We start from the raw sequence: 72089 nt of genomic DNA on the forward strand, positions 1-72089 counted from the left end.
CCTTTTTTATTACAGTTGCGCAGAGAAAGAATAGCAGAAAGAATCAGGGCGTTGCAAGAACTTGTTCCTAGTGTCAATAAGGTATGTGATTTCCTCGTATTGCTAATTGTGGTCTTGCATTTATCATTAGCAAGTGGAATAGACTTTGGTAAAGTAAAGGATTAATCATGAATTGTTAGAAATGATAAAGAGTATCAAGTTAATCTTTACATATATACGTATTTATTACTATTCCCTTTAATTTCTAGCTTGTTGACTTTATAATAACACACAGTTTATGATCAATTTCAATTTGTGTTTAAGCAGATTCATTTCTCGTGAATAAAAATGCATTAGTAAAAACATTATTGCAAGAATAAAAAAAGCAGTGCTAAAAGTGACCCCTTTCAAGGCTTGCTTGTGACGTATCTGTCTTCTTTCTTGGGGGATATTGTTCATTACATACTTGTTTTGTACTTCACCCATCTCCACTCATACTATTGATTTTCATACATTCTGTCTTCCTTTTACAATACACCTTAGAAAAAGCATATGTCATTACTTTTATAACTTTATTGTGAACATTTAACTTTTACAAATTAGGTTGCTTTTTCATGTAAAAATTGCTTCAATTCAAGAATATTAGGACACTTCTGGCTTTTCAAGAGCTTTTCTTTACACAAGGCCTGGTTAAAGCATTGAGTTTATTAAAGCTGAACATTATTGTATAATGCGCGGAGCTTGCCTGAATGCAATGTTTAATCCAGGATAAATAGTTTCTGGTAGTGGAATAACATCTGCATATATCCTGATCTGGCGTGCATGCAAATGGAATTTTTAAGAATACTTAGTGTCAAATAATTGTACTGGATTTCTGCTATGGTTTTGTATGATATGTGTGATAGCTCTGTTTGTGCTGCCTGGCTGCTGAGTGTTTGTAGAAAAAAGATAAGAGTACTGAATTATTTTATTTGTTCTAATATTGTGGTGCATTTCCACTTTTTCAGACGGATAGAGCTGCCATGTTAGATGAAATTGTTGATTATGTCAAGTTCCTAAGGCTTCAAGTGAAGGTAAAAATGCCATTGTTCTCCTCAGCGATCCTGCTTTTATTTTCTAGGTTTGGTCTCTATTTGTAACGGTGACAATTTATAACGACTTATCTTAATTTATTGGACATTGCCTGTTAAATTTGGTAACCTTCACATTTTTATCCCCATGGCTCTGAGAGGTCAATTAGTTAGCGTTCAACTCGTTATCATGAATCCCACAATACGGTGGTGGCCACTTGCCACTTTGGATGAGAACTTGTTGGCTGATTAAGACTGATGAATATCTAAACACAGTCAAATGGTAGCATTTTCATGGTGCTTAGTGCGCTATATGTTTTTTAAACCGTCCAATAACTTTGAAGGGTTTTATGTTGGAATACAGATTACTGTTTGAACCATGGTATCAATATAAAAGCAGAAGGTTTTTCTCTCTAGCCAAAGTTAGCTTTGTAGCAGTGTGAGATTGAGACCGCAAAGGACTTCCAATGACTTGATTCATGTACCTTTCAGGTTTTGAGCATGAGTAGATTGGGTGGAGCGGGTGCAGTGGCACCACTGGTAACTGACATACCGTTATCATCAGTTGAGGTGATTATTGTGAGGAAATAGTTGAAAGAATTTTATTTTTAATATCCTCAAGAGATTTAACGAATTTGGTGATGATCAGGAAGAAGGTGGTGAAGGTGCTAGAAACCGACCAGCATGGGACAAGTTGTCAAATGATGGCACAGAAAGACAGGTAGCCAAGCTTATGGAAGAAAACGTTGGGGCTGCCATGCAGTTTCTTCAATCAAAGGCTCTCTGCATCATGCCCATCTCACTAGCATCGGCAATTTACCAGTCACAACCACCGGACTCTTCTAGTGTAGTGAAGCCTGAAACTAATCCTCCTTCATAGACCTTAGGCACACATGTTGAGCAATCTACTATTGGTCCCGTGACGGGCTCACCTAATACTGCTGGGACCCACGCCTAACGCATCAAGTTGCAATCAAAGTCAGATGCCATAATTCTTCCTTTTTTCCCTTTGTTTCAGCTTTTGTCAATACAGGGTTCGATGTCAATGCCTTGGAAAATACGAGCAAACCCCTATCTTGTCTTACCGAATTTCAAGTAGAGAGGAAGAAATTGTCAAAAGTTGAATTGATATGCGTCTCTTTTTTTTGTGTCAAATGGTGGGGGTAGTGGACCATGATGTTAAGCGCTTTTGTAGTGGGATGTGGGACCTTCTAAAAGGTTAGAGTGGTGTGTATACTTTTAATAGTGAAGCTGAAATGAACAATAGTTGCTTTAACAATGCTAGGCTATGGCCAGTCTTGCAAAAACTATGATGGTGCTTTGTTTTTTGTTTGGGGCGTGTGTGAGTTGTTTACTAAAAAGTAATTGGACGACTTTTCTCTGTTCTTCTGAATCATCATTAAATTTTTATTCATCAGATGGAAATGGAAGCACAAATGTGGGTGCCCCTTTCACCCAATCCTTGTCAATCTGTATAAACTGTAACCTTATTCAATTCAAGTGACAGGAAGTCTTCGCTGAACTCATCAATGTTCGGGTAAAGAAAGGCAAACACATTTAAGAGGATATTCAGTTCAGTTTTCCAAGCCTTTTTCTATGTGAAAATAATTCTTGTATATTTTCCAAGATGTTTTTATCATTTTGGAAGAATGTAGTGGTTTTTTAAAGAATTTTTAAAATTTATTTTATGACTTTTATGTAATTTTGTTTTTGCAAGATTTATAAAATATGAAATCATAATTTTTGAAAGGAGTTTATGTACTTACAGAAAACTTTAAGGATTTCATGTGTTACATACTTAAAAAGGAGAATTACAAGTATTATGTGTGTTTGCTTTTTTATATGGTGAAATAAAATGTTATTTTATTTAAGTTATGTGAATTAAATTATATCTCAATGACATTATATGTTAATATTATAAACAACATTTGATACGAGATTATATTATTATTAAAAGTGAATAAATTGTTATTTTTTTATGAATTTCCATTTCAATAAGCAACTCATTATTGTAAAATAATAATATTAACATATCAAATTGACATATATAAATATGAAAATAAAATTTTAATTAAAAGATCAGTGAAAGAGTGGCAAATAAATAAGAAAAAATGTAAAAAGTATTTAAAACGTTTTCTCTTTTGTTGAAAAAAAGCATAGTATATGTAAACTCTATTGATAATTAATGAAGAATGAATTACATTATGCTAACAATTTTATTTATTTATTTCTTTTTTCAACAAAAAATAAAAAAATTATTATATAATTTAAAGTGTTGCTTGCATTAATCATGTATTTATTATTTATTTCACAAAAATTGATTCCACTTTATAAAATTTATTTTATTTTCTCATAAATATTTAACAAGAATTTCCTACCACTCTAACATATTCTAACACTCATTAAAGAAAAAACGTCTTCACTACACAAAACAACATGAAGACATAACACTTTTGTAAGTTCTGGTGTTTATTGTTTATTTTCTCCATGTACCTAGTTTAGATAGAAGAGAAAGACTTGAGAATCAAATATAAATAATCTTATTGAAAAATATTAACTAATAATCAATAAAATAAATGTAATAAACTATTTATCATAAACAAAATTTACCTCTAATTAGTATTTTTTAAAACAATAGTAATAGTAGGATTTTATTTTAATAATTTTTTAAAAATTATACTAATATTTCTAACAATCTCCCAAATAATTTAAAAAATATATAAAATTATATCATTTTTTAAAACAAAATATTGTGTTTCAACACAAAGAACTTTTCGAGTTTGAATCTTACACCTAATGCCTATAAAGTTTCACCCAATGAAAAAGCATACACTTAATATTCTTGAGTTACATCCCATGTTACCGAATTTTAGTGAATAACACACACAATATCAACGTTCATTATAGATTTTAATCGGTGGTTGCTCATTATGGTCTTGTGCATGTATTTTGTTTTATGATTGTCACTTAGAGACTTGTCCATGTCTCGCAATGACGGTCCACCCATGACATTTACTAGGTAAACCTTGAATGGATAGTTTGTGACTCACAAAAATTATCATTAGGTATTTTACAAAATAAGCATAATAATACATATACATCAATCTTATTATTGCCATAATTAATAATACACCTTGTCTGTTGTAGAAATGAGACATATCATTTAATCAAATTAATTGGTGTATTTTAATCAGCACCAACTTCATTATTATCCATTGAACTCTATTCCACGGGGTCGTAATTCATGTGGGGATGGATGTCCCTTATTGCAACTAATTTATGGGTTTTAGTCTCATTTCCCTCAATGATTCAAGTACTTGCTAATTTATGGTTTTTCTCTAATTTAGTAGATGAGTTATAAGGCGTTAAAACTTGTTTTACATCAAAATAATTAAATTTCTTAAACAATTTCTCTTCATAATGGGATTATGTTAAAATAATGTCACTACCTTTCTTTAAAAGCTTAATACCCAAAATATGTCATATGTCATACACGTATAAGCATAAAATAGCATAAACATCGTCATATTGTTTCACATATATACAATTATCACTATTATTTATATGAAAATTATATGAAAGAATAACTTTGTCAAATTTTCATGTTATTGCTTGAATGTTTGTTTCAAATCATATAAAGACTTAACAAATTTACATACTTTATTTTCTTTCCCTGGCTCAATAAAGCTCTCAGGTTGTTTTATGTATATTTCGTCTTCTAAATCACCATTTAAAAAAATAATTTTAACATTTATTTGATGAATTTCTAAATTAAAAATGCAAGAGCAATCAAAACTCTAATGGTAGTTACTTTTGAAACATGTGAATATGTATAAAAAAAAATCTATAACTTCGTAACCAATAACAACAAATCTTGCCTTAAATTTATCTATAGACCCATAAGTTCTTAATTTTTTCCTAAAAATCCATTTACATCCAATACTTTTACGATAAGGAGAAAGACAATTATAAACCAAGTTTTATTTTCTTTAAGAGAATTCTTTTCATGATTAATAACTTCTTTCCAAAAAGAACATATCTCATTGTTTCACTATAAGTTTAAGGATCATCCTCAAGCATAAAAGAATAAAAGTCGGACCGAAATCTTTAGTTTCTCTATTTTTTTTTACTCTTCCTAGGTTCATTTTGAACAATTTTATTAGTATTTTCACTTGTAGGAAAAACAGAACTAAAAGAAAATATATAATATAATATAAATTAAAATTTAATTTTAAATAAATTTAATTTAATAAAATGTAAATTAAATTTTAATTTTAATTTTTTTGGATAATAGATATCTGCAGATATGGATAGTATGATATTCACACTCGACCCGTTTATAAGCGGATATTAAAATACCAACTATCCGCGAATACTAACTATCCGTTACGAATTTTATCTGTAAATACCTGCATGTACAAGTATTTTTGTCATCCCTAAATCAGACAAAAAAGAAACAATTTTGAGATAAAATAACCACAATCATAATATCTAGCTAAATAGCATTTTTAATTTCATGTCATAAATAATATTTCCAAACTCATGAATCTCATTAGAAATGAATTTATTATCAACAATTTGAAATTCAATAATTTTGAATTTATTATCAACAATTTTTTCACAAAAGAATATATAGATAAACCTTTTTCTATATATCCATATTTCAATTCAAGTGTTTCCCATAACTCAATAGCAGTTTTGGTATGGAAAAATATTTTATAAATATTATCTGACAATAAAATATGTCCATGACATAAAAATACTTTTATGAGAAGCAGTAGAAAAGGTTGAAGAAACATTCAATATGATAGAAAAATAAGTAGCTTTAGAAATCACATAAAATAATTCTATTTCAGTGAGTCAAAATTTCATTCGTTGTTGTCAACAAAAACAAATTTCGCCTATAAAATTTTCAAACGTACTTGAGAGTGCCTTAATCATATCCATGACAGACATAGTATTATCTCTGATTTTTTTTTTCAATAAAAGAAATAATAAAATTATATAAGAATTTTCTCTTTAAGAATGTTAGAAAAAATTATAAAAGTAAAATAAGATAGAGATATGGATAACCCCCAAGTATGAATACATAACCACGAGTGAATTTTGTATCATTAAATCAAAGATTTAGTTAACATCATTGCACCCTTCTACTACAACGTGAAATCTAGTATATTAAATGACATGATTCATTGAACCTCCTAGGTATCTCACAAGTCTTGCAAAAGAATTATGATTATGGCATTGAGTATACCTACTCAATCTACCTATTGCATAAGCAATATCAGGTCCAGAAAAACTTATTAAATGTAGTAAGCTTCTAATTATCTGGGCATCCTGAGGTTGAGAAATATATTAACCTTTATTTTTCTTTAATTTAGAGTTAGCATCATAAGAAATACTCACTAGTTTGAAATCATAATATCCAAACTTTCTAAGTTTCTCAATGTATTATTATTGGGATAATAATATATTATCTCCCTTCTTTATGACTTTAACACCTAAAATCACATTGTCATCACTCATGTCTTTCATTTTAAATTTGGATCCTATAAATAATTTAGTTTTAGAGATTATATAAATGCATGTGCCAAATATTAACATGTCACTCACATATAAACGTATAATAATGCATTCATCATTTTCAGATTTAGAATACACATATTTATCAGCATCATTAGGTGAAAAACCATCACAAAGTAACACATTATCAAGTTTTTCATATCATTGGTTTGGTGCTTGTTTCAACCCATACAAAGATTTTAAAAGTTTACACATTTTATTTTGTTAACCAAGTACAACACAACCTTTAGGTTCAGTTATATAAATCTCCTTCTCTAATTCACCATTCAGAAAAACGATCTTAAAATATATTTGGTGTATCACTAGTTTATGGATAGTTATTTGAGCTAACAATACTCAAATAGAGAAAATCTAAGTCATAGGGGCAAAATTATCAAAGTAATTTATGTTGGGTTTTTCAATAAAACATTTTGGTACTAATCTTGCCATATACTTCTCTATGGATCTTTCTGAGTAATACTTTTTTATTAAATATCAACTTACAACCAATGAATTTAAGTCCTAATGACCTTATCTAATGTGTTGCATCAGAAGCACTAGTAGCTTCTAAAACCTCGATGGATCATTCTCAACTATATATAAAAGTCATTTCTAAAAAAAAAAAAAAATTTTTATCTTTTACTTCTTTTGAAATTCTCACACATAACCTCACTATTAGTATCTATAGATTGTTGCATGTCTCATTATTAATCTTTAAAGGAAATATATATTCAAAAAACTTAACATTTTTTATCTTCAGTATTATGCTTAATTACATCACTTTTAAGAATAAGAAACATATAAGCTGCTTACAAACTTTTTATTCATTTATATATATTCTTTCTTTTAATCTAAATAATTTTATTTTTCACTTTCTTTCTCTTTTTTTTTTTTACTTTATCAAATGTATCCTTCAATTCAAACAAATCTTTATTAATTGAAGTTTACAAAATGAAGACAGATATTCATTTTTGACACCATAAAATTATGTAATTTGATAAATAATTAAAGGTATGTTCAATGAGTAAATTCTAATTATCAGTTATTAACAAGGCGGTGTAAATATACTATTTGCACGTATAAAATATTAAACTAGCTATCTGAGCTCAATTTAAATTTTCTCTCCACCAATCATATAATTCTAGCGTTATAATCTATTTATTTAAGGTTTAGGAGGATAATAATAACTAACCAAACGTAATTAACTATTAGATTGAAATTGAAAATCTTAGAATCAACTTTCATGTAATTTTTGGGGGCCTAATGATATGTTTTATACCTTATACTTTTTAATATCTACAGAAATTTTTTTTAGCTGAAATTAAAATATTATAATCTTAAGCCTTAAGATTTTTTAGGAGTGAGTAGTGAAAGAAAACATTATTTTTATAGTAAAAATCTCTATTATATAAAGTCAAAATTTGGGTAAGGATACAGGCCCAACAAAAACATGGACTTTGTTGTCCAGATTTGACCCGAAACCAAACAATACATGGGGGAGGACCTCAAATTGAATGAAACATTTTATAATTTAAAAAATTATTAAATTTGAATTGTTTTAACTCAAATTGTTTTTTTTAATGAGGATTATAATATGCATGCAACACACTGTAAATTAAGACATCCCAAAAAAAATTATATATTAAAGTCTACCAATCACCAAATCACTTGTATCATATTAAAAATTGTTTAAGAAAAGGATGCATTTAATCCATATATCCAGCTTACTTTTTTTTTTCTAGCATGATCATTTACTTTAATGAACTTCAGGATAGAAAAATCTAACAAAGAATTATTCATATAACCCTTGGACAAAGCATGAACAATTAGTGCTTTTATCATATTAATAGCATTAGTATAATTAAATTGTTTTTCCTCAAATTAATGCTCTTAAAGTTACCAATTACCCAACCAGAATTCTCAAAAATATACATTACCAGAAATATCTAAGTTTACCACTTACTTCCTTCCTTTATGACTCATATCCCATCTTATTTTCTGCTCAGTTTTCAGGTGTTGATACTCTATTCAGTTAACTCTAATAATATCTATTTAATGAGGAAATATTGATATTGTGGTTAAGGCGTTTTAATTACTATTAATAAACTTAACCGAATATTTATACTAATAAATATAATACATATAAAAATAAACAGAGAATATTTATATGTGAATAATATTTAGATATTAGGTTAAATAAGATTAACAATGACATCTAGTTTAAACAGGTAAAATTGGTTTCGCGTCACATTATTTTTATTTTTTTTATAAAGAGGTCATTCTGTTAAAGAATAAAAATAATTAAGAAGATAACGTCAAGATGAATAAAATCTGACGATTTAATAAGTTGTCGTTAAGATGGACAAGTTTTTAGTATGTGAAATTTAAAAAATAAAAGTTTATTAATTAAAATTACTTGATGGAAAAGTCATTTTCTTAAAGAATTTTTTTTCCTTTTATTCTATTAAAGTATTTCCTATAAGATTTAGACGAGACATTAATGATAAGGAAAATTGCATATTAAATTTGGAAAATAAGCGAGTACTTGTCTAGAATTTTGAAAAGTCGTTTGATTGTGATTATCAAAATATAAACTAAATATCATTAATAGAAAAACTTCATGTCAACATTAAGTATATTTTTCTTGACAAATATTGATTGAGAAATAATTGATTTAAATAGAAAAATAATTTCAATAATATTATAATAACATATACTGACTTTGATTAATAAAAACAACTCAGAATTATATCCAATTAAAATAGTGTTACAAACATCGTTAAAAAAATATATAAGTAATAAGATGAAAATAGTTTTACTAACAACTAATAGATATCCCAACTAAAACTAAATTGATTATGTTCTAATCGAAACCAAAGTGACAATAAAGTTAAGCTGAGGATAAAGTAAATAATGATAGATATGAAAGGAAGATATTTTTTTTTTAAAGTAGAACGTAAAATTCTTTAGTTTTAAATAACAAATTTTAAACTTTCATATTTTCAATTTCTTTTTTTTTTAAAAAGGCAATTTATATTTAGTTGTGGTAAACTATTTAATATTTATGCTCAATTCTTGAGATAAATAATTTGCTGCATGCCACTGAACTTATTACAAAAATGGATTTGTTGTGCAATCGTAAAGAGAAGGGAGAGACGTGCTTCATGATACTACAATTTAACTCAATGACTGCTTAAAACGATAAAATCATAGGAAAAAGAAAAATTAATTATATTTTTACCATATTCTATACTCTTACATCACTTAAAAATTAAGATGAAATTAAATACTTTTCTTATAATTGAAGACAATAATTTTCTTCACCAATCACTTATTATATATTTATTCTTTTTCCTAGTTGTAAAAATTATCAGTATAAAATCAATATTTATCTCTTGCCTATATATGGTTTGGTTGATGAGTTTATGGGCTTAGCATATTTATGGAAAGTGTGATCAACTTTGAGTTTGAAAGATCAATAATATGAGGTTACGCAACACGGACGATAACTTGAACTGAAGGGCATTGTAAGCTCAACCTTAAATGACATTTGAAATTATTCCAAATCTGAAACAATCAATCAGTTTCCATGATAGACGCTGATTGATAGCAAAACGCCTTCTTTCATATCCTTTTTCCTACTTTATCACTATAAAAGAGAGGTTCAAGATAGAGTCGGTGTTGAAAACAAAACCAAATTATTTTAAATTTTCTAAAATTTCTTATTTTATGATTTTAGTTAATGACGTTTGATAATTTCTAATTTTATATCTTTTTATCCATGAGAGTTGACAAAAAATATTAATATAGTTTATAACAATTTATAAGCACTATTCAAACAGAAACTAAGCGTTCTTTTTCAGTGATTTAAGAGTTTATTTGAAATGCTAAGCTACTGATTTTATATTAGTATGTTAACTATTAAAACTTGAACTCTGAACCAACGATACTTGAATCAATTAAAGTAGTATTATCAAAATAGATTCTAACTCGTAAGCCAATCCGACTCATCACGAGTTTAAGTCGAATTGAGTTTAAAAAAAATATAATTTTTTTTATGTAGGTTAGTTTTCAGCATGGCTTACTAGAATTCGGCTCACTTAGAACCCAGCTCACCGGGTTGAACCCGTTGTGAGCCGGGTTGGCTCACTAATCCACCTAATTTAATTTAATTATTTATTATTTTGTATTTCAATATTATTAGTTAGCATTTTTATTATTATACTGTAGTGGTGATAAAGAAAAAAATGTTTCAAGAGAGAAAAATAATTTAAATTTATCTATTCAAGACTCTAATATTATAAATGGACAAATGATACAAAAATTATCAATATTAAAGACTTATTTGTTTTGCCTTTTGTACATGTTTTTGGATTATGCTTGGATTTTATGATACTTTTTTTATTTATTTTGAATTGTGGAAGTTTAACATCATTTTAGTGTGAAGTTTATTTAGATTTGAACTAAAAAAGTTCTAATTTTTATTTTAAAAAAAATTATAATTAAATGAGTTAGTGAGTCAACCCTTTTAACCCACCAACCCGTTGTGGGTTGGATCGGATTCAAATTTTTTCAACTTGCTAATAAGTGAGTCGGGTTAAGTTGACTCACTAAATGACCAACTCGTGGTCAGCTAACCCGGATTGAGCCGTGTTACCGTTTTAACACCTCTAATTAAAGGAATTGGTTTCATGAAATTGGTGATGGTCTCTTAAGAAATGCTTACATTTAATGTTTAATCTTGTTTGAATAATAAGATTGTATCCAGAAGAATGTATTTGCGGAAAATAAATAGAATAACACAAATCTAATCAAATATTTAATATAAAAATGTTTTTGGTTTTGAGCTTTTGTATTTAGTTAGTTTCCCTTTTAAGAAAAGAAATCGAAGTAAATCTAATAAAATATTATTTAAAATAAAATTAGTATGCTTTTTTTTTGTAAAAGTAAATAAAAAGGTGAAAAAACCAATGTTTAAAGGAGTAGAAATAAAGAGATAAATAAGAAAGTTATCTAGTGAATAAAAAGAAATGAAAAATAGAGAATAAATCGCATAGGTTTATTATTATTATTTTATTATAAATTTTACCAAAAGATATCATACTATAATAACATTGAAAATAACTAAAATAAAGTATATAGTTATTGATTATTTAGAATGAATTAAAAACTTTAGTTATATATCGTATAATAACAATTATTTAACATTGAAAATAACTCCAAAAAAAAAACATACCCTTCCCACTGACCAGTTTGAAGAATATTTTTTTACCTCCTTCGTAATATTAGCATAACTAAGTATGCTTTTATTTTAAATATAAGTTAATATGATGTAATAAAGAAGACAAATATTATTATTTTATTATATGTCCAAATTGTGTAAAATAACCAAAGTGTTTAGCATAACATTTTCTTAGTTATTAAGTATGATTGTCAAATTAGTCCTCGTGTTTCCTCAATAATGAATAAATAAAAAGATGTTCCATTGTCCAGACAAGCCCCATTATTATTATTTTAGGACACTATATATGTAGATTAGGTGTATTTCTAAATCCTATAAAATTTTCTATTATTTCTTCCATTATTTTGGATAAGTATTAAATAATATTGTACTTTAAAAAAATATTTACTTCTCATTTTAATTTTTGTAAAATATTTAAAAACTTAGTGGAAAAGTTATAAAATTTTATAACATTATCATAATTAAATGAGCTTAGAACATTTGGTTTTAAATGTAATGTAATGTTCATTTTTTTCCCATTCTTATATCGGAGAACATATATACACTTCCCACTTTATTCAGGTATTGACAATGGCTAGCTTTTTAGCTTCCACCAAAGCTGGGTAGCACGCATCTCTCAAATCAAATTCATAACTAAACGTTTATCAAAGTCTGATTTTAAGTTTTACATGGAATAAAAATCAAAAAGTTAAATTTTACAAAAACAAAAATACTATGAATTTAATTTTCTTAAAATTTTGAATTAAAACATTATCAATCTCTGTCTTGTTTGATGTTGAATTTAATGGTCTCTCCAAAAAAAATCATAACTAATATCAGAATTGATAATTAATTTTAATGGTCGACTGAAATTCTAAAAATTAAAAATAATGTTTTTTCTTTTCTTTTCTTTTCTGGAGTCTTGTATATTAATGTGATGGTAACCTGTGTGAGATCAATAATTGTGACAGTAGTAATAGACAATAACGAATGTAAAAAATCTGAATCCGAAGATAATAGATCAATATTATGCAGTTAGTTATTGATTCTTTCTAGGTAAATTGTAAATTTTAGTTATATAAAGTGCAAAAATTAATTATGGCCATAAACACAGCAATTTTAAACTATATAAGAATTTCTTCATTTATAATATAAGAATTCTCCATACGTGATTGACATATTGGGACAGAGAATTATAATCCTTTGACTTGAAATCTATCTCATATTCGTGCTCATCCACTCACAATGGTGGTGGAGTTCTCAATATTCTTATGAAATATTCGACACGTCACATTTTTTTTTCTTTGTTTTTTCGTGTCATCCATGATTGTTCCAAAGTCGAGTAATTATCTTCAAACTTTCAAAACATGAACAAAATCAAAATTTCCGAAATTTACAACCTAAAATCAAACGGAAAGATATATAGCCTTATCAAAAGAATAACTTCTCCCCCATAAAGATATCTTACTGGGACAAAATGAGATCATTATTATATTCTCGATCTGTACAATACAGCTTTAGCTTTTCTTATATTTTCTTTCTCTTTCTATTTTTTTCCATTTCGGTTGAATTTCATTAGAAGACTACATATATAAGGAAGCAGACCTCAAAGCCGCCTCTCTTGAAATCAATAAAGGAAAACTAATGTATACATAAAACATGAGTCTATTTTTTATTTTTTTTTCTGATAAACTATGCATTAGTTCTCTTCTCATAATCACCTTGCACTTGCTTGCACAAAGGGTATTGTCTTTGAAGACCTCATCACTATCCTCTTTTTCCTTTGCAAATTTTCTCTGGTCATAAACAACCCAACCCCTTTGCTTCTGATCCTTTGATTATTCTCAGCCTCTTGCAGGAGAATACGAACATGCTGCAATTAATGAAACCAAAACAGCTTATGAGATGGCGAATTTACAACAAAAAACTCAGTGAGATATGATAAAAACTATTCAACCATATGAATATAAAATGAAAGAAAGAAATAGAACAAAAGACTTACTTCCATGGAACATCTCCAACCAGCATCCAGTCACCATCCTTGTCTTCATAAGTAGGAGCGTATTCAGATCCGTTGTATCCCTCCCTTTCTGAGTATTCACCTGGAACCATGGATCATTATTCATTAGCTCAAGATTCCATATATCTCAATTGGAAAACTAAAAAGAAAAGTTATCTGCCGCTGGTTCTTACCAAATGTGCACTTGAACAAATTTTGCAAGGCCTTGAGGAGTTCTGGGTAGCTTTGGTAAACCTTGAGATCTATCTTCCTCAAGTAAGGTGCACCAGCCATGCTGACTTTTACGTACATTCCAGTTCCATCGCCCTGCTCCACCTTTTTCTGTTGTAGACTGTTCTTCCTAAAAGATCTAATCGGTGGCCACCCCACTACTTGTACCCTGTCATCCATTCATGTATTCATCATTAATTTTCATTCCATATATTTACATACATACATACATAAAAAAAGTAAATATAAATATGTAAGTTGCTTACTTTGCAGGTTGGACACTGTCTTCGTTGTGATCACTTGTGGTTGTGGAGTCCGAAGAATCAGAGTTGATGTTGCTTTTGCACCTGGACTCTTCCAATTCTGGTGAAGATCTCTTGTTGCTGTTTCTGACAACAGAGCCACTGCATGGACGTTTCTCTTGAGGTTCATCACTCCCGGGCAACCCCAACCTCAACTCTGTGGCCCTAAGATTCAGCTCAATTTCATAGCTCCCCATTGAATTCGATCTCGCTTACTTCACTAGTTCACACGCTGTGTTTTATAAATGTAAATGACGAACTTCAATTCCGAATCGAAAAGATGCTAAATTCTGAGTTATGGGAAGGAGAGAGAGATATATATAAATAGAGGTAGGAAGAGATTGATTGAAGATTGAAAAAAGATGTGGTGCATGAGTTAGTAGGTGGTGGCTCGTCAATTTTATAGGAACGTGTTAGTGAGGGACGATAAATGTAGCTGACATATGCTCATGGTGCATGAATTGCGCATAGCGAGGAGGGATAACCTAACCGACCATGTCTCTTCTGTGACACGCTCTTTTCACCCACCAATCACAGATTGACAAGGCATCAATGGGAGAGTGGGCCCAGTCCACACGATGGAAGCGGATGACAGATGTGACTGTCTGTCACATGAAGGACAGGAAAAAGCAGGTTGTCGAAATGAGAGGGGACAGCGGGGCAACAAACACAGCCAATGACAGTGACAAACGTGGACCATCAACCGACGGCTCAGATGCTGTGAACTTTTGGGAGTGGTTTCAGGAGCGTTGGATCTCTGTGAGAACAAATCCATGTGACAGGGGTGTGGGACCCACTTGGGTGTCTTTGATGGGATGGGCATGACCATGTGGATGTTGGCCAGTGGGCGCATGCCACGTAAGATTTGCATGTGCTATGCTCAACTCCTCCTTCCTTCCTTCCTCCCAGTTCATCCTATCTCTACATTCTCCAACTGAAATTTCCTTTTTAACATTACTTATATAAATAATATACGCTTAATCTACAATATATAGCATTCAATGAAATTTCAGTGGATTAGGTCAATTCTCAACAATGCATCTTCATTTCATATATATGCCGCCTAGTAATCCAACCCTAATCCTCATCAAAATCAAATATGTCTATTTAATTATATAAATCGATCTATACGCATAACAAATATCCGATTTTGGTTTTAATTTATGCAATTCCAGATTTTATTCCAAATTGATTTAATATTAAATCGGGTGTTTAAAAAGATGGGATTTGACCATTAAGGTTTAAAAAAAAATACTTTGAATGTCGTGGTAAATTTTCAGAGGGAAGGAACAACAAAGTTTATTAAAACAATATGATGAAGTTTACACCAATTAAGTGTATCTGTGACACTGAAGACGTATCTGATATGAAATACCAAACACAGTAAGTGAATAAGCTACTTTATAGAGTTAAAAAAAATGATATAGTAAAAGGACGTCAAATTTTATTGCTTTGATTAATGGCCATTTAGATGGCCACTCACTCGATAACTATACATTTTTACATGTTACTTTATAAAATTATACAAGCGTGTAGTATTATTTTTTTGGTGATTATAATCAGTATATCGTTATACGCAAACTATTTACAAATCTTAATTTATAGCATTTGACAACATTGGTTGCTTATGTGTATTTATTATAGTTGGATACTACGTGAAAAATCTATGTAGATCAATGATAGATGTATCCAAGTCCCACCAACAGAGAGGATATTAGGGTTCATCAGCAGTTCCCTTTCTTCACATTTATTTGTGCGCCTTCAAGAAAAAGCTACACACAACAGAAGCCAGTTATTGCTTGGACCACGCAACAAGTTAAAGCGTAATGGAAGCTCTCCAAAACCTACTCACATTCACGCATGCAACATAGATATGTTAGGCTTGCTAGCAAAAAGGTTAAACAATTCGAACAGAGATATTCAAAAGCCTGACGTTACATGCAGAACCATTTTTTAAAACGAAATCACAGGGCATCCTTTTCTCGACCCAGCAGTTCATGCATTTCCCTTCGCATGCAAAGAGGCATAGCAATATATATATATATATATATATATATATATACATGGCATGGAAAATGGAATCGGTTCCTCACATAGAAATTACAATGGTGAGATCGAAAAGTGAAATATCAGTACAGGAAGAAAGAGGGTTGTGGAATTGGAAAAGGCGGTGATTAAAGAAGTAATGTAATGTTTAATTTGGAAGCATAGTAGTGGCAGGTAGCGTGGCTATGTGGCGTATTATGAAAACACACACGAGCGATGTATTTAATTTTGATGGCGATGTATAATGTGGGCCTTGAGCCACACGTGGGTGATAAGATTGAAGCCTTTTTGTTTTGATGTTGAAGAAGGAAGGCCCAATAGTTAAATTAAATCAAATTAGATTAATTAAATCAGATTAATTAAATTAGATTAATTAAATTAGATTGAATTAAATTTTTGTGGGTAGTCCCCACTCCCACAGCATTGTTGGTTGGTTGTTCCCCAGGATGCGAAAGCATTGAATGTGATTGATTGTTTGGGCCACACAGAGGGCATGAAATGCTATGAATGCACCTTCTTTTTAAGATATCTCTCTCGGCAACAACAGCTAGCACAGACAATTAAGCAAGGATGTAATATAAGTCTACCTCTCATTCGCGCTGCACTGTTAAAGTTAACTTCCTCTTTCTAAACTCCATTTTTTAATCATTCACAAATCATTTTTAATTATTAAAGCCTAAACCAAATACATGGATAACTTTTTCATTCGTTAGCTTTGTCTTCAACTTTTCATGTATTCATTTCTTAATTTAATTCTAATTTATATTGCAACCTTTTTTTCAATTTTTATCAGGAGTTCATTTTTTATATATTTAGCTCGCATCATTAGTGCTCGATATAGATATACAAATAGGATATAACATCGACTTCGATGGCCTATAATTCCTTTTCCCACATATTATACCAAGCTTCTTGGTTGCAAGACTTCTTTAGTTTACAATAGATTCAAATTTCATATTTGATATTAAGATTATTGTTGATATTTAAATAAATATATAAATTTTAGCCCTATTATTTTTATATATAATTTAATTCAACTTTATAAAGGTATCTTGTGAGGGAAGCTCACATTAATTTTACATCTATTTATATACTATAATTTGATTATATTATTGGTTGATGGAAAATTTTTAAAACAACTTTTGAAACTTGTTAAGTAAGGTTGATCCGCCAATTAGAAACGGGTTGAAACTTACAATCTAGCCAGCAGAAGGACAGACTAGCGGACTAGCTTGTAAAATTTGATTTTTTTTTCTGATTTGGTAGCTTAAGCCCAATTTGAGATATTTTACTTACATGCAAGCCTAGTTCCAATACTTTGTACTCACTACTTGTATCATACAAAAACTTTATACATTTTGTAACATTAAAAAAAATTAATTTGTCAACCATCATGATCTAATCTAATGCATTGTCAACAAAGGTATAAATTAATTAATACATAACAAAGTATTCAATACAAAAACTTCCATCATCATTCTTCGTTCAATCTTCATCACTTTCCTTTTCAAAGTTATTAGATACACCATCAGAACAACTCCCCTCTACTCTTCCATCTTCATCAACATAATCATCTTAATACCACATGGAATTGAATTGAAGAAATGAAAGTTAAAATATAAAAATTATTTATGAAAACTAAAATAAAATAAAATTTAAATTAAATAAGTTACCATAATCACGAAACTCATGTTTCTAGTTGGAAGTACAAATTATTGCTTCAACATTTTTTACCAATAGACGACATCTATAATTATTCAAAATCCTTAAACAATTACAGAAAGCATATTCAAATATAACTGTAGTAATTGGAACACTTAGCAAATCAATAGTTCTAACTAACAAATCTGAAAAATGTTGACTTTGACTCTTTTACCATTCAAGAACATCCATATGTTCAATAATATCAACATCCAGTGTTGACTCATCCAAGTATATATCAAGTTGGTTCCTTCTTATTTTAGCAGCAACTTGAAGCTTGTATTGTTTTGTTTTCTAACATAAAAAGCAAATCAAAGTTTAATTTATATGTATGATAATAAATAATTAAATCGCTAACAAAAAAATAGATTTTAATGTTTGTTATTTTAGACTTTTGACATCTATTAAATGTCCAACGTCATAGCGAAAGACGTTAAATTGTCGTATGTTGACTTTGAATAGACGTAAATTAACGTCTGTTGCATTTACAACAAACATTAATTGATGTCTATTGTTCTTACAATAATACAAGAATATACTATAAAAATTTTCAGAATTTTAGAAGTAGTAATAAGAAAGACCCTCTAGTGGCTTACTACAATTTCACTCAATACCCAGTTCCAATTACTTAACTAGTTTTTAAGTTAACTAGTTTTTAAGTGTTAGTAGATTCTCGCATATAAAGATTTACCCATTTAAAGAGGAAAATGATTCACAAATATTCAAATCAACATTCCTAATATGGAAGTTCTTAATTTTTCTCTTTGCAATTGATTTAATTTTAGTATTTGATTAACCTCAAAATTATCTTTTATATACTTTGTAAAGAAAATTTACTTTACAATTGTACTTTTTTTTTTGGAAATATAAATATAATGAAAATGAATAAAGAATCAAGATAAAATTTATAGTTGTGATGAGTGATTATGGTGAAGGGATATTAGGAAGGTATCGGGAAGGAAAGTGGAGTGATTGGTTTAATTAAATCTACTAAGGGAAATAGTATCTAGAAAAAGGATATATACGGTTAGCAAATATATCGTTCAGAGAGAAATATCCATAGTTGTATGTGAACTCAAATAGTGAGGTAGACACTAGGGCATGTTTGGACATTCTGTAGCAATTGGATTACTGTGGCATTTGCACAACATAATCTACTAATTAATCACCTTAAAAACAATTTAATCTACTAATGTCAGCTAGGTATGGTAATAGAGTTTAGGATATAATATGAAAGTTTTAAAGGCAAAGAAAAGATATTCTGACTTGTGCCTGTATCCTATAACTTGTTTGAAAATTGTGGTAGAGGGTCAAAGTAGGTTGGTGGGAAGGTAGTTGGTAGGTTAAAGAATATTGGTAGGTCACATGAAGAACAAATATGAAGTCTGTTACTCAAAATATTGAGAGACAACTTGAGGCCACTCTTTTTACTTATTTTTTATATTATGATCAAAACTAGTTTATGATATTGGTTTATATTTTGTTAGAATTTGTGTACACTAAATGTATGTTTATTGGATCTATCGAGGAGGAGATTGTCGGTCACCAAGACAAACAATCAGCTCTGATATCAGAGTTGGGTCTATATGAGACAACTATATAAGGGATCGACATCACTCTTTATCCAAAACCTTAAGACAATGGGTTAATGAGTCTTTCATCTTTATATACAACTTTACTTTTTCATTTCTATTCAATGTGAGACTTAGACTCACACTTGGATTCCATCAATATTTTGTAAACATAATGTGAATAATTGTAAAAATGTAAAAGAATTTAAATCATGTTGATAAAAGAAATGAATTCCTTACCGTTAAGTGTTTAGATAGTATGTGACTAATCTTATTTTTTTTAAAGCTAAGAATAACAACTTTCTTTATCTTTAATAAGCAAAAGTAACCATTAACTGGGATTGAAAATCTTTTTCCTTTAATAAAAAGTTGATTTTTTAGGATTAAATATATTTAATTAAATTTTGATATGAAATTAGAATATGTAAAATTTTGATATATTTGTATATCCAAACTTTAAAGATAAATTGATTACGTTAATTTTTTTTACCTGTCAATATATTTTATATTAATATTTGAGTTATTTAAACAAATTAACACGTCACTATTTCTATTGAAAAATACATTTAACACATTAAAATAATTTAATTAAAAATATTATATCTATTTATTTATAGAAATTGATAACCAAAATGTCACAATTTCGAACAAAACAAATTTTAATTTATTAAAGTTGAAGTACTCAAGATATATTTAACTTTTTCTTTAATAATTAATTGATTAATATTTTTATTTTCTTATTTCCTCTAGCATAAACTCGTTTAGAAAACAAAAATTTCTATCTTATTTGTCCGTTATTTATTATCTATTCTATCTCGTGCACTAAACAAAACATAAAAATTAAGTTACACACTAAATAGATATCTTTCTTATATAAGCCTATCGTCGGTTCATTTATTTATTTATTTGGTTGAGATATATGCTAACCCATTATTTATTCAATATGATTACAAGTATGTGAAAGCAATCACGAATAAATTACCATTATACAACTTTTTTTAATAGTTATGTATATAAAATATAAAGTTGAGACAATTAGATAAATTTACTAAAACAATCTGATACTACACACATTGAATTCAATATTAATAATATTTTCCTTTTAGTAATAGAGATCAAAGATTGAGAATCCCAAAATTAGTACACCAAATCTTAAAGCGTAACTACCAAGTTATTTTGCATTAACTTGTAACATGGCTTAACGTAGTGTTCTTGGTGAATGTTGCCTTTGACCACCACCCAAACTTACATGGTTTTTTTCTGGGTTGAAATCACATATTCTGTCAAACCGACAACCAAAATGTGGCAGTTTCTGATCCATGTTGAAGTAGGATATTGAAGTTGACGATACATTAATAAAGAAAAAAAATCACTTTCAGAGACAAACAAATTAAAAATGTTGGCACTCATTAGTTCATTTCCTTGACAGTTTTTGCACGAAAGAGGGTTAAGATGGCCCCCCAGTTTCGCAGCCATGGTCAATGGCATGGCCATTGCTACGTCACTCTGATTCAAACCAATGCTTCATCCTTTATTCTTCACAGTTTTACTTCTTTTACTCGTGTACTTTGATCATGCTCCTTCTGTTTATCGACGGTATAAAAATACAGTAATAATATCGAAAATATTTTTTTATAACTTTTTTACAACATTGGTTTGTTGAAACTGAATACCAAATTTTTAAGTAAAATCTACATTTCAACCCTAGATTAAACAAAGGTGGTTGAGAAATGAAACCTACTAAAAAGAGTTTTATTATGAATGAAACTGATAGGTAGTCTCCATCAATCAACATTATGATCACTTAAAAATTTTATTTTTATAGCATGGAAATAGGAAACAACCTTTGTTATCGGTTGAGTGAAAATAAAGTAAAAACAAAAGTTGAGTCCATCAACACTTTTTGTACTTTATTTCACATCATTTTATCTTTCTCTTAGTTTTTTAATAAATTACATTAACTTTTTTTTACATCAATCTCTTTAATAAATTTGGTCTCGTTTTTCAATAAATAATTGTAGTTTCACTTTATCTTTATATATGTATGTGTAATTGAATTTACTTGTGTTAGAAACAGCGGCCCATAATCTATTTCTAATTCGGGCTAAACATTACAAATGAAATAATTGAAATATCTGCGTTGTCATTCTACTAAGAACAATGAAGAATTTATTGATATTTGCGAGAGGCTTCAAACTTACAAGAAAGTCAATTCGTTAAAGCGATTTGTAATCGTTGTTCCTTACTCTATCCTTCACCTTGTCTCGCCATTTAAGACATTCTAGTTAAAGGATAACTTACACTTTTCTCCATCTTATTTTATTTTGCAATGTTAAAGTAATACAAGTTTTTTTTTTAAAATTAATAACATAAATACTATAACAAATAATTTTTTACAATTTGCTTATTGAAAAATTAGAGTTTAGTGTAAATTAATACAAGTTCTTTGATCAAATTTTGTTATATTATGTGTATATAAAAAAAAATTGAGTAAGTATCTTTACATGCGTTTTTGGAAAAATCATGCAAGACTCCATGATAATGGTTGACAACACTAGGGGAGAGAGGAAGACAAAAAAAATGGTGTACTATATGATAGAAATAAAAGTGATAAAAAAAAGTAACATGTGTTTATTTCAAAAATAATAAAATACGATGTGATATATACATATTTTAAAAAGTCTTTAAAATATTATAAATATATAATTGTTATTATGTGAATTAAAATTAAAATTATATGTATTAAATATTATTAAAATAAAAAAATTATAATTATTATAAAAGTATTATTATTTTATAAATTAGATATTTTATTAAAAAATATTAGTAAAGTATGTTAAATATGATTGAGCATGAATACATTATCCAAATTGAAAGATCAGGAGATGATGTTAACTATGAGAGTGTTTGTAATATTGAATATTTTGAAGGACAGGGAATGTGGTAAAAAGATTTAGCAGTGAAACCAGACAGTGACTTAGGTTATGAGATAGTGTTTGGATGACGAAGGGGAACAAGTGAGTGGTGCATCTGTAATTTGTGCATGGCCAAATTAATGTGATTTATGTCTGAAATACTGGGTGTACCTAAGCTAGTGAACAATGTAAGTCACATTAAAGCTAAATTCACGCAACACATTAAAGTCGACCGTAGCTAGCCAAGCCTGCGCATATGTCATGTGCAGAACTGACACAAGCTGAATGTGAAACATTGACAAAACAAAAATCTCAGATTCTTAGTACCAAGGGGCTTCCCATGTTGAAAATGGTTAAGGTGGTGTGTACACTTTAGGTAAACATGGAATCCAATTTGCACTTCCTCATGGAGCTCAAGAAAGCACAATATTGGATCTCAGATCACGCAAGATCCAAGAAAAGGAACAACTTTTTACGCATTCAAAACAAACTTAATTATATATCGCCAAAATCATGATCATGGTTTAGGATCTCTCTCTACCAAATGCCAATAAATTTTAATGCAATGCTTGATTGCAATCTCTTTTTGATTTTTTTTTTTCTGTTCCTAGATAGCCCCCAACCCCCTGAAACGAGACCCTATCTGGGTCTAATCTCTGTTTATTTATAAAAAACATTATTTTAAAAATTGGTTATCATATAAATTTATACATGTTATATATAAACGTTAACCACCGCCGGTGTATTAAATTATATACCATATCTCTCGTATATAGTCCTTGCAAACTTATAAAGAGAGCAAAAGGAAAATAAATCATTGTTCTATAATGACCACTGATGGCACGACGTAACTCCTCCTCTCCAAATTAAATGCTATATGAATTTATAATTTATTGAAATAGTTTTTAATACATAAATGGGATGGTGAAGGCCTATAATTTAGAGGATAAGAAGTTATACTGTGAGGGAAATGTTTCATAATAGTGCAACTTTTTCCCCATTTACACGAAGCATTACTCTTGTCCCTTTATTGTTGTGTCTCTTATTTGTATATGGTAAAATAAGAAAATCTACATAGGAATAAACAGAAGGGTTAAAAGGTAAAGGAGAGAGAAAGAGAGAGAGAGAGAGAAAGAAAGAGTGAGTGGGGTGCCCTACAGCGGCGCACATGGGATAGGGTTTGACACCTAGGACTACATAAGGCCAACAAACCCACATGGCCACTTCCGTGGGACCTAACAATTCTTTCCAATGAATCTTACCACATGACTATGTGACATATAATGGTCCCACCCTTATCCCTGTACCCAATTAGAGCGAAGTGGGAAAAGGGCAAACTCAACTCAAATCACCTCCCACACCATTTTTGGTATTCATCTTCTACAATTTCCTAATTCATATTCTTCCATTTTCATGAAACCTCACATGTTTGACCATCACCTCCCATTTTCCTATATACTAGACTCTACACTTCTGGATCTACCGTTTTAAGGACTTGTCAATTAACTTCTTTTAGTATTCATTCTCACCTTTAAAATAAATTAATTATTATATATATCCTTTATATAGCTTTTTTTTTATTCAAGTTCTTGCATATCTTGAAATAATTAATTTTTTTTTTGGTTTTTAGCAATTACAACTTTGTAGTTTTAAATTATACTTTTTTGAATATCATCCCACAGAGTTTGATCTATGTAAGTTTCTTTCGCTCAAACCGATACATGCGTTTTGATGTTTTAAATTCAAAAGTTGTTTCCCTATCATGATTTCGGATTAAACCATCTTTTAAGTTTGTAAAGATTCAATAATGATTTCCTAACTATACAAACATTCGAACTTTTAAAATATATATATATATATATACACACACACACACACACGAAAACTTGCAAGAGAGAAACCTAAAAAAAGCTCAAACTCTTTGATTAATCGAATATTAAACCATGCATGTTTAGTACACTAAACCTATATATAGGTGTGGTAGAGAGACGGATATTTAAATAAAATATCATAAATTATAAATCGTATCACATATATAATTCGTAACGTTTAAAAAAGAGTTCATGGTAACATGTTAGGTTGACCTAATAAAGAAAAGTTTCTGTAAGAAGAAACAAAATTTGAAATTATAGTTATAAGAACTTAAATATATGGGTTCTACTTGATAAGTTGGAAGACTCTTAATAACAAAATGGATTTGGTTTGAAATGATGTCCCTCAACTTGCGTGAATGAGGATCACAGTCATCCCACAAATTAAAAGCCATTGCCAAAACAAGATTTGGGTGTCTCAAACTTAACCTGACTCGAATATCAACCACGATCAGAAGGTCTCTAACATAATCTTGGACACAATCTTTTCAGTTTCTTTTCTCACTGTCCAGTTTGACAATTCCAGATGTTGAAAGGAGAAGACAATTGGGGCAACATGGACGTGGCCAGCATGTGTGCGTGCATTTCTCAAGTAAAACCTCTCCGATCAAACCTCAAATCTTTATGTATGCACACAGTAACAACAAACAGTTAACTGTTCCTGTCAAATAATTGCACATCTTCATTTATATATGTTTTTTTTTTCACCACAACTTCCGTCGTGAACCTCCTTTAGCACATACATAAGGGCACATCCCAGCAAAAAAATGAGTCTGTCGTCTATAAAGTGCGCTTGAGTACTTTTATTTGTAATAATTATGTACATCAAATATCGTATTAAGTGCTATAATAAATTGATGTAAGAGAATGCAACCACACACACATGTCTTTCATTTTTCTTATTGATATTTATTGTATGCTTTATTCGTTTCTCTACCACTGAACAATTGGTTATCTTAATAGGCAGCATGCCTGCCTCATATAGAACCAACTGATTAAGTTTGATAATTACCGAGCTATGGATGCTGAACAAAACGCTGGAAACAAAAAATCTTCTTGTCACCGGTGGTGAAGTATCGTCACTTTCAGTAATGTAGGTTGATTTAACTATGTATGGCTACTCAGATTGACAACTCTAGATAAATAGTGAATAAGTTTGTACAGTGAAATTGTTTTAAATTGTTAATTACACTGTGAATTAACTGCATAAAATCAACAGGGGGTTTGATTAATATGGAGTTAGTATGTGTCTATTCCTGATTATCGATGGTAAAATATAATACAAGTCCTTTTTTTCACGCATGCATCCACGTAAGAGTCCACTCGGGAAGCGAGTACTCCTTGAGTTTGGAATCTTTTTTATCGATCCTAGGTGGATTATCGATCTAAGACCAATAATAATGGTGGCTAAACCCAAAGATGAATAGTGGTGTTCACCTCTAACGATGATCTTTGCTTAATAAAGGGTATCACAATTCAATGAAAACAGTTGAATTTGTAAAAAACATAAAAGTGGGAAAAAGTAGAGTTTTAAAAACTATGGTTTGGACCATAAGATGAAGAGTTACTGTGTATGGAATAATCGATGTTGCGTGTGTGTGCATGCAAATGCAAAGAAGGGTATCAGAAAAGGTATAGTTATGTGATAATAGACATGATTTGAGAAGGGAAACAGGAATAAAAGCAGAAGAATAATTTAGAATGAAAAAGGCGTAAAGGGAGTGAGTGTGTGTGAAATGACGAAACCCTAGGATGAATAAAGAAATGAAGTGTGTAAGCAAGCAACATGGGGTGTCCACTTCCGCTTCTTCCACTGAACAATCATAGGAAGATAACATCAGGTTGTCGTCAGCAAGGGCAGCATGAACAGAAAAGTCCAGCTCACACATTCCTCCACGTGTCAGAAACCCATTCCCTCTAAAAAATTTCGATTAAAAAGACAGGACGCACCATGCGTCCTTGTATTAATGGGCACCACGCCCGAACGCTACCCTCCTTAAACGTCCCCTTGTCCTGCCCCTGCCCCTATACCATAGTACATTAGTACCCCCACCTCCTCCTATCTTTCACTATTATTGCCACATACCAAACAAATAACTGAATGCTTAGAGAGAGAAACACTGATATAAGAGACTGAAAACTCATGGAGGTTGGCCTCAACAAGGAGAACATGGGCTTTGAAGAAACTGAGCTAAGGCTTGGACTCCCTGGAGGAAACGCTGCCTCACCCACTGAAGAACTTCTTAGGAAGAGAGGTTTCTCTGAGACTCAAACTCACCATGACACTGCCACCGTAGATTTGATGCTTAATCTTTCATCCAAGGAACCAACCACTGGACCAGATCCATCTCATAAACACAACACCTTGCCTAAGGACAACACCCTTCTCCCTGCAGATCCTGCTAAGCCTCCAGCCAAGTAAGTTTTTCGTTACAAAATTCTCAAACACCTCGTTTAATTTCTTCTCTATTTTCCACCTAGTTAACTCTACCTTTCATGATACACAGAGAGAGAGAGAGAGAGAGTGTGTGTTAATAAGCTTGTAAACAAGGCTTTATATAGTATCATATACTAATTCATGGTATGGTCTAGGGCTAATAAGCAAGTAAATTTTATATGTATGACGCTTGATGTGGAAAAGATAGAAACGATGGGAAGAGATGAGATCGTGGAGGGTGGAATAAAGAAATGAAAGAGACTGAAACATAGACTTGTGATAGAGAGAGGGGGGTGAGAGAGTGATTAAAAAATATACTTTTCTGAGTTTTTTCCAAAAGAAATATTTTTATTTCCTTTATACTAATATGCAATGGAAAAATAAGACGCTCTCAACTCTCGTACAACATAAATATGGAATCACGTACGGGTTCATGCCAAAACCGTGTTCTACTTGCCTAGCCAGTTATGGAGAAAAGTGCAATAATTTACAATTATGTCTGAAAGTTTTGATGATAGGTAGTACACCAGAAAAAAGTTACACCTTTCTTGTCCTCATCGGCCATAGCATCATTTCTTCTTCTGACGATTCATTTACGCAGCGATGTAAAACACGGTATGGGTTAATAAAGGTAAAACTACACCAGTAAATATAAATAGCTAGCTCGTCTTCAAAAAGGATATAAAAGGAGGGTTGGATTATGGTATAATAAAACAGAAACATAAATTCTTACGTGCTTAATTAATCTATTTTTCACGCAAAGTTATATGGCTCTCAGCCTCTCAGTTTCATCACCAACTCTATCTGTAGAATTTGATTTATGTAATAGTTTGGTTATAGAATAATTAACCACATGTTTGGATGATGCGTTGTGTTGTATATTGTTTTGATGATAACAAAGTGATGAATTGAAATGAAATGCATAGGGCACAGGTGGTGGGTTGGCCACCTGTGCGGTCGTTCCGGAAGAACATGTTAGCTGTGCAAAAGAGTATTGGAGAAGAGAGTGAGAAGAATAGCAGCCCTAATGCAAGCTTTGTGAAAGTTAGCATGGATGGAGCACCTTATCTCCGCAAAGTGGACTTGAAGATGTATAAGAGTTACCGCGAGCTCTCTGATTCTTTAGGCAAAATGTTCAGCTCCTTCACCATTGGTAAATACTTAAGCCTGTGTTTTTAAATGATGATTCATTTTCCCAAAACAAACCACCAGTTTAAAAGTGAAATCAAGATTTTGCATGCATGTTTTTTTTATGAAAATAGTTTTGTTTGTATAGAACTTCAACCTTAACTTCTTTCATCCTTCTTTTCAAATCTTTCAACGTTATATCGGGAAAATTTTAACCTAATACTTTTCTCACCCTCCCTTTCAACTTTTTGCATGCATGTAATACTTAGAAGCTTGATGATTAGGGTTTGTAATGATTATGAATTAATGGTGCACGATGTATGCAATGGCAGGGAATTGTGAATCCCAAGGAATGAAGGATTTCATGAATGAGAGCAAACTGATGGATCTTTTGAACAGCTCTGATTATGTCCCAACCTATGAGGACAAGGATGGTGACTGGATGCTTGTCGGTGATGTCCCATGGGAGTAAGTCTTTCACCTCTGTTCGATGTCACTCCAAATCAGCTTGACCACCATAATTGAACTTTGTATAGTAACTCTAGAGAAGACTCTATACAGAAAACTAACTTACTTGCATCATAATAATTGCTTGTATATTATATCCTCATTAATTATGCACCTATTGAATGTGTACTTTGATGATAATTAATGAAGCCATTTTGGTATAAAATCTTAGAAATTTAATAAATAAAGAGAATGAATATGAACCATGGTTGAACATATAGACAGCACAGGCTAATGAATAACATGGATTTTTGTTCATGTCAACCAGGATGTTTGTTGAATCATGCAAGCGTTTACGCATCATGAAAGGAAAGGAGGCTATTGGTCTTGGTCTTGGTAAGAAAAAGTGGTATTTAAAAACCTTGTATTTAATTAATTGATTTAGATAGAGATTCTGAAAAACGTTGTTTGAATTTGATTATTTCAGCACCAAGAGCCATGGCAAAAAGCAAGAACAGGAGCTAGACTAGTGGGACATTGATGACCTGGTCCATCCTTTGTGATTGTGGTGCCCAGTTGGGTTAGTAACTAAAGTAAGGATAAGCAGCAGCAGCAGACAGGGATGGACATTGCAGGGTGTTGAATTATAGTTAATTTGTGTATCATTATGGTTTGTTATATGATATTTCAAACAAAACAATCAGATGGATGTATGTCTAATTAAGTACTAATCATGAACAGAAACATAATGACTCTCAATTATGTTGTTGTTAGACTTGGCTTTCTTATATATCTCTGCTTGTGTTGTGTGAGTGCTTGCTTAATAATAATTTTAAGATGTGTTTGTCTGTTGTAGTTGTAGCGACATATTATCATGCTTTACATTTAAAATTGTCTTGTAAAGTTTTCCCTTATCATTATGAGATTCCTTGCTATTAATCATTTTTCACATAATAACAAAACTGTATTTATTGCATTTACGTTAGTTTTTGTTTCGATCATCAATACCCCAATAGATAGTACTGGAAATGTTCCCTGAACATGGTGGATGGGAAACAACAACATGTGCGTGTGCATGGAGCATTTATGCATGCCATTTCAATTACTTTCTTTAATTTATTATTATATTCCTTCAAGATATTGCTGTCTAATTTTCCATATATATATAGAGAGAGAGAGAGAGTGTGTGCTTTCTTGGTCAAACTTATTAATTTTATAGATTGACGAGATGGGAAAAACATCAATACTCGTAAATCATCCCTCGTTTAACTTTTCCTCGCATTTACAAATGGAATTTAACTTGTTGGTGTTTCTTTTCTTAGATGATTTGGTGATGTCTTTTTTTTTAACTCGGTAATATCCTTAATTAAAAAAAATTACGGCTAGTTCAGTATATAAATATTTTCACTGAAAGTGATTGAAAATTACAAAACTATTGTTTTCTATCCTCGCACATAGATTTGAATGGTCTAAACCTTTGATTAATATTGACCATGAAGGTGAAATTTATTAAACAGACAGCATTTAATAGCAGTCCATGATTGACTTGAATACGCATCTTTTTTTCTGAGACATGGCTCAGTTATAAAGTGTCATCTCACATTATAAGTTGTATATTGAGTCGATGTCACCAAATAAGTAGGTGCCTCTTTAATATGTCAAATTGTTGGTTTCAGTTTCAGTGAAATTATCATAAGCATATGTTTGCAATTTGTTTTAAAAATATTCCATGTCTGCATGTGCTTGGATCTTCCTCATCTATATGGGATCTTAATTTAACTGTTGACTTACAAGTTGGTAATCTGGTTGGTGGTTTCGAATTTTCCATTTTTTTTTTGTGGTGATTGATGAAACTAACATGCAAATGCAAGAAAGCGATGATGACAAGTAATTACTGTCACATATGGTTTGGAAACTAACATTGTCGAGTGGTCTCCACCGTAACATTTGATAGGTTGTGCTGCGGATCAGAGCCAAGTTGCTTTCAGCAGTTCAATCACTGCAATTAGATTTGATGTTAAATTTTGTTAACGATATGTATACGGATTAAAATATATTTTTTAGGGTATAGAGATTGGAGTGTTCTTTTTCTATCAGTGTTAACGTTATCTTGAACATGATGAGATGTAGGTATTAATTGTTTTCGAAGGACTTGTATTGGGATAAATTTTAGTATAACGCTTATCCTCAAAACAAACGAATGCACATTGAATTTTATATAAACATTATGTATTTAATGTATGTAGATATTACAATTTGTCATTAAATTGGAGTAATAATCACAAAAACAGTGTATATAGAGATAAAGTTATAAACAACAAAATTACCATCCGAGAAAAATGCAAGAAGGAACACTGAAGTTGGTGGTTATTTATTATCAATTATTGTAAATACAATTTTGCATTTATGTTCTTTCATTTTCTTCATAGCTTCACACACGCATATAATAAAATATAATATAATATAATATGTTTTAACTATTTTATTTTTCAATTCATTAGATGATGATGAAGAATATGGATAAGAGGAGTCATGACTTTGAAAATAAAAATCTTGTGATTAAAAAATAATGGCATGAGGATAGTTTTGTAGTTTCACACCTCCTAAATAGCTTGTTCTTATTTGATTTGTCTGAAGTAAACATCTTTCTGAAATTAAATTTCTCTTAATCCAACTATTGTAATGATAAATAAATGGTATTTAACCTTATAACCATGTGTCTTACAAATTCTCTCTTATTTATGACTTGTCTCAACAACTCAAGGAACGGGAATAGTTATAATAAAGTTAACTAGACTAACGTTTCTTTGAATTGTCTCTTTTTTTATTAAAAAAAGAAAAACAAACTTGCTAATGTCTTCAAGTATTAAAAATATTGTCTCTATAGAAGTTCACGGAAAAATTATCAAACGACTTTGCTTTTTATCAATCCACGTGTTTGACAAAATAGAACAACCATATTTGTTCTATATACAATTTGTTATCTTTTAACAACTTTTCAATGTTATTCATCTCCATATTAAGGAGTGAAACTTCAATTTCATAAAGAGCTAGAAAAGTAGGCTCATAAGAATTGATAGCATCAATCATATCTTTGAAAGCTCTTCAACCATACAAGGTTAAATGATAAGCTAGCTTAATACCAAAATGCAGTTTATTGATGAACCAATATCTTTAAACTTGCACACGCTTCTTTTATACTAGTGTGTCTTAGTTTCTCCCTTTTATTTCTTACATATAACGTTGGATTTCTACAAAACATATTTATTTATTTCTCCTCTTATCACTAGTCACAGAATTTTCAACATCATCTAAACTCATTATTATCATCAGTCACACTATCAATAAAATTGATGGAGGAGGCGGTTTATCTTTAAATAATTTCGAAAACTCCCCTCTCACAGTATGTGGACTCTTGGTGCAAGTTGCAACATTGCCATTAGATGTATGTTGACTATAGTAATTCCTCCTTTCATAATTTTTCAATAATAATTACAAACAATCATGTTAAAGTTTGATTCATCTATTGAATGACAATGTTTCTATCTAAGTCATTTATGTTGGATGTTCTTGAACTCCCATGTTCAGTAACCATTGTGTATGCCAAAAAATAAGTGATAAAATTTTTCAGAAAATAATTATTAAGTGAAAAAAGAAGAAAAATTAGGGAGATGAGTTGAGTGATGCTAAATAAGAAAATGAAAAAAAAAACATAAGAGAACTTGAAATCAGCATCGACGACATCAACAATGGCATCGACTGTGTGATGACTGACAACATTACACAACAACACAAGTTGGATCAATACTTTCAAAATTCCTTCAAAGTTAATTACATCTTAATGTTAATTTTTTCCCTTAACAAACTGTATGACATTTATTAAAAACCAAGGATGTGTTCACTACCTTAACTATTAACAAAAATTTAAAATGATAAAATGAAAACTTTTGTATTAAAATTATAATTTTTTATTATATTAAAAATAAAATATATTAATACTTATTATATTGAACTTGAACTGATTATTTATCTTAAAATATATGCTTACAAGCTAAAGTGTTCATAGCTACAATAAGAAACCGACTATTTATAAACATGTTTACAAGCTAAAGTGTTCACTGTTACAATAGGGTGTATATAAATCAGTATTGTCGTGGCCTCTGGTAGTGCCAACCAAATCAATGTATAGTAGTAATAAGAATGGAGTAGCAGTAAAGGCAGATCCATGGTAAAGCATACATACAGGGAACCATATACATTCAAAAACAAAGTTAACATTCTTTCTCAAATTTTATTTATTTTCATTTTTTCGTTGACAGGTTATATTTTTAGTTGAAAGGACAGAAAACGAGAGCAGTGAGTTGGGATCCCCCGACACACCTAAAATCAGAGCCAGCAGTGGTTTTCATGTCATGTCTAGATACTTGGACCCACTGCCAAAACATGTCAGGTAAGCTGGGGATAATTTTTTGGAACAGTTAACGATAAAATTTTAGTAAAGCTGAGGAAAAAAAAGTAAAAGTGCACTAAAATTTGTTGTATAATAATAATTAAAAAAAAATCAGTTTGTTTGACTCTGAAAAATCACGAAAATAAATTATTTTATTAAAGACATCCCTTCTGAGGTTATAATACTCTCCTCAGGATTGACTTGGCGCAAACAGATTCCTCAGAAATCAACTGACTTGATAACTATATCAGCATTTTTCTTGGACTTCATTATAAGTTCTGCATTGAGCCTGTCGTTGTTCTCTATCTGCATCATGAGATATAGTGATGCATGCAAGTGTATATCACTCAGTGCCAACAAAATAGATCAAATATATACATTCAACACGCAACTGGGCAGATAATCAGAATAACTAATATCTTAAGTTACAAGATGAGTAGTTTACCCGTTGTTTAGCAATGTCTGGAGGTTTGCCTATAGATGGAGGAGACACAAATCACAAGTAAATTCAAATGTCTTCCTTAGGGAGGAAACTGATACACATTGGAGAAAAGTACATGGTAAATACCAGTTGAAATATGCCTCTTTAAAACTCGCTGCATAGCTTTGTCAATGTCAATATCGATAAACCTAGAAAAGAATAGGAACGAACAAATTACAAAAAAGGATACCCTTGACAATTCTCTTAAGTTCAAAAGCAGAAATCGCTATCAGATTAGGTTGCATCTTTGTTGATTCATGTAAAGCCATTTTCTACAGATTTTGAAATTGCCCAACTGTCATTCTACAACATAAACCACCAGCTCCAGTCTCACAGGTTATGTAGATATGAAACAAAAATGCAGAAAAATGAATATAAACCACTGACAGGGACCAGAATTCGCTAGTTTGAGATTTTAGTGAACTCTTTCAACAAATGGTGCAACTAGAAAGGCAAATAGTCATGCCAAAACAATCATACTATGCTATGTCAGAATACATTAGATTCCAAACAAAGATATACATTCTTTGCTTTCAGTACAGGTCTAAAGACACATGTGCATGTATTTCTTATCTAAACGACAAAAGTGTATAATAATACATAGTTTTTTATCAGATGAATACACTCTCATAGCTAAATATGGGATTTATAGAAGAAATAATTGAGATATTAGCCTCGAAGTGAATCGATGCGTTTATTTCTATCCCAAGGCATCTGTATCTTCATGGGCTTCGGAAACCAAAGATCTAGCTAGAAACAATAATTACATGCATGAGACAAGCACAATTAATGATCAGCTGAAATACGTGGTTCAGTAACATACAATTCTTTCACAAGAAGAATTTTTAAGCAGTGTCACCGGCTCGGCTGAATTTTCATCAACTTAACGTACAACTTTCAAAACTAAAAAGATCAACAGGAAGTATAGAAGACATATGTGCCTGGGTGAAATCAATACTTGCCATTTCTCGTCAAACAAAGATGATATCTCCTTCCATACCCCATCTTCCAAGAGTATATAGTTACCTTCTACAATAACAACCTTGTGCCTAAACAAATGAAAAATATAATAAAATATATTCATGCAGTGTATATCAACACATCCAAAATAATCAGACATGTAGCAAGTAGCAACAACTTTTAAATTATAAACCCTGATGTGTGAAAAGACAGCTAATTGGGGATAAACAAAGAAATAAGAATACAAGTCTTACAGAAAAACCTCGTAATACAAGATATTATTGCCTTACAGAAAAACCTCACTTTAGAATTGTTCATCATATCGATAATATAACGAACAACCAAACTATTGAAACCAATGTCTGCCCGGGGCTTAATGTGTCAGAATTGTTATACATGTACTAAATTACCATAAAGTTGAATTATATTTGGTACATTACTCAACAGAAAATTCTTGAACATGTAAGTTTTAATTGTGACACCCGGATTTTTTGTTTAAAAAATATTTACTGTATCTTGGCAAGAGTTTTAAAGATAATGGATTTCGTAACCAATTCAAACATAGACACAATCATATCATCCGGTGGAGAATCTGATTATTCCCTGTCAAACTTTATCTTCTACCCTCATTAATGACGACAATTTCTCTCAAGGTGTTAGCTTTAAATATTTATCTTTCATCATTTGCTTTTGTTCAATATATAATTATAATGTGTCAAATTATCAAAATGTCCACATTTTAATGTTGAAATACTCACTGAAGGTTCACAAAGATATCATCTTCCACTGGGTCCCCAACACCATGGTCAAACGATGGTACATAAACTGATCCCTGAAGATTTTGTTTCACCAAAATGCAAAAGAGCAAACGAGATAAGAATTCCACCATGTCAATCCATAGATGCTAACTGTTCTTTCTGTGTATCCCAGTTTTCCCACAGAATTCGCCCATAGAGAGATAATCCGCATAATTTGAGCTAGAAAAATTTTATGGCCATGAACCAATTCTAATGTTTCCAATCCTGCTGATAATAACACCGCTAAATCTTAAAAGTTAATAATAATAAATCTTACATCAATTCTTAGATTCTTGAGACATGTGAGTAGCCGCAATGGATTGAATGTCCAGGGAGCTGATATACCAATTGAAAGATCAATGACTTTCTGATGAAATAGAATTTCTGGAATTAATGAATAATAAAAAATACCTCCCCTTCTGGCATGTGCTTCCTCAGGATTCTATTATCAAAAAAATCACTCAGAATGTCAGAATTATGATTCCTCATGCTATCAACGGTAAATAAGGATATCATTTCACAGGTATTTGTACAGTTTACTAAATGTAGTTCACTCTAGAACTTCTATTTCTATTTGTTTGGAAAGGTGACTAATTTATGGTCTAATCTTCCAATAATGTGAAAGTAGCATCAATTCAATTTCAAAGGAAAGAGATCACTAAAAAAATACATCGCATGTGCATATCCCAACCTTTTGAATACTTTGTCAAATGGAAAATGACAACAGATAACCCACTTAATGCACTTTAAAGTACAACTGATTTGATTGTACCCTAACTAGTCAACTGTAGATCATCACTAAGATCAATGAAATGAATCTGGTATAAAATTTCATATGGATAGTATGAGAAATAGAGAAGATTGGGAGAAAATATCCCTTGTGTGTTTAGCATACACATAGGGTAATTTATTTATATTGTAAGATATGGGCCAATGCCCTTAATACAGAATAGACTAAGCCCAAATAACAGAAACACACATCTTAACATCTAACACTCCCCCTCAAGCTGGAGCATATAAATCATATGTTCCAAGCTTGTTACAAAGATAATCAATTATAGTGAATATGTCTGCCAACTGGTTGCTTGAGTTAACAAACTCAGTCTTGATATCTCCGGATATGATTTTTTCTCGAATGAAATGACAATCAACTTCAATGTGTTTGGTTCTCTCATGGAAGACAGGGTTAGAGCTAATATGGAGAGCAGCTTGATTATCACATATAAGTATCATGTGAGTGACATCTCCAAATTTCAATTCACTAAGCAATTGTTTAAGCCACACAAGCTCGCAAGTAGTTGATGCCATAGCTCTATATTCTGCTTCTGCACTGGACCTTGCCACAACACTTTGCTTCTTACTTTTCCAAGATATCAGGTTGCTACCAATAGAGACACAATATCCAGAAGTAGACCTCCTATCAGAAGGGGAACCAGCCCAATCAGCATCTGAATAACAAACAATTTTTGTATCGTTGTTAGGGCCATATAGCAAACCTTTTCCAGGTGATCTTTTAATATACTTCAGTATGCGAACAACTGCATCCCAATGGTCTTCACATGGGGAGTTTAGAAATTGACTCACCACACTAACTGCGAAGGAAATGTCAGGACGCGTAACAGTAAGATAGTTTAATTTACCAACTAGTCTTCTGTACCGTTCAGGATCTGAGAAAGGCTCCCCCTGATTTGGTAGGAGTTTGATGTTAGGGTCCATAGGTGTCTCAACAGATTTACAGTTCATTAACCTTGTTTCCTCCAAGATGTCTAACGCATACTTCCTCTGAGATATGACAATACCATCATTGGATTGTGCTACTTCAATACCCAAAAAGTACCGGAGTTTGCCAAGATCTTTGGTTTGAAAATGATGACAAAGGTGTTGTTTCATCTGAGAGATGCCAAGATAATCGCTTCCTGTGAGAACAATATCATCGACATACACTATTAAGTAGATACATCCAGCACTCGAGTGGCGATAGAACACTGAATGATCCGCTTCACTGCGAGACATACCAAATTGTTGAAGAACACAACTGAATTTACCAAACCAGGCCCGAGGAGACTGTTTTAGGCCATATAAGGATTTGCGAAGACGACATACCAATCCAGATGACTCCCCCTGAGCAACAAAGCCAGGCGGTTGCTCCATATAAATTTCTTCATGCAAATCACCATTGAGGAAAGCATTTTTGACATCAAGTTGGTAAAGAGGCCATTGGCGAAGAGCGGCCATGGCAATGAAGAGGCGAACAGAGGTCATCTTGGCCACTGGAGAAAAAGTATCACCATAATCCAAACCAAAAATCTGTGTGTAGCCTTTGGCAACCAGTCGAGCTTTCAGACGATCAATCGTGCCATCAGGACCAACCTTGATAGCATACACCCACCTGCAACCAACAACAGACTTTCCAGATGGTAATTGGACCAGCTCCCAAGTTCCACTTTCCTGTAAAGCACTTAATTCATCCATCATAGCTTGACGCCAACCAGGATGAGTTAAGGCATCACTCACAGATTTGGGAATTGACACAGAAGAAATGGATGAGAGACAAGTATAAAAAGATGGAGATAATCTGTGGTAATTAAGAACAGTATAATGGGGGGAAGGGTTACGGGTAGAGCGTATACCTTTACGGAGGGCAATAGGCAGTCAGACTCAGTTGCTGGAGCCGGAGGAGACACATGAGGCGGCACCGGAAGTGAGTCATGAGGGAGACGATTACGGCGACTATAAACCTGAAGGGGTGGAGGTGAAGGATGATCCTGTGGTGAATGAGAGTCTAAAGAAGGAGAAGACAAAATGGGTGGAGCATCACCAGGAGGATCACATATAAGAGGAATATCAACAGTAACAGGGAGAGGTACAGAACTAGAAGATAGATGTGAAAAGTAAAAAGAAGACTCATCAAAAGTGACATCAGCAGAGATAAAATGACGATTGAGGGAAGGGGAAAAACACTTATAGCCCTTTTGTGACCGTGGAAATCCTAAGAAGACACATTTGTGAGACCTAGGAGATAACTTATCAAGACCAGGACTAAAATCATGAACAAAACATGTAGACCCAAAAACTCGAAGAGGTAATGGATGCAGAGGGTCTTGAGGAAATAAGATAGAATGAGGGATTTTGTTATCTAGGACGGAAGATGGCATGCGGTTGATAAGATAACATGCTGTGAGAACTGCATCACCCCAAAAACGTGAGGGTACTTGACCATGAATAAGAAGTGTACGAGTTGTTTCAATAAGGTGTCTATTCTTGCGCTCAGCCACCCCATTTTGTTGAGGGGTATAAGCACATGAGGTTTGGTGAAGAATGCCATGAGAAGCCATAAACTGTTTAAACGGTTGAGAAAGGTATTCACGGCCATTATCACTACGTAAATTTCGAATAGAAACCCCAAACTGTGTTTTTATTTCATTGAAAAAAGATTGAAAAATAGAAAACAACTCAGAAAGATTCTTCATTAAAAACAACCAAGTACATCTGGAATAGTCATCAATAAAGGTAACAAAATACTGAAAACCTAAAATGGACTTAACACGACTAGGTCCCCAAATGTCAGAATGAACCAATGAAAAAGGAGACGACGCCCGTTGTGAGACACTACGAGGAAAGGAACTACGAGTATGCTTCCCTAACCGACAAGACTCACACGACAAACTTGATAATGTGGACAACCTCGGGACAAGTTGTTGTAGTTTGGCAAGACTGGGATGACCGAACTGAGCATGAAGAAGGGATGGTGACTCCATGACAACGCCAACATGTGGAGAAGGGCGGAGATGATAAAGGCCATGAGACTCACATCCTGTGCCAATCATGTGTTTCGAACTCCAGTCCTGCAACCAAACAGAATCTTTAGTAAATGAAATAACACAATTAAGAGTACGAGTTAAACGACTAATGGACAATAAGTTGAAGGGAGATCCAGGGACATAAAGTACATGATCAATGGATATGGATGGAAAAATATTAACAGTACCAATACCATGAGATGAGACTCTAGACCCATCAGCCATTGTTACTGAGGGTAAATTATTCGGACATGACAAGGAAGAAAACAAGGACTTGTTACCAGTGATATGATCGGTGGCGCCTGAGTCAAGGACCCAAGGTCCGAGGGAGTGAGTTAGACCAACAAAAGGTGTACCTGTACGTGCAACAGATGCAGATGTAGTGGAACCAGAGTGCTGATGATCCTCATACCATTTGAGAAATTCGTTAAAGATTGCAGGTTTGTCTACGATATTAGATGAAGTAGGATGGTCTGCAGACGGTGATCGGGGAGGTGGATCAGAATTTGCCATTGCTACAGGTCGAGGAGGACGTCCATGGAGAGCATAACATCTATCAATTTTGTGGCCTAACTTGCCACAATGGTCACATTTTGGACGTCCTTTACTTGGCTTGCGAGACCGACTTCGATCATCACGTTGAGCAGCCATAACAGAGGAATCATCAGTATGAGGGGATGTCTCAGTGACGGGTTTGCTCGGTATACGCAAAAGAGCAGAACAAGTAGAAGTAAAGTTGGGTATGACAGGAGAACCCAAAATCTGATCACGGACATGAGAAACATCATCAGAGAGTCCGTATAGTGCCAACAACATGAAGAACTTTGATCGTTGTTCCAATTCTTCAGCAGGAGTGGAAGCAGGAGGTAATATATCATTAAAGTCATGAAGAAGGGCATGAATTTTACCCAAATATTCTGCCATAGGACCAGGATTGCGCGGACCAATAACAGTTAATAGGTCCTGACAAACACCATAAAGACGCTGAGTGTCATTTGTGTATAACAACTTCGCTTGTGCCCATACTTCTGAACATGTTTGATAGGATCAAAACATTTGTTTCAGGGAGGAGTGAATGGTGGACTTTATAACAATGCATAACTGAGCATCAATTTTCATCCAGCGGGAAGTGTCATCTATGGGAGCAGTAGTCACATTTTGAGTAAGATGATCTAAGTACCCTTGACTCTTCAACCAAAGTTTGATGTCGGACGCCCATGTTGCATAATTTGTGCCATCTAACTTGTCAATGGACAAGTGTACATTCACATAATTGGTATATATTGAAGGATCAGAAGATGAGCCACCAATAGAGGTGTTTGTAGACGAGGAAGACGCCATAGAGAGGGAGAAACCCTAAAAATTCAAAGTGCTCCGATTGACGCAACGACCACAGATCTAGAAAGAGGGCGAGGAGGCGATCACGGCGGCGCTGATCGGCGGCGGAAAGCTCCGGCGACGCGCCGGCACGCGCGGCGGCAGCGGCGGCAGCGGCGACTCTTGCGGCGGCGCGTGGAGGCGCGTGGGAGGTCCGTTCGCCGCGATCTTCGTACGACGGTGGTCGCCCGGCCGAGACGATTCCGATGGTGTGGTCGCCGGTCGATTCTGGAACTCCGGCGACGGCGGCGGCGGCGACGGCGATGGCGGCAGCGGCGACGGCAGCGACGGCGGCAGTGATGGGTGCCGGAGACCGTGGAGTTGACTGGAACTATTCCTGTGCTCTGATACCATATGAGAAATAGAGAAGATTGGGAGAAAATATCCCTTGTGTGTTTAGCATACACATAGGGTAATTTATTTATATTGTAAGATATGGGCCAATGCCCTTAATACAGAATAGACTAAGCCCAAATAACAGAAACACACATCTTAACATCTAACAGATAGCAACAAAAAATGTTGAGCAGCAGGACACTTACCTCCATTGCATCTAGTTCAGAACGATAAAGATGAAAACCATCCATGGGAAGGACAATCGCAATATCTGGAGGTTGCACCTTAGAATCAAAGGAAGAAGCTTTCTCTAGCCAAATTTTGTTTATGCGTCTGGCTACTTCGTGTGCTAGAGTGCTCTTTCCAGCACCTGGAGGACCAGCCAGGCCAACTAAAAGCCTATGCAAGTATCACAGAAAGCGTGACTAACATGATTAAACTATGAAGACACAAAAGGACAGTATAATTAGTTGATGCTTAATTATATCTTCTATTTCACTAACCTCGCCACTCCCACCCCCGCAACCCCCCAAAAAAAAAAAGGGTGTAAAGGAAGGAGCTGTAACCACTTCACTAGATTTGATATAATAAATAAATTGTCAAATATTGGATAGTAGGAAACACGTATTTAATGGAAGGTAACATAAAGAATGGCAAGCAGATAAGTAATATAGCAGTTTGCACAACCCAACCAAGGCTTTCACGACAGAATTTGGTTATTCAGTGGTTAAAGTTTAAGGTATAAATAACAGTATAGCTATGACAGTCACATAATACTTCAAAATCATGCAGTGGATAGTACTGATAATACACAACAACCATCAATGTATTTAGCACATAGGAGAAGACACAATGTATTTAGCACAAAGGAAAAGACACATTTAATGGCCCTATACAACATGGTAGAGGATATACATCATTCTGCAAGGAAAATTACATTCTATACAATTGCATTATTACTCAGAATAACCTTTGTTTTTGTAACTCCACAAACAATAACTTACTTGTGATTAGGATTTGATGACAGTAACACCAAAGGCAGAAGACGTGCAACTAATGCATCATATAACTCATCAACACAACTGCATAGTACAAGAACCAGAAGAAACAAAATAAACTCAATTCAGACAATCTTTTGTAGCTTTTTCTACCGCAAAAAAACGATGTAGCCAAATTTCAATGCTATGCTCATCTTCGTGTACTGCTTTTTACGGGTTCACCAAAGCTTTTATTCCTGAGAAATCAACTGCTCTGTATATTGTAATTCAAGCTCAATAAGCTTGATGAATATACAAGAGAACATGATAGAGAGCTTGATGAATAAACAACTGTTATCATTGATCAGAAAAAACTGCTATACAAAAGATAGAAAGTTCATTTATATACAAAGCTAAAATACAGAATGAGAAAGACTAACAAATTAATTATGTTTTACTATCAATAATTGAGAACTAACAATGAAAAAACAACTGATCATGTTTTACAATCAATGATTGAAAACTAACTTTAGCTAAGATGCCCCCACAACCTTGGAATAGATGTTTGACATTCCCAGCTTGGAGTGAAATGAGCAAAATCAGCGGGTAATAAAGCCTTTGGGTGGACACCAGTTAACTGAAGATATGAAAAAAATTGGTAGGAGTTGAGTAAACCCAAGTTGACCTTTTCAAAAACAATGACAATCAATTACAATCTGCCTTGTTCTTTCATAAAAAATGAGATTGGCAGTTATATGGAGAGGAGAATGACTCTCGTAATAAAAGAAAGCAGGTCTGTCAAAATAGATTTTAAATTTCTCAAGCAAATACATCATCACCCACTAAAAATTTACATGCTGCGGTAGCAAGAGGAACTAAGAGAAATTGTTTCTTGAACCTCCATGACCTGAGGGATGGTCTTACACGGTAAAAAGAATCACAGATTGACAAGTGTCATGGCAATCTGTTACGTACCTGAGTACGTAAACTAGCCAAACACAACCGCTCACACTCTCACAGACAATGAACAATGGTAAATAGCTGGATAAACCTCTTTATTAAATTGAAATAACTGTATCAAGAAAAACAAACAATAACTGGGAGCAGGATCTCCGTCAGTTACCTGAGAGCATAACCTCTCTTACAAAACTCACAAATCAAAAGCATACCTTTAACCCTAGACTCTCCCCTTTATTTATACTAATTATTTCCCGCACATTAAATATTTCCCTAGAATATATCTTCATTTAATATAAATATCCCTATATTTAATATAAATATCTCCTCATATATTATCCTAGCATATATCCTTAATTATAAATATCTTATATTGAATATTTCCCTGAATATATATTTATTTACTCTAATTAACTTATACTGAATATTCTCTCTGCTTCCCACCGTTCGGCCTGGTCGCTCCCCGTTGTCCACTGTTCGGCCTAACCTCTCCATGCCTTCCACCATTCGGCCTAACCTCTCCATGCCTTCCACCATTCGGCCTTTACGGTCAATACCGTTCGGCCTCACTTCCCCTTTTGTCCACTGTTCGGCCTAACCTCTCCATGCTTTCCACCGTTCGGCCTTTACAGTCAATATCGTTCGGCCTCACTTCCCTCCTACCTTTCTTCTCCTTCTCATTACCTCCCACCTTATACCCTAACACAATCAAACCGACCAGTCAGAATCACTAAAACCCTTGAGCTGAATATGATTTTCTTAGGGAAATATATATATATCTAAACCAGAACCATTCTTGAGACATTGATGGTTGCTTGTTGATCAGAAGAAATGGGGGAATCAATGAAATGACTTAGATGTTGCACTACATAGGAAATGTCAGGTCAAGTGGTGGAAAGGTAAAACAATCTACCAATCATATAACGATAATGAGACGAATCAAGGAGAGCACTACCAGAAGCTTGATGTACCAATAGTCAATTTGGGAGCTCACAGGTTTAGCACCAAGAAGCCTGTATCAATGAGAATTTCTAGTCATACTTGCACCAATAAATATGAATTCCAGTTCTGTTATGGGAAACTTCAAATCCAAGGAAAAACCACAAAACCAAGATCTTTCATGTGTTTATCAAGAATATGAGTGATAAAGATGATCTCAAAGATGTCATTTTGAGAAAGAAGAATGTCGTCAAAATATGAGTAGAGCATTGAACAAAAAGGTAACCTTTGTATTGATAAAATGTACAAAGGAGGGCAAGGATTCTGTTAATATAGAGAATGAAAAGAGACAGGGCTGTAAAGAACCGCAGATAAAAAGAAAACCCCTATAACAAAAACAATATCAAACTGAATACAGTACTAACAGAAACCATGTATCTGATAGAACCCTGAAGGTTTACGTTAGAAAAAAACATAGAAATTAGTAAGAAGTGGTTAGGATAGTTAGGAGTAAGAAGTGGTTAGGATAAATAGGAGGAGTTTTAATCAGCAGTTAGGAGGAATTTCGTTAGCAGTTGAGTCTGCTTTACTATCAATGACTGAAAACTATCAATAGCTAAGACTAAGTTCCAATGTTAGCAGCTAAGACTGCTTCTGAATAACTACGGTTCTTTGTTAACTAGAAAATAATGACACAGAATCAATGTCGATCATTCAATTAGTAAATATCACGTGAATTGAATTCTATGCTGAGTTCCGCATTTTCCTTGAATGATTACCAAAATTTGCTCATGAATGTAAATATCCGTGCACCAGGCCCCACAAATGAGCTTGACATCTATATCATATATTCATGTTATATTTGCAAGTGGATGAAAGAAAAAAGTACATACGAAAATTAAAAACACATCAAAGTATACAACACGAAACATGTTATACCTTCCCTCTACAACGTGAATTTGATCCTTTTCAGCTGATAAAACCTGGCAGAGCAAATAACGGTAACAAACATATTAACAAGGCATGCAGAGCCAACACTCTAATGAAAACTTATGTGCGTTTGAAATCTCTTACAAACAAACGTATTATGTTGAAATGACATGAAAATTTGATTTAATAAATCAATTCTCATTTGCAAATCGTTTTGGTGGTATATTTGATGCTTATACAAAACTGAATTCTGAACCTTAAAGAGAGAACTCTTCCTCGTTTGAAGTGACAGCTGCACAAACTTGCTAGAACGAGCGATGGACAGTGAAGACGGAATCCGATCGCGATTCTCCACTACTCTCAGGAGCAAAGGTTCTGCGAGAAGCGAAATAAGAAGGAAGATTGAAGTAGTGCGCGGATAGAGTAAAACGAGGAGGGAATGTAATGCGAAATTTCGGTTGCGAAATCAGAACCATATAAGGATTACATAGAAGCATACCTGCCGAAGCACGAACCTTATTCCAGTACCCTCTTCCCGTCGTTGAAGAGAAAATTGCTTCCATTTACCCGGACTTCAAAAGCCTTCAACTGTATGGCGATAACACTACGTCATGGTATTATATGAGTGCTTGATCATAATTTAATTAAATTTAGTTTAAATGATTATTCATCAAGTCGTTGTAGTATAGTGGTAAGTATTTCCGCCTGTCACGCGGACGACCCGGGTTCGATCCCCGGCAACGGCGTTTTTTATAAATTTTGTTTTTTTACTTTAAAATTTAGAGCCACAGGTATTATTTTGGGTTTGTCTACTTTAGCTGGTACATATATTAGTCAAAATATTATTTTTTTCTTTTATAATATCAAAATAATCTCATTTTAATCTCAACATAAAACTTTAAAACGAGTCTACTATACTTTGGAATAACAAGGAACTGCATTATTACAATTTTATACACACTAAATAAAATAATTATAAAAATTCAAAACGAAAATAGAAAAGCAACCTTATATAATAAAGATAAAAATTTAACTCAAATACAATTTAAGTTTTTGTTATAAAAAGAATACTTTGGTTCTTTTTATTTTATTTAAGTTTTTGTAAAATATATCTTTGTTTCAGTTCCTAAAATAGTTTTTCGTTATGAATTGCTCTCTTTCATAGAAACCAAAATAAAACAAATGAACACATTATAAGGACAAATAAAAAAACTGAGTGAACATCAAAAATTATAGGAAATAAATGTCAAGAACTAGAGAATAAAAAAAGACTTCACGATTTATTTAAATCGAAATTATTCAGACTGTTATATTTATCAAAGTTTAAGGTGTAAATGAGCTCATTTGAGAAGGTATAAAAAGGAAATTAAATTCAAACAATCATTGGATATTTCACTTGGATCTAAGTAAAATTATATTCAAATCAACAGAGAATTAATGCCCTCGTGCGAAATCAATATTCAAATATTCGCTTTAGTAGATATTCGTTTAATTTCAGTATCTTGAACTGAACACAAAACTATATATACTCCACCATTTTTGTGTCCAAATGGTATATTATATTTATTTTGCTCTAAAACTTTGTATATTATAACTGCATATTGAATTCCAACCTGAGTTGTTTATGTGAAGGAAACTAATATGTGAGATAGAGAGAGAGCGATTAACAAAGACTATATTGGCAGCAGCTCCAGACCAATAAATTTGTGGGTAATTTTATTTGAAAAAATCCACGGAACAGAATGACAGACCTGAGGTGACTAATCACAGTGCTAAGCGATAACAGATTGTGTAAAAAGAAAGTTATCGCGTTCTATTTTATCATAGGGGCAAATTCGAGAACCAAATCCGAACTGTTTTGTGCCTAGTAGAGTTTAAATAACATGCAAGGCGTTAACAGCTATCTGAGATTCAATTTGATTCATCTCATGTCTTCTCAATCCAGAAGCACGTTACAAAGTCGTCTCTTCTTTCTACTTCTCTTCGTTTCTTCATCGGGCGACTGCACATTTTTAAAAAATTGTGTAAATTATGTTAGAAAAATGAACACTAAGCTGAGGTGTTTGAATCCATAATAAAATCATCATAGCACAAGTAACAAGTTAAAGTATCCAAGCAAGTTCTAATCCCGTTTCCATAATGTGGAATGAAAAGAAATGAATGACTTCGCGGAAAGTGACAAAAAGCCACTGGCCACGGTGGGTTACGGAGATAGCTTCCTAATTACTACTAACATTCTTAAAATTCGTCTATTTAGCAGAATAACAAATGACACCAAATTATTCTAAAACATTATCTGCTATTTCTTTTAGCTTTACCTCAGTATTGACTAAATGAGGGACCCGAACCCTTTTGGAGCCATCAGGTAATCGCTTACAAGGTGAATAGTTTTCCAAATCAGTAAAAGCATTGCAAACCTGCAAACAAATCACAAACACGAATGCAAAGGTACGTTTGGGTTAGAACATGAAGAATTCCAGAAACCCGGGTAAACATGTTTTGTTCATTAACTAAGGGAATTTATTTCTTCACATTTACTGACAACTGAAGCTTCAATCTTTAAAGGCCTATAGAACTATAAAAATAGGAAGAAAATATCTGAACTGTTTCGATACCTGACTTTGAATAGCCCCTACTAACATGTCCTGACAACCAGACGCATGCACATTTTCTAAACTAGGGCACTGAAGCAACAGTCTCTCTGTAAAAAAATGGTGAAAAGGGATTAAACAACTATTTAAGGAAATCCTTAATGTTGCATCAATTCTTCAGCTGATAACAACCATAGAACGGGTGTGAAAATACTACCTGGGTGCAAATTTCTACAAGAATTTAGATTCAGATCCTTCAGCCGAGTGCAGTTTAAATATAAGGCCTGTATATTAATTCAAAAAAAGAGACTCCAAATATTAGAAGCGTGAGAAACTAACATGTTCAATAAACTTTCCCAGTCAAATAAAACTTACATCCAACCCCGAACATCCCCATAAACTAAGTTTCTTTAAACAGCTGTGTTTGATGATTAGCTTTTGGTTTGTAAGGTGTAGATTAGTAATAGGCATCTTCTGTAGTTTGTGGTTATTTTCATCGGCAATTGGATTGCCAGAATCTGGTTCACATATTGTCATGCCACAGTCCATAATTTCAAGATGTGGCAATTGGGCAGTAGCAAACTGAATGCCACCTGAAATGTAAGATAAAGCGGTTAAGGTAGAAATAAACCAAATGAAAGTTAGTAAACCAGATGAGTATAAAACAGTGATTACTTGAAGTCACATTAGGGCAAAGAGCTAGAAGAAGTCGTGTCAATGTTTCAGAGAACACATTGCAAATCATGCTAATGCCACTGTCACTGACGCTGGATCTGTTATATAAAAAAAAAAAAACCGTTAAACAAACTTCTTGAACAGGCAACACAGTCAGATATGCAATATCCAATAACATTGACCACTTCTATGTCAATTAACTAAAATTGATCAATCTAAAGACTACTTTATATCGTAACATTAATCATTATCCATTAACAATAACCAATCTAACAACTAATTGACCAGTGGTTGTAGACTTTTAGAAAAACCGCTATTAGACCGAAGACCGCAGTTGGCTGAAGAGAATCTATTTTGGTCACTCATCCACTCATAAAGCATGAGGTACTGTTCTGGATTTTCCACTTCTATATAAAATGTATCGAGTTGCAACAGACCTTTAATTTTTTCCATTTTCTAAGACATACGCAAATTTTCAGGATATTGAAGGAAACCAGAATGGAATCACACATACCCACTGAGATCAAGCAATTCCAGATTTGGATAGCTTGAGGCAATGGCAGCAACAGATGCATCAGTAACATCAGATCCAGAAACAAGTGAAAGCATTCGCAGCCCCCTAATTAACAGAAGCAAAAAAACTTTGTCAGGGCAAATATTGCAACAGCCATTGAAATATAACCTATGACACATAGATACCATACATCTATCAATATCATAAATGTTTGATATGCAGTATGATTACTGTAAAAAAGTATAGCATATTAATTTGCAAACGATGTCTTTAAATATGTATAAAGAATTTATGAAACACATAAATAAATACATAATTCTAATTTTGCAAATTCAAATTAAAAGCATTTTAGACATTAGTACATGACTAAGAAAAAAATAAAAATTACAAATCACTGTCATCATAAATTACTTCCTATTCTCTACGAATAGGAATAGTACCATGTTCATTCCTTTCTTGAGGGGAGTTACTGTTTTCGAATCATTGGAGAGTAGCGCTTCAATTTTTCATACTATACATGTTTCTATACCTTGCATGTAGCTAGCAACTAGATTTTCATACTTTTCTTTATCGGACACATTGAGTGCATATCCAAAGTTGTATCAGTGAAATATCCAAAGTTCTTAATATCGGACACATTGAGTGCATACATATAAAACAGGTTAAAGTGCTAGTGATTCATCGAATATAACAAAACAAAAAATAAATGAGAATTGCTCCAATAAATAGTGGTTGCTTATTATAGAAACTGTTAGGAAAACAAAAATGTATATTTCATAAAAAAATACTAATTATATATGTTTATAATGCAAAATTCGTGTCAACAACTACAAAATGAAATAAACCTGTTATGCTATGCATGTCTAGTACAAACTTAAGGTGACATTAACATTGACCGCTACATGGATTATGGTAAAGCTTAAATCCCCTTGCACAATTCAAAAAGGAGGCCAGCAATCCTAGACTTAAACAAACCTTAGCTGAGCAGCAGTAAGAGCGAGCACTGCAGTATGAGAAAGCTGCATTGAATATATACGTATGTTTTGCAACCTGGGGCAACTTCTTCCCAAACCTTCAACCATGGTTGCAAGATCAGTACTGTCATTTTCTCGATGAGAAAACTTCAATGAAATCTCCCTCAAGTGAGGACAATTAAAAACCTACCAATTCAGAGCATCTATTAGTAACCAGAGTTCACTCCGAGGCTAAGATCAAAGGGATATATCAAATTCAGAAATTTAACAAATCTAGCAGAATTAAAAGAAGATAGAAAAGTAATATTACCATCTTAGAATGAGAGTACAGATCGGACAGCCAAATGGTAGAAAGACTAGAAGAACAAAGAACGAAGCCTCCAAGGCTAGAACAGCCTTCCATCTTAAGGCTTTTGAGGCTCTTTTTATCAGCAACAAATCGACCTAACTCAGTCCTGCATAGTTAAAGTTGCAGGAAAGGCAAAGTTAATCAGTAAAAAGTAGCATCCTCTGGTTATGTTGCATATTTCAATACTAGTACAAATTGTTTATAGCGTGTTTTGTAACCGCTCAAAACTATCCTTCTCAAATCTATGTAAAGCTCATTTTTTTATATTATTTCTTTAAATGTCACTCCTCTCATATAAACCAAAATCTATAACAAAAGAACCTTAAAGATTTGCAAACACAAACTTACCTAATCAATTCATTAATAATACCAAATCTGCAATTATTAGGTGCAATTGTTAACTTAAATAAAAGTCCTCAAAATCTGAGATTCCAAACCCTAACTAGAATTAGAGTTATATAGAATTTTGTCTCTGTTGAACCAAGCCATAATCAAGTGTTCACGACTTAAAATTTCACCTTAAGATGCAAACTCTGGTGTTCAACAGCTAGAAAAAAAATCATGGAAAAGAAAAGACATATGAATAAAAGAGTAAAAACGTAAAATATACCCAGTGATCCGATTGACTGCAGAATCAGAAACCAAAATCTCCAAGAATATCAAATTGGGACACGAAAATGCAATGCAAGCCAGCATTGTGGAATCCAAATCACTGCAAGATCAAGGAATATAGTATACAGTTAAAATCTCAACCCAACACAAATTATTTTATATCCTGTGAATGATGATTAGATCGTTGTCCTAATTAGAGTATGTCCAACTTATAGTATGGTGTTATTCAGAACTGACTTTTTCTTCCCATTAATCAAATCACATCTTATAGATTCTAAAAGATCTTGCAACTCGGTGCAGACATAAAGGAATGGATGGATGTTTCAAATTACACTGTTCGATTTTCATTAGTTGTTTCAAATTACACTGTTCGATTTTCATTAGTTCGGATAAGATAAAAAAAAAAATAAAAGAATCGGACCTTTCCATTACAAGAGAGAGACTCACAATCCCCGGACATTTCTGCAACATCGACGCCACGAAACCCACCTGAACACTCGCCGGAACCCTAAGTCTTACCTCCTCAGCCGCCTTCCACAATCTTTTCGTCATATCCCTCCAGCCTCTGGACACCTTCGCCGCGGTTAAGAGTCCCGATGGCGGGAGCCTCTTTAGCACGTCCCAAAGGACATTCCCGGGTAACCCAGACGAATCCAGATCATCTCCCTGGGGCCACATGGCCGAGGACTCCAATGGATCAAGACCGTGAGATTCTTCATCATCAAATGACAGAGCACGACGCGGGTGGAGAGGAGGGCAGCCAGCGGCGGAGAAGGAGGAAGGAGCAGATGCTGCCACAGAGAGAGAAGAACGGGAAGGAGTGGCAGAAGTGGAGGTGGTGGGGGTACTGACGGTGCAGATATGACCCTTCTTAGGGAGACCGCAGCGGCCGCAGTTGTAGCTACCACGTTTCTTGCCGAACTTTGATTGGGAGGAGACAGCGTTGGAAGATCTTGGGTGAAAGTGTTGCATGGTGTGAACTGTGAGAAGTGAGGGATCTTGGCGGAAACAGACACAGTGGAGGCTTTGAGATGTAACATAAAACAAAGGTTCAGAGCGGGAGAGTTCGCGCCATATTTGTTTTCCTCATTTTCTGTGTTTCATATTTCTTTTATTAAATTCTTGTCTGAATTAAATATAAAAATTAAGTATTTAGGAATCAAATCAATGTTTTACCTTTCTCTTTAAATCAGATTTTATGTTTCTTATTACTGTAATTATAGTTTTAAATTTCCCTCCTGATTTAAATAAATTGCATAATTTATAACTAAAAATTATATTTCAAATTTTTCTTATATTTTTCATGAATAAAATAGATTATAAAATACAATTTATATTTATTTTTAATACTAATATATATATATATATATATATATATATATATATATTAATTAGTGAAGCACACATCATACCTTGTTCACTTGTTCCACGATAAAAATAATAAAATTATTTTTATTATAATTATAAAAATAAAACACTTTTACAATATTTAAAAATAAATTGAGAAACTATTTAAATTTTAAAAACAGACATATAAAAATATAAAATGAATGATATAATTATTTTAATTTTAAAAAAATATATTACTTATAAGATAAAGTCAAAAAATATATACATCTGTCTAGAAAATTCTTTTTTATAATAGTATAGATCTTTTAAAATGATAACATTTGCATCAAGTTGATTGGTTTGTAATTACTTGTCTCAAATATATACCGTCATAATTAATAGTTTCTAATAAATTTTATCTAATCATAAATAAGTTTTTTAAATACAGCATGCACCTTTTCCATTTTTTTTGTCATTTCAAGACTTATTTATGGAAATGAATTTAATACAGCATGCACCTTTTCCATTTTGTTTTTCTTTTCAATACTTATTTATGAAAATTAATAAATATTATAAAATTATTTTGGTAAAATAATTATAAGACTTACTAGCTTTTACCTTTTTTATTTTATTTGGAATAAATTCAGAAGTATAAACTAAGAATACTAAATAAAAAGAAATATACAATTGATAACAGGGAATTTCATTAAATTCAATTGTTAACTTGATTTTGTAAAGATTTATATAATACATGTTAACAATACTGCGGATTAAGAAAACATATTGAAGATACTTACTGTATAACTATTACTATATCATATGGTTAATTTAATTTAATTTGTTTTTATTAAAGCACAAATATTTGTTAAATATGATAAATTAATTCATTTTAATAACTAAAATGTAGATAAATTAAACATATACCATTTTTTTATATTATATACTAGTTAAACAAAAACACAAACGTTTACATGGGTTCATTTTTCTTTATGATAAAACAAAATAATAAAAATCATCATAAAATTAAATTTTATATATATATATATATAAATGTTAACATGTGTTTTTTATGATAATAAAAATAATAAAATCATTAATACTTTTCTATTATCATTATAAAATTAAATACATATAATTTTTGTAACTGTAAATAGTTTTTATTTATTTTATTAAATAAATAATTAAAAAATAATAAATTTAAATATATATATATATATATAATTTTAAAAGCGGTCCTATAAAAATAAATTTGAAAAATAATTATTTTAATTTAAAATAAAATTTATTTGAATGATAAAATTGAATGCTGAATAAAAACACCAAAAAAGAAATTCTCATTCATATATATATATATATAGGTTTGCTAACCTATGTAATCTCTTAGAGTGTATCAAATTTTAGTTGACAAAAATATTTTCATATTATGAATTCAAAGTTTTAAGGTTAAATGTATTTAAATAATTTCTGATTTTTTATTTTAAATTAAAAATAAAAATTATTAAAATATCTTTTTGTTTAAAATATGTCTTTTACACACGCACACGCACACGCACACACACACAGATATACTTAAATGTAAACTTTTTATTTTTTGTTTTCTTTAATTCGATTTCCAATTTATTTAGAATATTCAACGTGAATCATTAAATTAAATAAGTGTTAACCGCATATAACGATTGATTTTACATGTTTTATGTGTATATATGTTGATGAATAAATAAACTCTTTCATAGTTTTTACCTTGTTTTTATTTTTAAGTTTAGTGTGTTTTTATGTTTTATTGTGTTTTGGCTAGTATATGTTTGTTTTATCTTTGATCTTTATTTGAGTGTGTGAAATAAATAAAGAGAAAACAATTATGACGGAGGAAAATAAGTTGGAACTCAAGAAACACATGATTGGACAAAAAATAATTATTTTAGACAAATACTCACTTTATGAGTTATAGAATCACACTCAAGGCTGCAAACAAGAAAAGACTCATCTGCACGGTTATATTGCCATGGACCACTCTCAAACGACCAAAAAATCAGCATTGGGCGTCAAGCTAACTCGTTGGGCGAGTTTGACAACCTAAACCTATGGTATTCAAGTTGTTAGGCAAAAAATTAACTCACCCAGTGAGTTACAAGTCAAGGAGCATCAGTTTTTAGGTCTCGTTGGGTGAGAATGAAATCGCTTGGCGAGTTTGTCAACCTTTACATTGGAAAGTGGGAACTTAATCATGTTTTCACGAGGGTTTTAGGGATTCCTTGTTCTTACACAAATAGAATCGCCTAACGTGCTTGGGAGAGGCTCTTGGAGACTGTCTGGAGTGTTAGGAAGCTCTCTCTCTGCTCCTTCATCCATGGTGGGTTTCCCCTTTTAGGATTGAGGAGGAAGATGGGTCACGAATTGGAGGTGTAGATACAAAAGGAAGTTGCAATTGGATCATGGAGCAACTACCAAGAACCTTGGGAAAGACTTCATCTCTCTTTGGTTTAAATTTCTTCCTCGTCTCTTCAATTTGTAGAACCCTAAGTTCTCTACCATGGGGGTTATTCTTATTTGTTTGAGTTTCTTGATGTTCTTGCCAGTGATAGGCATTAATGTTGACGAAGAAGAATACACAAGAAGCTAAGGAATTTGAGCAATAAGTTAGTCCACCCAAAAAGAGTTTGTGTTTTCTTTTCCTTTTTATTTTCTTTTCATGTTTTACTGATAGTAAGTATAACTTGGTTGGTCTGACAAATATGATGCATTGGTTTAATAACTTTGAGTGAGTTTTGCATGACTTTGAGGAGAACCACTTGTGTTTGATCATAAATTGATTTTGGAGTACATTGAGAATGTGTTGTGATTTAATGAAAACTTATACTTGTGGTTGCTCTCATGTACGTATATCATGAATTTTGTTATTGTTTTTACTGCAGTTAATGGTTGTGGCATATTGTATGACAACCTTAAGAAACCAAAGAACTAAATTGGGTGAGACTTTGTGTCTCAAAGTTTACATCTATTGAGTACTACCACTTTTCGTATATTTTGGGTAAGATTTTGTTCTCGGTTATGTGTATATTTCTACCTTTCATTTGTGTCAAGTTTTGTTATTAAAATTAACTCTATTACAGTCTTTATATTGTTTAACCCTTGAGTTTATCTTGCTTTTGTATTTTATTGTGTTGTAGCTATTTTGTGTTTGTTTTAACTCCAATCTTTGTTTAAGTGTGTCAAATAAGTGATTATGAAGCAATTATGGTGGAGGGAAACAAACTAGACTTCAAGAAAGCATGATTGGACAAGGAAAGTTTATTTTCAAACAAATACCTCCATCAAATGCCTCAAGAATTATGCCTAGCATTGTAATATTAGAGAGTAAACAAAAGTGTAGAGGTATAGGGGGGTTGGGAGTGGAAAATGGGCGTTGAGCGCCACCAGGCTTGTTGAGAAAGGAGTTGTCTCCCTAGTAGAGACATGAAGATTTGAAAGGTGGTGTTAAGCAACGACACATTGGCATTCGATGGTGACAAGTAAGTGGTTGTACCTTCTGTGTTTTATGTGATGGTGCCCAACTTAACTAAGATGATATTAGGCAGTAACAACGTTGAAACGCAAAGTAAAGGGTATTTAATCATGTTTTTCACAAGGATTTTCATTCATTCCTCATTTTACATGAATAAAATTCACCTTGAGTGCTTGGGAAGAGCTCTTTGAGGCTGCAAGGGGTGCTGAGAAGCTCTTCATTCCCTCACTGAGTCTCTTTCTTCATCCATGGAGGTTTTCCTCCTTGGGTTTGGAAAGGAAGATTGACTATGAATTGGAGATGGAGATGTGGAGGGGAGACACAACTGAAGCATGGAGTACCTGCTAAAAACCTTAGGAAATGACTTTTTTATTCTCCATGGTTTCAATTTCTTCTTTTTTTCTTCAATTTGTAACCCTAAGTTCTTCACCATAGAGAACTAAACTTATTTTTTGAAATTAAATGTAATAAGCTAAATTATTGTGTACTTTATGATGTTAAAATTTGTGTTTTTTTCATTTCTATGTTATTATTTGATTTTTATATTTAATGTTTTTTTGTGGCCGGATCACCTACGACTTGATCGATGGTTCTCCAGGAGTTGGAAAATGTCTTTTGAACCTAAAACTGAAATTAAGTAACGATGAAACTTGTATATAGAGATAAAACATGTATTAATACTATTAAAACTCTTGAACTTAATGCATGATCTGAGTTATTGAGAATTCAAGAAATTAAAACTTAATAAGTTATCACATACTCAAAGTTACTAGACATAAGATTGAGTATATCCATGAGTTGATTTTGACTTGAAAATATAATTGATATGATTATACATGCATGAGAATAAAGTGACTGAAATCTATTATATATTCATTTCAATAACAAACCAACTATTTAATAAAAATACAAAAAAATATTATTTTTAATATTGTTGTAGATTACAAAAATTATTATGTATTACACCGATCTTTTATAAGTAAACAATAACTATTTATTACTTGTAACTTATATATTTACCTTCATGTATCATAATTCTAGTTATTTTTTTTTTAAATGACATTTCATTCTATAAATTAAATGCTAAAATAAAAATTAAATCAATCATGTGGAGATAAAAAAAAAGTGTCATTAAGTAAGTTCTAAAAGCTTCACTTTTCTTATTCTAATGTATTCTACTCGAGATTACAAAATCAAATTATCACATCACTTTAATTACTATAATAACTTAATTAAAAAACATAAAGAAAACTAGACACTTAATAAAATAAATTATTCTAATAGTAACTCGGTTGATACTCAAATTTATAAATGACTTAAAATTTAATTGTCACTTTTATCAAATAGAAACACGAGGTAATTGCAATGTAAAATCATAATTTTGTCACTTTATTTGATAAAATGTTAAATATACTTAATATAATATACTTTAAGTATTTAATAAAATAGTTTTTTTAAAATAAACTCAATTAAAATTTTAATTAAATCTCTTCATACTACTTTAATAATTTAAATTTAACTATAATTATTGTAATTTTGAAGTTACCCTTGTGCTTAAATGAAAAGGAGCCCACACCTTTTACATTGACTCTTACGAACCCTCTTATAGTGAACACTGGTATTACGGTTTTCTGATAAAGAGAGAAATTATCGCATCCAGATGAACACGGCCATTAACAAATAATTGATATTCTGTATTTGTATTTGATGAGTTTTAATATTTTTATCGTTTCATAATCCACTTTCGTGGCTATTTGTCCTTTATGCACACAAATTGATGTAATATTTTTGTCATATTAGAAAATCGTAGACCATATTATGATATTTTTTGGATTAAGTAAATTAATAATATATATTTTATGATATTTGTGAACCTAATAAATTGACTCGATATTATTTTATCAATAGAAAATATGTGGTGATTTCAATAATATATTTATTTAATCAAGTTATATTATCTTAAAAAGTATAAATTTAATTATTTTTATAAAATGTTAATTTAATAATTTTTAATTGTGACATTAAATGCATAAAAATTCGTGGCTATATTATACTATTAGATCAATAATTTTTTATTATGATAAAATTATTATTATTATTATTGTTGTTTATAAATAAAATAAAATATTTAATTATTAAAAACCAATTGATATATTGTAATTTTGGAATTTTGAACGTTTTTAAAAGAAATTATACTATGTACGTTAAATCATAATAAAATATAATATGTTTTATATCAAGTTTTAATGATAAAATATAATAAAAAAATAAAAGAGTATATTTTGCGGTAAAATTTAGTTATTGGTAATATTATATTTAATCAAAATAATGTTTTAAATACTTGTTCGCTAACTATTTTAATTATATAATTCTGATAATTATTTGAATTATAAAAGTTTAACTTTTATGATTTTTAATTGTTAAAATTTATAATTTAATCTTTATAAGTATCGCATGTTTTAATATATGTTTGAAAAATAAATAATTGCCAGTAATCGATGAAAATCATTTAGTTGCACATATTCTTTTCATATTGCATCTTTTAAGTAAGTCCCCATAGATATTTCACCGGTATAATTTTTAACAGAAACTACAGAATATTTGAAAATAACGTTTTTGCTTTTTTTTCTTTCTTACAACGTTTTTCGCTTATGCACGCATCCATCAAATATGGTCTACTTAATAGTACTGAAGATGTGATGTTGTCTCGAATCATATCTGTATTAAGATAACCTCACAAGTTCACGGGTTTTAAGGCCACTTACAAGCAAAACCTTTATAAGGATAATATCAATTATTAATTTTTAAATTTTAGGGTCAGAGTGCTTTTTGTCAAAATTTCTTAAAGTATTTTTATTTTTCAATAAACAAAACAACTAATTCTTTCATTAGGAGAAAAAAAATTCAGGTTTTCTGAGTAATGTTTTGTGAATAATGCATACATTCATAAATCATTATTTTTAATGTAATATAATATTTTCTTAATAGTTTTTCAATAATATTTAAAATCAATATAATGTCATCAATTAATTCGTGGGTTGAGTTGGATTTAGATTCAATATGAAATTAACGTTCTAAAATGTATATTTGATTTTCGATTTTTTGGATTAGTTTAATTTTAATTCTTTATTGGATTAGTTTAATTTGAATTCTTTATTGGATTATGTTATGGGTTAATTGAGTTGGTTATTCAGATTTACCGCGGGTCATGTATAGTGAACAAAAATACAGTACAACATGCATGGAAAAAGAGAAAAAAAAAACTGATATATTTTGGTGTGAAATCTAATAATTAGAGTATTTCTTACGTCGGTTAACACGTGATATTTTAACATAATCGAAGAAATTGATGTTGGTTAAACCCTTTGTCGCACTCCAGTTTAACCAAAATTCTAAGTTTTCCCCATCAACCAAAACATGAATATAAAGAATCACAAAATCAAGTAATGAATTGTGTTGTGTCCAGTTTTAGAATGCAAAATAAAAGCTATAAAATACTTAAGTGACACTTAAAACTAATATGACAATGTGTTAATGCACTAAACTAATAATATAAAGAGATTGCCTAAAACTAGTACAATGAACGAATTACTGAAGTATGCAATGAAACGACTAACTGAAAATGAAAATGCAGAAATTACTTATCTTATCTCTATATTTATATGTTTTATTTAATTTACTACATATATTAGTAAAAGTTGTAATTAATTTATCTGTTTAAATTAATTTGATTCCTTCATTCGTGAGATAAGAAACTACATCGATGTCAATTTAAGTCATTTAATTAAAGTTTTTATAATTAAAAATTTAATTTGAATAAAATATATAAATGTAAAGATTAAATAAGTACTTTTAAAAAACCAATACAATAACAAATAATCATATTTAAATCCTGAAAGTACAAATATAATCAAATGTAAATATTTAAATTAAATTATGTTTAATTAAATTTTAAGTCTTGAAAAATTTATAAACTTTTAATTAAGTTTAATTTTTCTATTAACTTCCTGATATGATTTTTAAGTTGGTATTGTAACATATATCTTTTTACATCAACTTATTACTTGTGTAATTTTATAATTTATAATTTTATCCAACCTTACATTTCTTTGGATAGGATTTCACTTCTTTCTTCATAAGGTTCACAACATCTTTATCTTAATCTTTATAATTCCAACGAAATAGGTTGTTCCTCAATCATGTCATTTCCTTTCTCACAAACCAACAACACAAAAACAACCACAAAGGTCAAGGACAGTGAAAATGGAGTTCATGATAATGATTTTCAGTGGTTGAAGGTTGTGACAGGTAAGGGAAGAAGTAGCCTGGGAACAAGAATCAAATGAAACCTGATTTCATTGGAAGGAATGATGAAACCCTAATAAAGAATATAATATTTTAATCATCTAAAAACAATCACATGTTAACAGAAAAAAAATCAATTAAAAAATATAACTTTTTGGGTACTTAATAAATTATAAGAGTTTAATTAATTTTTTTTTAAAATTTATCAAATTTCTAAAATTTAATTGAATTTAAAATTATGAATTACTATAAAAAGAAGTTTATTCCTTCACGCATGTTAACCCAATCATGTGTTTGTATTTTATGATTGGAAACTGGCCAGGTGAAGCACGCCTTCCATTATATAATGTTATTATAATGTTACAACTTCCATAATCTCTTTGTGTGGTCCTTGCAATAGAAAGATCATTTTATAAGCTGTTTAAAAGAAAAATTAAAAAATGTGAGTAGATACAAAATAACATAAATACCTAAAAAAAGAATATATTAATTATTTATTCTATGGAATCACCTTCTTCTTTCCATTTTATCATGATAATGACTTGTTTAAGTATTTTTCTTATTATTTGTGAATTAATTTGAGATTGAAAAAAGTTGAAAGTGAAAGTGTGAAGATTAGATGTGGGGATTTGTTGATACATTGAAGGAGAGCAAGGGTGGTCCCACTTACGAAAACCATGTGCGCCTTGTTTTAAACGTGGAGTCAATTCTTTAGTGTATATATTACTTCCCACCTAACTTTTTAAAACTTCGTCAGGACACGCGTTATTAGATTTCTTTTCGTTTTTTCACCATTCTTGTGTAATTTCATTTGGTTCAAGTTAAAAAATATATAAACGATTTTATTACAAAATGAATTAAAAACAACTTATATAAAAAATTATATAAAAGTGAGGTCACAACTTGATAGTATTTCAATTCAAGAATAAAATGAACAAAAGACATATTATGTTATACGAATACTTCAGTTATAAATAAAATGAAGTAAGTATTATATATATAAAATGATTTTATTTATGAAAAATGAAATTGTCACAATATCATACGAAGTTCATTTTATTTAAGAACTAAAGTCATGTCAAAATAGTATAATTTTATTTTTAAAATAGAAGTCGTCATAACTTGACATGATATTAATTTATTTACAATAAAATCATTTAAATTGGATACATTGTTTTATTTACAATAAAGTCATTTAAATTGGATACAATTTTTCTGTCAAGTTCGCATGACTTATTTATATGAGGGTCCTTTTTAAAATTTATATTATTATGATAATTTTAGAATAAAATTACACCAGTTGAAAAATCATTTTTTTTTTTTACTTTACTTCATTTCATCTTTGTATCTCATAATATAATATAATAAGATCTTGATTTTTATTATAGTAATTATTTTAAAACTTTTTGCTTGAAGTATTTTTAATTAAAAAGCTAAATATATTTTTAACTTTTAAACTATCACGCAATTTTCTTTTATGTTCCTTTTCCAAACTTTGATTAATTTTTCTCTTTCTTTTTTTAGAAAGTCTCGTATTTAGTCATTAATGACCAACATTATTAGTTTTTCTTCTGACATTACTAAGAGCGTGTCACATCTTCAATATGTGTACAATTAATATTTCAAATTAAATTGAAATTAAGTTATAATGTTCAAACAAAGAGGATATGAGTTGTGAGTTTTCTCTTAGAATCAATGAAGATGAGAAGAGCAACCATTCGTGGAATTTGTGTTCGAAATCAAGGGTTTGATCAACGAAATCACAATTTAGCATTTGAAGATTAATAAAGAGGAAAAACTTTAATTTATGGAGTTCATCTTGGGGGAAGATACATAAGTTCATTCTTTGTGTTTGTGGGAATATATGGTGGGATTGAGGATCTAAGGTTTCAACATGTAGGGTTCTTTATTATTGTAAATTATGTAATTAATTGGTAATTTAATTTGAAAATTATTGTTGTAGTGTGATGAAATATGAGAGTAGAGGATTTGGTTCTACACGGATGAGCATTAGTTCGAGAATGTTGCAAGGATGTGGGTCATCTTCACAATTAGCATCAAAAGTTAGTGGATATAGGAAAATATTGTTGATATTGAAAGAAACTACTTTGAAGAACAAAGGAAGATTATATTTGAGATGTAAAAATTGGACAGTAGTGAAAAAATGCTTTACTTATATTGATGAAGTATTTATTGATGGTTTGTAATATTTCTTGCAGATCAATTCACATTGTAATTACTTTGAATGAGTTGATGAAGGAGATTCTAAAATTGAAGCTATTGTACAAACAAAAAAGTGGAGAAGAAGTTTGTTTTGAAAAGAGGAAAGTTGTACTGGTTTAACGAAGAAGAACTAGAAGTTGAAGAGAAAATTACAACAACATATAAAAGTTAGAAAAATTATGCTACTTTTGTTTGTTGTATCATGAGCAGTAACAATTTTGTTTTTTTACTTTGTTATGTTTTTGCTAAAGATTAATTGTTATTAGTATTATAATATTAATTTAAAGTAATATGATAGTTTTGGCTTGTATCAATAATGTTGACAAAAACATTGGTACTTTAGTTTATTGGTTATTACAGAACAATGATGTTATAAAACTTTAGTGATGTTATGTTGTATGAATTTAAGCATGTTATATGAGTTAAGCATTTAATTTATTTTTTTCAAATTTAAATTGATTACACATGTTACACTTCATAACAATGTTTTTCTTTGATAATTTTGAATGACTCACATGTTCATTGGATTTCGTTCTTCGTAGCTCTTAAGCCTCTGAGGTGGTGTTTTATAAATGGGTGGAAATATTCCTGGACCATTACTTTTAGACCACAATTGCTATCCATTGATTGGGACAATCAATGGTCATCATAGTCTCTACCTACTATAACTAATAATTGATCACTATAAGATGTCTTTAGATGATAACCATCAATATCGATGAAGAATATGCAACCACCCAAGAAGTTGCCCTTGCAACCCTCTAAACACATGTAAAAACATTGAAACCTTGGTACCATATGAAAATACGGAACATGAAGTTATCGGGTGAAATTCAAAATTCGGTGGCATTTCTTTGGGAGATATTTTTATTGTTTTTATCAATAACTGTAAACAAGTATCACACCTTACTTCCTTAAATGCATGAGTAAAGCTACAACACAAAATATGCACTACTAATAAATAAAAATTGTTTAGGGTGAGGGCCCTTGGTTGGGCTTGTGGTTGTCGTAGGCTAGACGGGTTGTTTTGTAGATTGAGCGATTTTTGGGTCGTTTAGCGTCATCAAAAGCCCATTCGAATGTACATGCATAAGGTACTCGATGCTAAAATCAATAAATGACCATTTGGTTAACAATCAATGCATATGTTAAAGTCACGCTTGAGACCTTTATATAACTAATGGGCCTTTACCTTTTTATCAACATAATTATGGCCCAATCGTACCTTAATATACATTAAGAGATTGATTTGTCGATACTTTTAATTTGACCATGCTGTGATCAGTTGGCCATGCTGTTTCATCTAACCATGTTGTGATTAGCCAGTCGTATTGTAACTAGTTGATCCAAAGTGAGCGACCAAAGAAGCTCTACTTAGAAAAGATTTGGTGTTGAAGTTCAACCGGAGGACATCAACCTAAAGAACTCAATATGATGAAAATTGACTTTAAAAATGTCAACCTGAAAAGCTCAACATTATAGAGATTGATCCAAAAAAGATTGACCTAAATAGCTTAACATGATGAAAGTCAATCTAAAAAAAATCAATATAATAAGGTCAACCTGAAAAGTGTAACATAATAAAAATCAACCTAAATCGACTTATAAAAGGTTAATTATACAACTTCAAAAAATTTCACCTGAACAAGTTCAACCTTAAAAAAAATTTGCAATGAATCAACTTTAAATTTTGGAGAACTTAATTGTATATATATACATACACTAAATAAATATTTTATATATTAAACACACCAAAAATAGAATACATGATAATACACAATACGTATTCAAATTGTATACTTTATTAAATTTTACGTGATTTCTAACATAATTAGCCAACAATGTACTCGAGGCTAAGCATCTCTAATGTTTTTAATTAACATGTGATCTAAACTAAATAAAAAATGTTATCCTCTAGAGTAGCATAGAAGATTCATGAATTTAAACACAACAAATGTTTTTAAAGTGATTTTTCAAATGCATGAAACAGTTACTCTGATTATTGTTTATGAAATGAAACTGACACACGTATTTGTATTGACAAATGAAATTATTGACGATGGATGGGCCATAGACTCACGCCATGTGTCTGAAATAGAGTCTGAGGTTCACACGCAACGACACCATTTGCTTATGCTTGTCTCAATAATAATTATAAAGAGGATGATATTTCTACTTGAAAAAATATTCATTTGACAGCTCATTTCAATAATAATTAAATCTGAAGACAGAGAATAAAATGTTAATATTTAAGTGATGATGAAGTAGATATATTATTAGTCTTTTTTGGTTCGAAATATCACTATCGTGTAAATATATATTGATATATTCATAGCTGAATCCGGAAGCACCATCCTTTGATATTTCTGAGTTTATACTGAGCATGGCTTCATCGATGGCAACCATGGTCGTCCCTTTCCCCCAAACACTGAAGAGCCAAGCCCGCAGCTTTCTATCCCAACCACCAAACACCGTAATGAAACTCAAACCCAAACACACCAAAGCTTTAAAAACTTACCCAACAAACGTAACATGCAGTGCCACGCTTTCATCTTCTCTGGAGACCATTGAGAAGCAAGAGGAAGGGAAGAAACAAAAGGAAGTGGCGGAGGTGTGGCGCAAGATCCACGGGGAGGACAACTGGGCCGGCCTTCTGGATCCCTTGGACCCGTTAATGCGGACCGAGCTGATCCGCTACGGGGAGATGGCCCAGGCCTGCTACGACGCCTTCGACTACGACCCCTACTCCAAATACTGCGGCAGCTGCAGGTTCTCCATACCCGAGTTCTTCCAAAGCCTCGACATGCCCAACGTGGGATACAACGTCACACGTTATCTCTACGCCACGGCCAACATCAACCTCCCAAAATTCTTCCGCAAATCGCGGTGGCCCGACAAGAAGTGGAGCCAGCACGCGAACTGGTCGGGCTTCATAGCGGTGTCGGACGACGCGACGAGCAAACGTCTGGGGCGGAGGGACATCACGATCGCGTGGCGAGGGACGGTGACGAACGTGGAGTGGGTGGCTGACCTGACGAATTTCCTGAGACCGATCGCTCCCCTCATCCCGAGTCCCGACGAGGGTATAAAGGTGGAAGCCGGTTTCTTGGATCTGTACACGGACAAGGAACAGGAGTGTGGGTATTGTAAGTACTCGGCGAGGGAACAGGTTCTCGGGGAGGTGAAACGGTTGATGAAGATTTATGCGGATGAAGAGGTGAGTATTACGATAACGGGGCATAGTCTGGGGAGTGCGATGGCGATACTGAGTGGTTTTGATGTAGTGGAAAGTGGGGCGAGTGTGGGAAAGAGTGGGAGAAAAGCGCATGTATCGGTGTTTTCGTTTTCGGGGCCGAGGGTGGGGAATGCGAAGTTCAAGGAGAGGTTGGAGGGGGAGCTGGGGATAAAGGTGTTGAGAGTGCATAACAGGCACGACCTTGTGCCGCAGTCGCCGGGGTTTCTGTTCAACGAAGGGTTGGCACCGTGGCTGGTGAAGCTGGTGGATTGGTTGCCATGGTGTTATCTCCACGTTGGGCAGGAGTTGGAATTGGATCATAAGCAATCACCTTTCTTGAACCCCAATGGGGATGCTGCCTGCGCCCATAACTTGGAGGCTCACTTGCACTTGCTCGATGGGTCAGTTCTTTACTTCCTTACACTTATTCTTTTTTAATATTTTTTTTATTATCATACTACCATACTTTAAATCCAATCCAAAAATTACTTATATTATAAAATATTTTTTAAAAAATATGTGTTAACTTATCTTTTACCAAATTCTCTTCGCAAAAGTTGTTTTTTCAACAGTTTTTACACACAAATCATAGGTTGCATAAATCATGCAGTTAAAAAATACAACTCAGATTCAGAAATGGATGACGATATCTTAACAACTTTTTTCCAATTTTATATTTAAAGTGGATCAATCATATATGTTAATAACTTTTTCTAATAATTTTTTTACAATAAATTATGTGTCATTATTTTATTGATATGTATATTTGAAACGAATCAATAAAAAACTATTATGTTGTATAAAAATTGTTAAAAAAACATTTTTTTTAATCTTTTTCCTGATGTATTCACTGTCATCCTTTGCAGAGAAGTGGAAACAGGAAAGTGTCCAATTTAATAAATCGAAAAATAACACAAACAAAAAGTAGCAAACGAGTTTTTAAACAATGAAATATAAAAAAATTACAGAAATAATTCGTAAAAAATGCGTTGAAGAAGGAGACAAAATACTACAATGTAAAGTCATCTGTATTAACTTTTAAATTTTACTCTAATACAATATCTTCTGACAAATAATATTTTTTTAAGATTTTTAATCTTATATCTTATGTTATATCAACATGCTATCTTATCATAAATGAGATCTCAAATAATTGCATCAATAGTTATGGAAAATGATATTTTAAAACGCATGTTGTTTTATTTTTGTCCTGGAGTCAGTCAGCATAAATATGGCAACAGTTGTAAATATCCGGAGTTCGGGAGGGGACCAGCAGGCCCATTCCTCTTGACAAGTTCAGAAAACAAATTAAATTAAATGGGGCCCATGTTTTCATATATATATATATATATATATAATCTTTTATAAATAAAAATATTATCAATATAAATTTTACACATTTATAAGTAATTATTTTCCATTTATAAGCAATTTTATTTAACTTTAAAGAATGCATATGCATGGATTTTTTTTAAATAAACTTTTATCTTTATATAACTCCAATTAAGCATGTCTTAAATTCTTCGTAAAGTAATGATGTTAACCAGAATCACGTTCTCGTGATATCATATTTCTTTAGAACTATTATTATAAATGCATCTAATGTTAAAATAATATTAATATACTTAAAAATATTATTAAACTTTTCTAAAACTTACTTCTTTTATTTTACAAATACACATTCTAAATTTAGATGTTATCTTATTGGATACTTATATTTGATATCATTCATAAAAAAAAAACAAATCATTATAATGAATTTATTTTTTTATGTCTGAAATATTATTTATAAAAGTAAAAGGTAAGAGAGTTGATATTGAAAAGAAATAAGGTGTTGAATTTCTTCCATAGTAGATTTTAGGTTTAAAAGCAATGATAAGATGATATAAGTATGAGAAATTGATGTGTAAGTTTTGATTATGGCAGATACCATAGGAAGTATGATCCATTTAAGAGAACGAGTGAGAGGGACATTGCTTTGGTGAACAAGTCATGTGACTTTTTGAAGGACGAGTATACAGTGCCACCAAACTGGAGGCAAGACCTGAACAAGAACATGATGAAGACTGAAGGTGGACGGTGGATGTTCACTGATCGCCAAGTGTCTCAAGATCCACACCACCAAGATATTGATCCCCATCTCGAGGAACTCGGTCTCTTCTCTTCTGATAAATCAACCAATAAGTGACTATGCTTCACACACAAACAATCACCATTCTCCACTTTCCTAAGTAGTCACTACCATAAGAATGGCTAGTCACAAACAGATTAAGAAAGTCAAATTATTAAACTTTTCTTTATCAATATTAATACTGCAAAAGTGTCCAAATATCTCTATATTTCATATCACACTACCATAATTTTTTTAAAATATTGTTGTCTACGTTTTGGAATATATAATAAAAGGTTTGAGGTTATAAATAATATTTTAATTTGTTGAAGAGTTAAATTAAAATATTAAAATTTAAGAAAAAGTAACTGGAGGTCATATGTGAGCATATAGTATTATTTTTATTCTTTTCTCTTTATTCTTATTAGAAAATAAAATCAAGATGGAATTTAAGAATAAAATATTAATCTATGTTGTTTTTAATGATCAATCATTATACGTTTTTATTTTTTTTGTTACGAAGGGATTTGCTTTGTTTAAGAAAAAGTTATTGTTCTTTGATTATTGATCTAATATACATAATCTAACATTATAGAGATTGAAACGTAGGAATAATCACAAATCTTTTTTTTGTTTTCTTTCTCTCACATGAACAAAAGTATTATCTTCAATGGAATTCTGACTCGATTTGTTTGTTTTTATCATATCGAAGTTTCACTAAGTTTGTTTGTCTTGATTGGATTTAAATTGATTTGGTTTAACATGGATTTGCGATAGATAAGCTCAGCTTGAGTTTAGGTCGACTCAACATAACATAATTATAAGTCAATTTGCTTTGACTTTAATCTAACTAACTCACCACCACCTAAATTTAAATAGACTTAAACCAAAACTGACTTGATTCAATTTGAGTTTGGGTCAAGATGACTTGATATGAGATTGGGTCACTTAGCTCGACCTGGGTCCAAGCCAACTTGGCTTGACCTAAGTTGTCCCAGCTTGACTTGGGTTAAGGTCAACTCAATTTGCCATGAGCTTGGATTGTCTCACCTCAACTTGAGTTTGACCCTCTTACCTCAAACTTGGGCTAATTTACTTGAACTAGGTCAGAATTGACTTGAATGGATTTAGATTTATGTTAACTCTAACTCAATTTAGACTTAAGCTAACTCAACTCAACTCAATTTAGATTTAGACTTATTAGTCTTGATTTGTACTTGGAATCAACTTTAGTTGACTTTTGATTCAAATTAACTTGACTTCTAATTAAGATTATTTCATCACAATATTAAGTAAGTAAGATCATTTTAACTCAATCCAAATGTATGTTGATTTTGAATTTTTAAAATTCAAAAAATTATTCAATTTATATACGATCAAAATCCAATAAAATGAATTAAATTTAAAATGAAAAAATATACATTTGAATTTAAAATAATATATTTAAATATATATTCAAAGTAAAATAAAATACATTTAAATTATTATAAGTTAAATTTTCTTTTTGCTCACACTTATCACAAAGGAATGTTTCATGGTTGAAAGCAAACGGAACACAACAATATCAAACTGTGAAGACAGAGATAGCAGAGTAAAGTAGGGAAAACTTTTTTCCAACAACTTACAACATTTTAACAATTAATCTATGACAGTTTTTGATTGGTACTTTTGAAATATATTTTTATAAATATTTAAAATGGATCAATATACTTTTGACATGCATTCATTCTCAAAAAGTTGTTAACTTTTAGTTGTTACCATATAATAAGTAAAGTAAATAGTTGTGTTGTGTGCACTATTGCCATCTGGCATTGTCATTGCCGACCACATTTACCATTTTATCCACTACAAATAGTATTTTATTAACAAACTAAAATGTTCTTCCTTTTGCTACATTTAAAATAGGTTTAATGTCTCCGTAGGTCCCTATTTTGGTCATGAATTTCAAATAGGTCCTCGTCATTTTCGGCGTTTCAATTGAGTCCTTGTTTTTGTAAAATTGAATCAATTACAGGCCTGCCGTTAATTTGGAGAAACGGCCGTTACGGTATTGGTTAGGTGGCATGGTTAAGTGCAGTAACTAATCAGACGTGGCATTTAAAACGGTTTTTGTATTAAATAATTGGTATGCACGTCTGATTATTCAGTTTTGGGTAAGGGCATACTAGGAAATTTGAAAAAATTCAAGGCCAACAGGTTTTAATTGACGAATGCACATGAGATTGGGGGAAGAAATTGAGGGTTTTTAATATTAGGGTTCGCGTGAGAGGCCAAAAATGGGATCCTAAGTTGGATCCAAAAATCAGGTGTATCTTTGTTCGATTGGAAGTGGGAGGGTGCGCGTTCTTTGTTGGATTCGAAGTGGGAGGGTGCGCGTTCTTTGTTCGATTCGAAGTTGGAGGGTGCGCGTTCTTTGTTCGATTCGAAGTTGGAGGGTGCGCGTTCTTTGTTCGATTCGAAGTGGGAGGGTGGGCGTTCTTTGTTCGATTCGAAGTACGAGGTCGAAGTTGTAGTTTTGCGACGCAGCTGGGTGTAGTACTAGTTGTTCGAAGAGAATGTCGAAGGAGCACTCTTGGTATTCATCGAGTTGCAGTGCCAGGCGGAAGGAAAATGGTACGCCTTCACCGATCTGCTACTGTGGTCAAAGTTGTGTGGTGAGAACTGCCAAAACTACGAAGAATCGGGGCAAGCAATTTTGGGGATGCTCCAAGTATAAGGTATGTTAGATTCAACTCAACCTAATCAAGTTCTGGTACTGTTTGTGAGAAGAAGGTGGTACTCCCTAATGAAGTTGAATGCTGTCTTTACAGAATGGTGGTGAAGAAAGTGGTTGCAACTTCTTCGAATGGTGCAATGATATTGGTGGTGACGAAAGGGGAAGTTTGTTCAACAGTGAAGGAAAGAAAGAAACAGTAGTGAAGAGTGAAGACATGGATAGTACTAGGAAAATGATACTGAATTTACAAAAATCAGTTTTCATTGTTGAAAAGTTGATGAAGGTGGTGATGTTGCTGGTGTCTGTTTTATGTGTAATACAGATAGTTTTAGTTTCAATGTTGATGACGAAAGGATGATTCCTTTTAACTTTGTTGTAGGTTTGGTCTGTTGTAATGAAATTAATGAAATGAATGAAATGGAAGAGTTGTTATAAATTCAGTCCATATACTGTGTACAAAATTACTGCTAAATTACACAATTGTTATAATGGTAAATCATATTTATAGAATAAGCAGTTTCATTGTTGAAATGCTAAATTACAGCATTGTTATCCTGATCAGATCACAATTTGATTGTTACATTGCTGAGATACTATTGAATAAGCAGTTTCATTTGATAGCTAAATTACGAGCGCCCTCTTAGCTCGCTGGACGAGCGTGGACTGCGGGTCCTCGCTGGACGAGCGTCCACTGCGCGTCTTCGCTGGACGCGCGTCCACTGAGCGTTTTTTCTACCGTGTGTAGCGCTCATCAAACTAGGTCCCTGTTCCCTAGCGTTCGGTGTAGTCGTCCTCCCTCGTGTACCGCTCGTCCACCTACGTCCGTGCTCAAGACCTTTCGGTGTGGTCGTCCTCCCTTGTCTAGCGCTCGTCCAACTAGGTGCGTGCTGAAGACCGTTCGGTGTGGTCGTCCTCCCTTGTCTAGCGCTCGTCCAACTACGTCCGTGCTGAAGAGCGTTCGGTGTGGTCGTCCTCCCGTGTGTAGCGTTCGTCCAACTACGTCCGTGTTCAAGACCGTTCGGTCTGGTCGTCCACCCTCGTCCATCGCTCTTCCAACAACCTCCGTGCTGTAGAGCGTTCGGTCTGGTCGTCCTGTATCGTTGTATATAAGACGTCCGTCCAAGAAGGAAATTGTAATACATCCAAAACAGTTCCTGGTCATTGACAAAATAGTTCCTGCTCATTGTAATACATCCAAAACAGTTCCTGGTCATATCCAAAGTAGTTCCTGCTCATTGTAATACATCCAAAACAGTGTAATACATCCAAAACCATACATTGTTTTACAAAGCAGTAAAACAATCAACCTTGTTCCTTAGACTATTACATAACCAAAGTTCCTTAAACTTGGCATCATTGTCATTTATACAGACATCTATAGTTCAACTTCCTCATCATTCATACACACTTCAGATAGTTGCGATGATGGCATGATTGGTTCTTGGGTTGCTTTCGGGCAACGACTCCTGTTGTGCCCAACCTCCCTACATATCCCGCATCTCTTCCGCAAACCACCCTTGCTCACTCGTGAATCATCCTTTCTGATTTCCACTCAAAATCTGACAATCCTCTATCGTCATGATCATCACATTCAACACTGACATTATCACGGTCATCATCACTATCATAAAGACTTTCTACTTCTACTTCTGCTTCGACATTACAATCTACATCACCATCTATATCACATTCAACACTCACATCTACTAGGCCCTCTAAGCACTCATTAATTCCATGTACATCACCTTCTTCAGTAGATGTACTCCAACTACAAACATAAACTTCATCCTCCACGACTCCTTCACACACATTCAACTCTTGCTCTTCTTCAACCTCATGCAACTCTTCTACGTGACCATGACCTTCAACCTCTACTTCAACAGCACCACCATCTTCTTCACCCTCGTTCACCTCTTGTAACTCACCATCTACTTCAACAGCACCACCATCTTCTTCACCCTCGTTCACCTCTTGTAACTCACCATCAACTACATCATTTACTTCAACACCGTCACCATCTTCTACACAAACATTGACCTCTTGTAAGTCACCATCAACTACACCATTTACTTCAACACCGTCACCATCTTCTTCACAAACATTGACCTCTTGTAAGTCACCATCACCTTCAACATTTACTTTAACAGAATCACCATCTTCTTCAACCTCTTTTTGTACTGTACCATTACCTTCAACTTCTCCTTCATCATTAGTAATGTCTTCAAGCATATGAATGACTTCGGGATCAGAAACTACATGGACAACGTATAAGTGAACTTCACCATTAAGCCTAGCTAAGTTAGCCATATGCATGGCACCTCTGTCATCAATCAATTGTTCCAACCTATTTTTCAACACTAAACCCCCTCCTAAACAGTACCATAAATCTTTAAAATTCTCATATCCTAAACTTTTGACTACACTGACAATCACAAAAAAACTCCACGTGTCAGGGTCAAAGGACAAAGTT

The 72089-nt window shown here is 32.1% G+C and overlaps 6 protein-coding genes and 1 non-coding gene across 12 annotated transcripts in view; 4 read left to right on the plus strand and 3 right to left on the minus strand.

Moving 5' to 3' along the window:
* Nucleotides 1-2442, plus strand: part of LOC124835816 (transcription factor UNE12-like) — a 3867-nt gene extending 1425 nt beyond the window's left edge. Inside the window, exons 3-6 of the mRNA XM_047310816.2 lie at nt 16-81; nt 987-1052; nt 1542-1619; nt 1699-2442. Coding sequence (XP_047166772.1) covers nt 16-81; nt 987-1052; nt 1542-1619; nt 1699-1929 — 441 coding nt within the window. The 3' untranslated portion in view covers nt 1930-2442. The remainder of the gene's footprint in view (nt 1-15; nt 82-986; nt 1053-1541; nt 1620-1698) is intronic.
* A 10858-nt stretch (nt 2443-13300) lies between these two features.
* LOC124835822 (auxin-induced protein 22E) lies at nt 13301-14747 on the minus strand. Its single transcript, XM_047310822.2, has 4 exons — nt 14329-14747; nt 14026-14231; nt 13835-13934; nt 13301-13705 (listed from the first exon to the last, which is right to left on the minus strand). The coding sequence occupies exons 1-4, from the start codon at nt 14559-14561 to the stop codon at nt 13633-13635; spliced, it is 612 nt and encodes a 203-aa protein (XP_047166778.1). The 5' UTR covers nt 14562-14747; the 3' UTR covers nt 13301-13632.
* Nucleotides 14748-26445: 11698 nt separating this feature from the next.
* On the plus strand, nt 26446-29335 carry LOC124835815 (auxin-induced protein AUX28-like). Its single transcript, XM_047310815.2, has 5 exons — nt 26446-26886; nt 27832-28058; nt 28366-28501; nt 28809-28876; nt 28968-29335. Exons 1-5 carry the CDS (start codon nt 26612-26614, stop codon nt 29003-29005), a joined length of 744 nt encoding a protein of 247 aa, XP_047166771.1. The 5' UTR covers nt 26446-26611; the 3' UTR covers nt 29006-29335.
* A 3667-nt stretch (nt 29336-33002) lies between these two features.
* Nucleotides 33003-45124, minus strand: LOC124835812 (P-loop containing nucleoside triphosphate hydrolases superfamily protein). Of its 6 annotated transcripts, XM_088114818.1 has the most exons (14): nt 44984-45124; nt 44741-44859; nt 44494-44537; nt 43571-43628; nt 42210-42295; nt 41686-41763; nt 40888-41080; nt 35580-35610; nt 35446-35504; nt 35130-35203; nt 34374-34460; nt 33499-33560; nt 33376-33404; nt 33003-33236 (listed from the first exon to the last, which is right to left on the minus strand). In XM_088114818.1, the coding sequence occupies exons 1-14, from the start codon at nt 45045-45047 to the stop codon at nt 33150-33152; spliced, it is 1071 nt and encodes a 356-aa protein (XP_087970944.1). In that variant the 5' UTR covers nt 45048-45124; the 3' UTR covers nt 33003-33149. The 6 variants fall into 6 exon arrangements, 5 of the variants coding, with proteins under 5 accessions (XP_087970944.1, XP_087970945.1, XP_087970946.1 ...); XR_015786483.1 differs by lacking the exon at nt 33499-33560 and having other exon boundaries at nt 33376-33463; XM_088114819.1 differs by lacking the exon at nt 34374-34460.
* Nucleotides 45125-45158: 34 nt separating this feature from the next.
* Nucleotides 45159-45230, plus strand: TRNAD-GUC (transfer RNA aspartic acid (anticodon GUC)). The gene has a single exon. It is a non-coding gene; the product is annotated as a tRNA-Asp (tRNA).
* Nucleotides 45231-46117: 887 nt separating this feature from the next.
* LOC124830223 (F-box/LRR-repeat protein 17-like) lies at nt 46118-51227 on the minus strand. The gene is made up of 11 exons (XM_047303884.2): nt 50621-51227; nt 50198-50299; nt 49549-49693; nt 49240-49424; nt 48265-48369; nt 47751-47848; nt 47451-47668; nt 47293-47359; nt 47100-47185; nt 46803-46901; nt 46118-46486 (listed from the first exon to the last, which is right to left on the minus strand). Exons 1-11 carry the CDS (start codon nt 51169-51171, stop codon nt 46421-46423), a joined length of 1722 nt encoding a protein of 573 aa, XP_047159840.1. The 5' UTR covers nt 51172-51227; the 3' UTR covers nt 46118-46420.
* Nucleotides 51228-63837: 12610 nt separating this feature from the next.
* Nucleotides 63838-67124, plus strand: LOC124830212 (phospholipase A1-Igamma1, chloroplastic-like). Its single transcript, XM_047303875.2, has 2 exons — nt 63838-65194; nt 66720-67124. The coding sequence occupies exons 1-2, from the start codon at nt 63942-63944 to the stop codon at nt 66979-66981; spliced, it is 1515 nt and encodes a 504-aa protein (XP_047159831.1). The 5' UTR covers nt 63838-63941; the 3' UTR covers nt 66982-67124.
* Nucleotides 67125-72089: the final 4965 nt, after the last annotated feature.

This window comes from Vigna umbellata, chromosome 5 (genome assembly GCF_029865625.1).
Source record: "Vigna umbellata cultivar VRB3 chromosome 5, Vumbellata_1.0, whole genome shotgun sequence".
In the NCBI taxonomy this organism is placed as follows: domain Eukaryota; kingdom Viridiplantae; phylum Streptophyta; class Magnoliopsida; order Fabales; family Fabaceae; genus Vigna; species Vigna umbellata.

Excerpts from the sequence above, each read along its gene's own strand:
- LOC124835822 (XM_047310822.2), bottom strand. The coding sequence starts at position 14,561 with ATGGGGAGCTATGAAATTGAGCTGAATCTTAGGGCCACAGAGTTGAGG. Across the intron at positions 14,232-14,328 it reads GACAGTGTCCAACCTGCAAA|GGTACAAGTAGTGGGGTGGC; the intron begins GTAAGCAACTTA and ends AATGGATGACAG. Across the intron at positions 13,935-14,025 it reads TTTGTTCAAGTGCACATTTG|GTGAATACTCAGAAAGGGAG; the intron begins GTAAGAACCAGC and ends CCATGGTTCCAG.
- LOC124835815 (XM_047310815.2), top strand. The coding sequence starts at position 26,612 with ATGGAGGTTGGCCTCAACAAGGAGAACATGGGCTTTGAAGAAACTGAG. Across the intron at positions 28,502-28,808 it reads GTCGGTGATGTCCCATGGGA|GATGTTTGTTGAATCATGCA; the intron begins GTAAGTCTTTCA and ends CATGTCAACCAG. Across the intron at positions 28,877-28,967 it reads GGCTATTGGTCTTGGTCTTG|CACCAAGAGCCATGGCAAAA; the intron begins GTAAGAAAAAGT and ends TGATTATTTCAG.
- LOC124835812 (XM_088114816.1), bottom strand. The coding sequence starts at position 45,047 with ATGGAAGCAATTTTCTCTTCAACGACGGGAAGAGGGTACTGGAATAAG. Across the intron at positions 44,860-44,983 it reads TAAGGTTCGTGCTTCGGCAG|AACCTTTGCTCCTGAGAGTA; the intron begins GTATGCTTCTAT and ends CGCTTCTCGCAG. Across the intron at positions 44,538-44,740 it reads GGAAGAGTTCTCTCTTTAAG|GTTTTATCAGCTGAAAAGGA; the intron begins GTTCAGAATTCA and ends TTGCTCTGCCAG.
- LOC124830223 (XM_047303884.2), bottom strand. The coding sequence starts at position 51,171 with ATGCAACACTTTCACCCAAGATCTTCCAACGCTGTCTCCTCCCAATCA. Across the intron at positions 47,669-47,750 it reads TTGCCCTAATGTGACTTCAA|GTGGCATTCAGTTTGCTACT; the intron begins GTAATCACTGTT and ends CTTACATTTCAG. Across the intron at positions 47,360-47,450 it reads GGGGATGTTCGGGGTTGGAT|GCCTTATATTTAAACTGCAC; the intron begins GTAAGTTTTATT and ends ATTAATATACAG.
- LOC124830212 (XM_047303875.2), top strand. The coding sequence starts at position 63,942 with ATGGCTTCATCGATGGCAACCATGGTCGTCCCTTTCCCCCAAACACTG. Across the intron at positions 65,195-66,719 it reads CACTTGCACTTGCTCGATGG|ATACCATAGGAAGTATGATC; the intron begins GTCAGTTCTTTA and ends TGATTATGGCAG.